The sequence below is a fragment of the Colobus angolensis genome, unplaced genomic scaffold (genome assembly GCF_000951035.1).
Source record: "Colobus angolensis palliatus isolate OR3802 unplaced genomic scaffold, Cang.pa_1.0 Scaffold226, whole genome shotgun sequence".
Taxonomy (NCBI): domain Eukaryota; kingdom Metazoa; phylum Chordata; class Mammalia; order Primates; family Cercopithecidae; genus Colobus; species Colobus angolensis.
In genome coordinates, this window is record NW_012115444.1 from 4,987,093 (window position 1) to 5,051,251 (window position 64,159).

The 64,159-nt window shown below is 36.4% G+C and overlaps 1 protein-coding gene across 1 annotated transcript; it reads left to right on the forward strand.

Moving 5' to 3' along the window:
- The first annotated feature begins 12,868 nt into the window (after positions 1 to 12,868).
- On the forward strand, positions 12,869 to 60,677 carry TMEM26 (transmembrane protein 26). Its single transcript, XM_011944108.1, has 6 exons — positions 12,869 to 13,421; positions 30,164 to 30,242; positions 35,104 to 35,217; positions 37,279 to 37,499; positions 53,774 to 53,850; positions 56,581 to 60,677. The coding sequence occupies exons 1-6, from the start codon at positions 13,231 to 13,233 to the stop codon at positions 57,000 to 57,002; spliced, it is 1,104 nt and encodes a 367-aa protein (XP_011799498.1). The 5' UTR covers positions 12,869 to 13,230; the 3' UTR covers positions 57,003 to 60,677.
- The last annotated feature ends 3,482 nt before the right edge of the window (positions 60,678 to 64,159 follow it).

Below are 64,159 nucleotides of genomic sequence, written 5' to 3' on the forward strand. Positions count from 1 at the left end.
TAATCCAGCCCTCAAAATACCCAAGAACATATGTCTTCTGATTTCTTCTGAAAAGGAGCCCCATTGAAGGCCTCTGTCCAGCCTGGAAAATAAACAGAAAGGTTTAGAACATGCACACAATAATTGGATTGATATATTTTAAATAAATTCCCTCTTCTGTGATAGTGAGAAATACCCCAGGTGGAGTTTTAGCCATTGTATTACACAACTTGGGCTGCCATAACAAGGTACCACAGACTGGATGGCTTAAAAAATAGACATTTATTTTCTCACAGTTCTGGAGGCTGGAAGCCTCAAGATCAAGAGCCAGCAGGGTAGGTTTCTGGTAAGGCCTCTCGTCCTTGCTTGCGGCGGGCTGCCTTCTTGCTGTGGACCTGCGTGGCCTTTCCTCTGTGTGAGCAGGGAGAGAGAGACCTCTAGTGTCTCTTTCTCTTTCTATGAAAACAGTCTGATTGGATTAGGGCTTCACCCTTGTGACCTCATTTCAAACTAATTACCCTACTGAAAGCCCTGTCTCCAAATACAGTCACGTTGTGGGATAGGGTTTGAATATATAGATGGTGGAGGGGAGACACAGTTTACTTCATAGCATTCTTCCCACATACTTACTTAAGTTATGAGACATTAAGGAGAAGAATCCATAATGCAAGGAGTTTGCATCCTCTTCTGGGGAAAGGGTTAGTGCAGTTATGCTTGTATGCAGGATAGCTGTATAATGTGGTGGAGGTATGATCTTGTTATTATCCTTATTTGGACATTACATGTGTTTTACAGAGACATGTACAGTGCCAAGTTGACAAGGGTGGGCTTATGATGGTTAATTTTGTGTCAGCTTGACTGGACCATGAGATACCCAGATATTTGGTCAAACTGGGTATTTTTGTGAAGGTGTTTTCGAATGGGATTAATAATTGAATTGGTAGATTGAGTAAAGCCGATGGCCCTCCGTAATGTGGGTGGGTTTTACTAAACCAGTTAAAGATCTATGTAGAGCAAAATGGTGACCTTCCTCCAAGTAAGAGATTTATCTTGCCTGACAGCCTTTGAACTGAAACATCAACTTTGTGTGTGTGTGTGTGTGTGTGTGTGTATTCTTTTTTCCTCTGCCTGATGGCCTTTGAACTCTGAGACCCTGGCTCTTTCTGGTACTATAGCAGCCTTATAGCCTTCAGTTTCAAGCTGGGATATAGGCTCTGCAGGTTTGTAAACTCGTATTAATTCTGTTTCTCTGGAGAACTCTGATTAATACAGACATGCATTTCAAAGGCCAGTTATCTCCCACGTGTTGTCACTTAGTCATGCGTATTGTAAATGTATTCTGGTTAGTCATGTTTCTATTTTATTGTTGCAAAATGTGGGAATCAGAAAATCTCAGCCATAGTTCCCACAGTTTTCTGACTCTTAATTTGAGTCAGAAATTTGAGTGATTACAAAATATCCAAGTGACTATGAAATATTTCCTAAATTCTCTAACATCCTAGCTGCATGACCTCGGGTGAATCACTTATTTGCTCCAAAATTCAGTTCCTCATTTGTAAAACGGGGATAAAAGTATATCCTCTTTCTATTTCAAGGAGTCATTTTAGCATCTCATGACATGGCACATGTAAAAGTTCCGGTACAGATGCAAAGCACCATCATGTGATTGAGTTTCTCACTAATACTGCATAATATACACATGCATTTGCTGCTATGTACGTTCATCTTGAATGGAAAATTCCTAAACCTTAGGAAATATCTTTTGATGACACACTCCTTTGGATAAATCAGAGATGGCAACTCAGTAGCACACATGCTGCTAGTCTTCCTTCCCACTTCCCTGACAGGCATCTGAAATCCACCAAGGATATACTTCTTTCCCACTGAGCATGTTAAGGGTTTACACCGGTACTGGTGGCTCATGCCTATGATTCCAGCAGTTTGGGAGGCTGAGCTGGGAGGATCACTTGAGGCCAGGAGTTTGAAGCTGCAGTGAGTAAAGATTGCCCCACTGCACTCCAGCCTGGGTGACAGAGACCCTGTCTCTTTTAAAAAATCTTCTAATGTCTAGTATTATATTAGCATTTTATAACCACTACCAATGGACTTGAGTAGGTCCACAAATTGATGCCTCATTGATTAGTAACAAATCTCTAAATTTGTTACTAAGTTAGCAATTCTCTGGGTAGCCTGTTCTGTCAAAGGAATGTCTGGATTACCTTTAATTTAATTGGTGTGTGGATGGTGTAGAGAACTATGTTTAATCTTAATTGTTGCAGTTAGCAATAAGAAGCAATAACTCTTCTGCATCAACTTTGCAAAACATTTCCAGTGTGTCCCTCAGCATTTGAAACCTTTATGGTCAGAAATACAGACATTTCTGCCCCTCTTTGTAAATTTTCTTACAAATTCTGCAGTTTGTGGGAATTGCCACTGCAAAAAAGAGTGACTAGAAAGGGAACAAGAAATCAGACAGTCTATGCACCAAGAGAAGAAAATGGGCCAGATTATCTACCTTCCTCACCATCCCTTTCCTGTCTTCCTCCCACCAGTATGGGCATAATTAGCCCTTCTGGGGATGGTTTTTTTCGATTCCTGCTCAAATTACATAGAAGAAACCAGAGTTCTCCGATTAAGTAAGCAGAAGGTTTTATATTTCCCTTTGTCACTGAGTCATAAAAAGAAACAAAACAAAACACATTCAGCTCAATCGAAATCTAACCAATCACATAGCTTTATTAAACATAGCATCAACAGAAAGAAAATATGTAGTCTTTGCCCAGAAAGGATGGATGCCAAGAACAGAGTAATTTTCTGGCTTTGTCTTTGATATCTGTAAATTTTATTCTTTGTGCGAGTCACTACGCTCCTGAATAGCTGTTGATATTAAACATTGGGGGAAACTTACAAATGGACAGTGAAATCCATTAGGGATTACCAGATGTTAACTAGCCACACTCCGCAAAGACCCTACTCACATCTGTTTTTGACCTCCAGCGTGCATAAAATACTTTCTTTTCTCTTCTGTTATTCTATCTCCTTATTTTTCTGGCCAAGTGTATATTGGATGCAAAACTTATTCAGACCAAAACTTGGCATGTGAACTCTTGATTTGGCTGCAGTTAGGTTACCACCAATTTGCGAAATAAAGTATGAATAATAATCCATGCTGTAAGAGTGCAAAGTAAAATAAATCTTTGCTTTACATCTTATCAGGGAATATAAATCAATCTGGCATGTAAGTCAACCTTAATTTCTGTGTAGAAGTTCCAGATGTAGTTATGATTGTATTTTATAAATATAACCAACATGTTCACTATAATGAGAACTAAAGACTTCATAGATCTCATGAATGACCCTTTCCTTATAAACACAATCCAAGCCTAGGGGCATGGAATTCAAGTGGGTTTGCTTGATAACTTTGACTGTATACAGTCTCTTCTCATCTCTTTGCTCCTGTCCCTTACTCAATTCAACTTCTTTCTACCTCCTTATTTTCTGCCAGGTATGTGTATGTGTCTCCGCCTTAGTTGTAGGAATTAGATCAGCTATCTGGGGAGTAATCAGGGCCAAAAAGGGAATTGTCTTTCGTGTCTGCAGTCGTGATTGGGGATGTTAACCTCCATCATTTTTGTCCTTCAAAGTAGGCATAAATATTAGACATCTGAATATTTCAAACTTGATACATTATGAAAGACTGTAGTCACACCTGACCCTCACTGATGCTCTGTCCACCTGGCACCAGGATGTCATTAGCCCTCTGTCCACTGTGCGCAGGCCTTGCACAGACTTGTAAGACTATCTAGAGCCTTTAGCCACAGTGAAAGCTGGGAGAAGAAAACCATTGGCTCTCATTTAATAGGTACTCATTCTCTATGGTACAGGCACATTACCTTCTTTGGTGGCACACTAGCATGTTAGGTAGTGCTGTTACAAAGGAGAAAAGGGATGCATAGAAGGTTTAGGTTCTTTCCTGTAGGGACATAGTACTGACAGCCTGATGCTAAGGCCTATGCCCTCACCTTGTGCTGCTACTCTCCCTGCCATATTAGAGAGGAGTTTTTTTAACCCTTCCCCCCATTTTGCAATTTTTGGTCACCAAACAAAATGCATTCCCATGGTATCTCCTTTCCTTGGCATGTTTTTTTTTTGTTGTTAATATTTTTATTTCAATAGCTTTGGGAGTATAAGTGGTTTTAGGTTACTTGGATAGATTGTATCCTGGTGAAATCTGAGATTTTAGTGCACCTGTCACCTGAGTAGAGTACATTATACCCAATATGTAGTTTCTTTATCCCTTGACTGCCCTCCACTCCCCTCTTTGAGTCTCCATAGACCATTATATCATTCTGTATGCCTTTGCATACCCACAGCTTAGCTCCCACTTATAACTGAGAAAATACAGTATTTGATTTTCCATTTCTGAGTTATTTCACTTAGAATAATGGCCTCCAACTCCATCCAAATTGCTGCAAAAGATATCATTTTGTTCTTTTTTATGACTGCGTAGTATTCCATGGTGTATACATACCACATTTACTTTATCCATTCATTGGTCAGTGGACACTTAGATTGGTTCCATATCTTTGCAACTGTGAATTGTTCCTTGTCATGCTTTTATCCTTTACTGCTTTGCAATTCTGCATGTCAACATCTGTACCTCCACCATCCCAGGATGTATTCTCTTGGCACCCAGTTCAGCTTCTACCATTTTGTAAGTGTCATCCTCTTTTGAAGTTGATGCTATCTTCTTTAATAGCCTATGACTCTCTTAACCTTCCAGTCATCTCCTTTTATTCACTCAGATGCTTGGCACATGAATTGAGGTCCTTTTCTACCAAATTTACTTTTAAGAGATTTTACCTTCCCTGGTCATTCTAGAGACATCCAATTTCTTGCTGCCTCTATTTTCTTCTAGTCAGTTGACTTCCTCCATTTTATTTTTTTCCTACACCTCCTAGACTTTACAGTTGATCTGAGAATAGTTGATATCAACATCCTTGGTTCCTTTAGATCTTCATACTCTGTTAACCTTGCCCAAGAAAACTGAATCCTAGATGAATGCCACAGTCCACTTTCTCTATACTTGGACATCTGAAGGTTGCTAGAGAAAATTGCATATCCCTATATGATGGTGTTAATACAAGCTTAGAATTATTCATTAGCTTTTTATTTACCTTTGCTTAGATTTACTCTTTATCTTCAAAGACAAGCTAAAATCCTCACCACTCTCCTCCAGTTCCCCACCCAATGCCCACTCTTCACTATCAGCACATGGTCTCATATTCTATTACTATGATGGCTGACATCATCAGACCTGACTTACATCGTTTTCCTGTGTCACTTTAGTCATTCCCTTATCTAAACCCTCACCCTTCCTTCCTCCCTGCAATCTCGGAGGACAAGACATCCCTTCTCTTGCCTGGAATCCCTTCCCCCTTTCCCTCCATTTGGTGAACTCTTCCCTCATTTTTTAAGGAATTGCAAGTGGTCATTCTTCTAAGAAGGGTTCTTTAAAGCCAGTCCCATAATTGGGTTAGGTGACTCCTTGGAGCTGTACACACACACACACACACACACACACACACACACACACACGCTCATATTTGAAGCTTTTCTGGCAAACACACACACACTCATTTTTTTCTAGTGTTTTGGATATAATAAAAATATCTCTTATTTCACATTCTGAAAGCTGCTAAAAATGAAATTGATTGCGACTTTGGAAAAGTCACCTACCTCTTGTGGGCCTCAGTTTGTAAAGTGGGAAGATTGGACTAGATAAGCTCTGTGGACATTTTAGCACTGAGATAATGGTTTTTATTGATGATAACAATCATAGAACAGACTATTCTCATGGAAGGTAGCAGAAAGATAATTGATCATGATACTTGAAAAGTATTCTTAAAATGTCACATAATTCCTTTATCTCACATTTCGGAAGTCTACTTTTAAATGTATAATTTGTTTTGAAATAAAATTAAATAACCAAATAAAATGTTATATTTACCTATCAACTTTTAAAAAATAAACCTTTAAATTTTATAATAGTTAGATTTGCATGGAATATTTGCAAAATTAGTACAGAGTTCCTATGTATCCTTCATTTATTTTTCTTATTAACATCTTACATTATCACATAACTTCGATCACAAATACAGAACCAACGTTGGTATATTACTACCAACTAAACCCTTGGCCTTATTTGGATTTCATTTTTTTTTGTTTCTAATGTCCTTCTGGTGTTCCAGAATCCCATCCAAAAGACCACATTACATTGAGTCATCATGTCTCCTCAGTTTTCTCTGGTCTTTGAGAGTTTCTCAGTCTTTGCTTGTTTTTCATGGCTTTGACGGTTTTGAGGAGTATTGGTAGGTTATTCTGCAAAATGTCCCTCAATTTGTCTTTGTGTAATGTTTTTCTCATGTTAAACAAGGGCTATGAGATTTTGGAAGGAATATCACAGAGGTAAAGTGCCATTTTCATAACGTCACATCAAAGGCACATGCTATCAACATGACTTATCACTGGTGATATGAACCTTGACCTCAATGTACAAAGCATTTTCATAATCATTACCTCATGTGATTATTTTAATGATCATGAAATGGACCAGACTGGTATCCTTAACTCCATTATACAAAGGGAATCTTGAGGCTGAAATGGAACTAAGGTGTTGGGACTTCCACCCTACTGGTTCCTTTGTAACACCTGACCACCTCTTCTAAATTATACATAAATGAAGCAATATTGTACAATGCTTTCCCATGTCAACTCACTCTAGAGCTGCTGTGGCTAGGAATGTTCATGATTTAGTGATTCATGTTATCTTCATACTGTAACTGTAACCTTAGGCTTATTTGAACAAATTTAGAACATCACAGAAGATGATCAAATGTTTCTACTGATCAGTGTTCTCCCTTCTTTGTGATGGAGTGAGGCATTTACTAGCCCCATCATTTATAAGCAGCTGGCCTTAGAATACGCAGGTATGGTCCCAGCTGGGGAATTATTTGGGTGTTGTTTACCCAATCCTCACTTATATGTTTATTTATTTATTCAACAAATATTTACTGAGTGCCTGCTTTATTCCAGACATTTTTCTGAGCACTTTTGAAGTATCAGTTAATTTAAACCTAATAATAGACATGAAGGCCTAACATTATTTGTTTTTATAGATGAGAACCAAAATTCAAAGAAATTAAGTAACTCTCCAACTCTCACGTAAGAAGTGGAGCCAGCTCTTGAAGAAGGTGGTCTCATCAAGGTCCTCCACCTGCAGTTTAGATTCCTATTCCTTGTTAGCTGTTGAAGTGTCTGAAAACTGATCACTACCATTGACTTTTATTAGTTTCTAAAGATGAGTAATTATGATAGTTATTACTAGCTTAATAAAGTTCTATTTTCCTTCATATTATATTATAATGTGAAATAATTACAATTCCTTTTCCTGTTTAATACACACATTTTGAATAGTAAAGCAACCTGTGAGTTTTCTGTTTCAAACTGGGAACTAGGAATTAAGATTTCATCTTTGAAATGGAAGAAAGGATTTTGCAAAACCAAAAAGATACAATAATAGCAGCATTAGAAAGCATGAGGGGTTGAACCTCCTTTTTGAGGAAATCCAGGGAGACAGAATACAGACAGGATTTGGTCAATGGAAAAACCAGTGTAGAGGAAAACAGAGCAGTGATGTTTGAGGTGTTTGTTCAACACCTATATTGAGAACAGTTGAAATGTCCAGAGATCATTTCTGCTTCTTTACTTAGAGAATATCACTAGTGATGTTTGCCCCCAAGCTAAAACCTGAGAGGTGTTCTTTAAAGAAAAGTTGTTGGGTGGACTGTGAGGCTTCTAGTAAGGGCGTGGATAGAATTGGAGCATTGTTATGGGTAGATATGGATCTTCACAGCAGCCAGAACTAGGGCATGGAGTAGAAGAGAGACATCAAGGCAGCTCTACCAAGGACTGAATAAGATGCACTAAGAACCAGCTCTCAGGGGAACCTTCCTTGCTTTGATACCCCTGCCTGCTCCTCTTCATTGCACCTGTTAGGGAAGCTGACCTGGCAAGTGTTTCTTGCCCAAGTGTCCAGGACCACAGCCAGCTCTTCCATTTAATAGATAAACAGCAACTCAGACACCTATTTCAAATATGTCCTGTAACCAGCCCAGTCCTCGGTTTGTAAAAATAAATGAACAACAAAAGATCATCAGAGTATTTGAGAACTGTCATGTTACAAAACCCTGGATGTAAAGGATGGAACTGAGCAACCAACCAAGTAACAGAAATAATTCAGGAAGACAAAAAGGTATTGCATCCACCAAAAAAGAATAAACTGCTGTAAAAATAAATCTCATTAATGAGTAAGGCTTATTACAAAATAAGTTGACCAACAACAATAAAACGACTTATAGAAGTCAACAATAAAATTAAATAATCCAAAGACTAACTTAAACATATAGAAGATAAAGGTAAGAAACTACAAGAACATGGATGAAAAGACAAAGATGAAAAATACAAGGTATTCCAGAAGGAGAAAACAGAAACAATGAAGGAGGAAAAAAAAAGATCAAAGACATAATAAAAGAAGACTTGACTCTCTACCGAAAGACACAAGACTACTGTGTTGAGCAGGGTATATGAAAGAAATGTCCAATATCTAGATGTAGTCAAATGATAAACATTCCAAGGTAAAAAAAAAATTCTAAAAATTTCTGGAGGTTAAAAAAATACTTACCTACATGAAGAAGACAATGAGACATAAAACATACTTCTTATCAGTAACATTGCATTCTAGAAAATAATGGACTCTGAAAATATGTGAAAATATATTGAGTAATAATTATATATTGTATTATATATTTTAAATATTGTTTGTTGATTTTCAATTTTTAGAATAAACCAGTTGAGAAGACACAGTATGCAGGCTTAATTATAGCTGGAGAATAGAATGTTACAGACAACAATTTTAACAAATTTGGGTAGTACAGGTGGAATGAGGAAGGAAGAAGGTATTGCAGGAGTAATGGATTCCCCAAGTTTTGAACTGGAAGATCAAGTTCTCTAAATTGATAAATCAAGAAATAGAGGAATACAAAGTGTAATTTTAAAGGTATAATTGTAACTATCAGAAAAAAAATTGAAAATGGTAATTGTGAGTGGTTCTTCTGGGGAATAGATACATCTTCCTGTAGTGTATTATTTTTTTTTTCATGCATTGTGTTACACACACACATACACACACACACACACACATTTATGTATACAAGTGATGTCTGAATAGGATTAAATGGAGCCAAGGGAGGAATGAAGATTGCCAGGAGACTGCAGCTTCTGTGAACAATCTGCAGCTTTGGTGGCCTCTGGATGCAGATGTGACTTGGTATTGCATCCCTGTTTGGAGACCATAGCTGGGTGCATAATTGCATGCACAATGTTTCAATAATATTAGGGAGGGGCATCTTTGGCGTCATAGGTGTAGGGTGTGGCATGTCATCCCACAGCTGCATGGTACTCCACGTTTCAGTGTACCTGCCATGCCTATTCCTCCCCTGCTTAAACTCTGCTGCCCAGAATCTTACACTGAAGGATGAACAAAACAACACTAAACTGGTATTTGCATAGGGCTAGTCAATGACTGGATTTCAGTCAGTAGCTTGCTCTGCGGTCCATAGTGTGACCCTGGTACTTGGAGTTGAAGGAAGTCAGTTGAATTCCTTATCTCAGCAATTTGAATTCAGTGTGGAGAAATCTGGCTAGAAGACAACAGTGTCAGAGTTACTGTGCAAAGGTCTGGAAACTGGAACCTTGAGATCCTTGCTGCCACCCAAGTCCACAGCTGTCCTTCGGCTCCCGGTTCCCAAAGCTGTGTCTTCATCTACCTCCTATTCTTCAGTCAAGAAAGTCCATCTCCATTTTTAGACCACACATTCCTTCCAATAACTGCTCCTTTTACATGAGCGAATTGAGGAAGTCTCTTCCTTGTAGCCAGAATCACCCAAATTGAAAGAAAATCCTGATAATTATGTTCAGTTTGCATTCAGAAGGGAAGTTGTTAGCTGCCTCCTGGGATAGTGGAACAAGCAGGCTACATTTTAGTGCAACCTCAGCCTCTACCACAAGACCTGGGTGCATGCAACTGAGATTGCTTTTTTTCAAGAAGAGTAAATTTTTGAAGTTGCTTATATTTTTCTTTTTGTTTAAAGATTATTGGACTATTTGCCTGACAGTTTTAAGATACTTCTGAAAGCTTCCAGTCTTTAAAATGGACTTAGGAGAAAATTAAGAAGAAATAACTTTTAATTCTCTTTAATGACAATTTTGTTTATCAGATCCAGAGACAATAGAACCTAATTTGTTTCTGAACCTTCAAAATAGGGAACAACAAATGATTGGAAGATGTCAGACTGACTGCCTTCCCTTTTTTAAAGCTCTCCTAGAGAGCCCTTCCTAGTAGGCTTGAGAAAGAGAGAAGTTGCCGGATGCGGTGGCTCACGCCTGTAATCTCAGCACTTTGGGAGGCAGAGGTGGACAGATCACTTGCGGTCAGGAGTTCAAGACCAGCCTGGTCAACATGGTGAAACCCCGTCTCTACTAAGAATATAAAAATTAGTGGGGCATGCTCCTGTAATGTCGGGAGCCTGAGGCACAAAATCGCTTGAACTTGGGAGGCGGAGGCTACAGTGAGTTGAGAGCGCGCCATTGTACTCCAGTCTGTGTGACAGAGCAGGACTCCTCCGTCTCAAAAAAAAAAAAAAAAAAAAAAAAAGGAGAAAGAGAGAAACAACTCCTGACTGCAAGCAAGTGGTCTGACACCATTAGCCAGGCATTGACATCCTCCTCTTGAACATACAAGTTTTACACAACATCAGGTAAGGCCACTCTGAGATCATGGTGGATCAAATAGGACCTCTCCATACGTCTGAGCATGAATTTTGTACAAATCACAAACATCCATTTCTATATTAGATTTATCAACATGCCCAACATAAAATTAACCCCACTTCCTAATAGCATTCCATCTAGAGTAAATCCTCACTTCCCTAAGCCCCAAAATCACATAGGTCAAGCCCAAATCATGTCTAATGTTATCTCCAATGCTTTCAAACCTTTCTAAAACTTTCATACTGAGATGCTCCACAGTGGCCCATGGAGTGTGCCCCCTCACTAAAAAAGTAATAAACTCAACTTGTTCAGTTCCAGACATGTTCATCTGGGGTTTTTTGACAGGAACGTCATGTACCTCCACTCCAATCCTGTTATTACTTGTCTCAGATCATCAAAGAGCAGCTCCCCTGGCGTAACTTTCTTGGTCCTCCCAATAATTGCTGATGTCCACCAAGCATTTACCACATGCCAGGCACTTCATATGGATTAACTCATTTGATCCCCACAATGACCCTGTGAGTAGAGAGATTTAGTACCAAATTTACAGAATGACAAAAGGCACAATACAACTAAGTGACTTAGTGAGTAGTCTAAGTCAGCTGGTTGGTGGGTACAGGGCTCTAACCGCCACAGCACACTGCTTCCTTCCATGGCATTCGTCTGCCACACTATGCTCTTCCACTTCACTGAATAGCCTGTGGTCACTGTGTCATCAGCCAACATTGAAGGACACTAGGAACTAGAATAAATAGCACCTGTAAATCATTGCTGGGTTTCCTGTAAGATGTGGGAAAATGCTGACCCACAGGAGGACGCAAAAATTCTCTCAGATCTCAGTATTGGAAATCACTTCTAAGCTTCTTGTGAGCAATCAGAGATTTCTCACCTAATGGAGACATTAGTCATATAACTCGCAGTTTTTCAACTTGATTTTAAGAAAAGTATGGCATGATTTTAACTTGACTATACCTAATCAGAAAGATATTCCCCATGCACTTTTCTTTCAATGTTACTAATGTGGTCAAGGGAGCATTCCTGCTTGGTTGGTATTATAGTAATATGACTAATTAATTCTGTATCTCCCTTTATAACAAAGAAAGAGGGAGTTTGAGGCACAAAGCTTTGGAAGGCACTAATTAATATCTAGAGAGATTTCAATAACTTAGTTTATTATATTTTAGTTATTTTTGTAATTGCCTTCCAACTATAGACAACTCTACAGGCTTTCCATTTACAAGTGATACAAGTTTCTTTTTAAAATAAATTTGAGTAAAAATTTGAGGACATTTAAAGAAAAATGTTAAGTCAATAGTAGTACAGGTGGTAGGACACCAAACAGGGAAACAAAAACGATGAAGGTGTTTTGGGAAACCCTGACTTCATTTCTTGTGTTGGATGCTGGAAGGAGGAGAGTTTAATTCATGGTCGTAGATCTCAAGAGCACAGGTCGTTGAATTTGGGAGTGCATGCATTTTACCTTCTAATCGCATTCCTGGCTTTATCATCCATCGTCTCCTCCTCCACTTTCCCCTCTGCTGTCTTATCTTGCTACCCCTATATTTTTTCAGGAAAAACAAAACAAAACAGAAAACAAAACAAAACAGGGATGTGGTGTGGTGGGGGATGGCACAATAAGGAATCTTCAAGGAGTAAAAGTGACCAGGGCTACCCACTGGCCCAGGGAGGTGTGCTAAGCTCGCAGAAAGCCCGGAGGGTCTGACTGCCTCTGATCCTAGGAAGTTTTAATTCTTCAAACTGGGCAGTAACCGGGTTTCTAAAACTGCTTGGATTCTTTGGCCCTCGTGCGTCCCGGCTTCGGGTCACCATGACAGCGTGAAACGTGGGAGCGAATTAAGTAAGGAGGAAAAGTAAGGAGGAGCTGCCAGAGATGCGCTCCTCCTCCGCCTTTCTGGCTGTGCTGCACCTTGACCTTCAGTCCTCCTCCCTTCTCTTTCCGCCCCCTCGTGATGGGGAAGTTCTTGGGGACCTCACGGAGGCCTGGGGGCGGGGATAGAGGACAGGGATGGAGACTGGCCCCGAGATTGGGAAGGGGGTGGGCAATGCTGGAGAATAACGCCCAGGAGCCAGGGCAGCGCCGCTACATACTCCCTGGAAAGCCCAGCCGTCTGGAAAAGCTGGGTTTGGATTCGCCCCTCTTTGAAGAGTTCTCAGGAAGTTTGGGGGAGGGGCGAGCTGCGCACCAGCTCTACCGGCGTCGGCGCTGAGGGTGAGAAGGGACCACAAGCAGCAGCAGGTCTCAGTGCTTGTCATATTCCTGCCCACGGGTGGGCTCCGGGCGCGCCCGGCAGGTTCCTGGGGGCGCAGGCAAGGGGCCGTAGGCAGAGTGCGCGGGCCAGCATGGAGGGACTGATCTTCCTCAACGCCCTGGCCACTCGGCTGCTGTTCGTGCTGCACTCGCTGGTAGGGGTCTGGCGAGTGACCGAGGTGAAGAAGGAGTCGTGGTACTGGCTACTCGCGCTGCTCAACCTCTTGCTCTTCCTGGAGACTGCGCTCACCCTCAGGTTCAAGCGCGGCAGAGGCTACAAATGGTGAGAGTGTCCCTGGAAAGCGAGGGCTCACGGGGCCCTAGGGTATTGTCCCCCACCGCGCTCGCGGGCAGCCCTAGAGTCCATCTTCCCGCAACCTGCAGATTCTACTAGAATTTGGACCCCATTTGTCCTCGCTGGGAGCTTGGAAGGCACGAGATGCTTGCGCATCTCTTGGGCACGCCAGGGCTACCCTAGGGTCTCAGTGCAACACTGGGAAGGGTCGATCCGTGAGCCTAGGCAAGAGTCACCCAGCCTCAGGTTTGGAAACTTGGAAGATCAGTAAAGAGAGGAAGCGCTGGTCTGTTTTGCTGAATGTGCCCCCCAAATAGGGGAGTCATGGGACAAGGAGGTTGCCATGTAGTGTGCCTTCTGAAACTGGGGTGTGTGAGTGTGCGCGGGTTACTCTGCGTGCGTGCACGTGTGGGAATGTCCTTCGCTGGGCATCAGCGACCTTCGCAAGAGCTGAGCACACGGGCCACCCTCCTAAGACGAGAAGACACTCGCTGCGCATCTGGGGTTTCATCCGCTTCCCTTCCCTCCAGCCGCAGGCGTTGCGCGCTCTCTGGCACAGCGCCAGCTTCAGGTGTCTGGGTTTGGTGGCTTTGGGGCTTGGCTAAAGGCCTGCCTATCTTGCCAGGAACGGGTTGTAACGCTGGTGAAAGGACCGGCAGGTAGTAGTTCAGTCTTAACCTCTGTGTGCGAGAACTACACGCCACGTGTGGTGCTCATTTCCTCCCCGAAAGGCTTGAATGGCAATCAAATAATTGAGAAACAGATTCTCTTGCCATTGACAAAGAGCCTCTCCTAACCCCCAGAGGAATCCATCTGGAAGTTCATCCAGAACTTCTGCAAGTTAGGCCTCTTTCTGTATTAATTCTTAAAATGGGATGTGTTTTCATATATATCAATACATTAAAAATACCTCATGCTATGAGAAAGGAGAAAATGGTATTAGGCAATTTGCAAATTACATACACAATGGCATTATAGTCATTGTATTCGAAAAATGAAACAACCCCTCTACAGATTTACATATTGAACTACAAAACGCTTTGTATTTCCTGACAGTTCATGGAAGAAAACATGTTGCCTCTGAAGATGATGTGAATCTTGCTTACATTTTCTACTGTTGAAACATTTCTAGAATTATCAATGCTCAAATTATTCAAGAACAATTCTAATTTAATACAACCAGGATGGGAATGTGACTACCCTTGCCTCCACTTCCCCACCCCCATGAAGAATTTATTAAGCATGAGACATTTGAGGTACTTTCCAGTGTGCCTTTTGGAAATCTCAAAGAAAAATGGTGTTAGCTTCCCAAATAAGCCTCAGGGTTAAAGAAACAAAAGGGGAGAAAAGTGTTTGTTCACTCAGCGGGTCATATAACATTGATTTAACTTTGACTGAGTAGGTTTAACAAAGCAGAGTGGAAATATCTTTGGTCACAGAAAGATGAAGTCTGAGGCTGAAAACTGTTCCATGGAAAATAGTCCTGCCACCAACTACCAGAGATTCTAGGAGACCTTCAACCTCAGAAGAGGGGCTTGCTCTCTCCCTCCAAGAGTAGACCAGAGGCCTTAACTTGCATTAAGTCAAACACTCCTATTGTGTATAAATACTATATAAATGGAACTTTACCTTCATGTCTACATCTTTGTTTACTGCTGATTGGGACTGACATGTAACTTACAACTGAGAGAGGAAAAATGGTTGGGATAAAAATGAGTGATGGTCAATAAGTCAAGTAATGCAGGGAACTGGGGATATACTAGGGTTTGGAATATGCAGCTCAAAATCAGACAGATAATGGGATAAAATCTGGGTTTTCCTACTTGCTGTCAGACCTTGAGCAGGCTACTTAGTGTCTCAGCCTCAGTTTCTTACCTGTGAATACTTACCTCATGGGCAATTAGAGAATTATATGAAATAATATATGTTGATTGGTGATGAATAAAAAAGCAATGATCTTTTCTAGATCCAAAGATTTTTCTTTATTTTCTTCTTATTAAAAATATTCTTGTATCAACTAGACACATTTTAGGTCTGCACATGTCAGACAAATTTACTTGAGCGACTAGCCAATAAACCATTGGTTCCAGGCAAAAATGTTGCAAAAAAAAATTCTCACCTTTATTTCAGAGGAACAGACCCATTATATATACTGTGCATTATAACACTAATTCAAGGAAAATCTTGCTGGCATAGTATCTACACTCATATTTGAAAATAAGCAAAGAAAAAAGTTGATTGATTTGACTTAGCATAAAATTTCAGCAACAAATGAGTCTTAGTAAATGGTCTAAAAAGGAATATGATTAGTAGTGCTTTATTCTGTTGATGTTACCAAATACAACTGAGTATACAAATACGTTCATTCTTGTGGTGGACAAAGCCCACACACTATTCTGTCATAAATGTGAGAGGAAAAAATCAGAACATGGGCTGCTAAAACATGTAGGAAATTATCCTTAAAACAATATGGTAACAATGAAAAAGGGCTAGATTTGGGGAACATTCCCTTTCTAGGTGAAGTATTCTGAGTAAAGCAAGGTATAATTTTTGGTTTTGAGTGTTAAGAAAAAATTTCCATTAGAAAATCAAGGCTGATGGAATTAAATAGAGATGAAGCAAACATTATAACAACATCTATACCTCTATATAGAAAAATATGAATATGCATTAATCTATATAGATATATAGATAAACCTTTGTTCCATTGCTCTTATAGTCTTATATTTTGGAATCTACCCTATAGAACCAAAGGTACCCATATGTGAAGAGATGAGCAAAAATATTAATATCCATCTTGTTTGTGGAAAGTAAAACTGAAAGCATACTGATTATCCATCAAAGGAATAGTTACAGATTGTGAAATATTCATACTATAGGCTATTTTACTGACATTAAAAATAATGAGCTAGATGTTAACCACTAAACTCGAGGAATGTCCATGATATATTATCAAGACACTAAAGTTATAGAGTTGTGTATATTATGGTTACATTTTTTAAAAATGTAAAAGAATTGCTGTTTGTATCAATTGAAAGCATTGTTTCTACAAGTTGAAGTGAGGAGTGAAGGAGAAGGAGGAGGAGAAAGAGAAGGGGAAAAGGGAAAAAATAACCTTCCAGATTGAAAATAAATAAAGAGGAATATATTAGAATAAACTGAGTGATTGAATAAACCTGAATGATGGACTAATATATATATATATATGGTGGAAAAGTTCTTTTCTTTGAAAATCAGATGCATGAACCTCCTTTGGACTACTCTGGGCTACTTTGAATATTGTCCTTTTAATTTAAATTTACTCTTGGACCCAAATGAGTCCAATCTATAGAAATCATGGAACAATAAATAGAGCTATAGAGGAAAATGTGAACTAAATATTTTGAAACATAGCAAACATATGACACTTATCCAGAGAATGTTTCTTTAGCTATCCTTTGGAAAGGAAACATGGAACTGGAATTGCTGAGTTCAGCTGTCCAGGGACAAGCAACATTACATCAACACTACTAACTCGCCAGTTGGAGAGGTTTAATTTGTTGGAATCCTATAGAATAGAGAAGGTGAGCCAACAACACGTCCCCCGTTAAGCTAAAAAAATGTGTACTCCTGGAGTTTGCTTTTTTTTTTTTACCTAATATTTATCTGTTTCACCTGCGTATTTAATTACATTTCTGTAAGATGAAAATGAATATCACTTGGCTTAAGCTTTTCTTGATTTGATTTTCTATTTTCTGGGCAACAATCCAATGGATCTGTGAATTACCATTTAGGTAAAGTCAAAGAAAAGGCAACATTTCAGCTGCTTTCCAGCCAATAAAATATTCCTCAGGGATAGAAAAAAATTACTAAGATTGTGACAAGTTTGAAGCCTGTTCACTCGAAAGCAGGCATTATCTGAGAATAAGTAGAAAGCTAAGTTGAACTTACTGGCAAAAGTATACAATTTTAAGCACTGGAGCTTTCTTCCCCAGATAAATCCAAGGAAAATATCATTTGTGAGTTAATAAATAATAACTCACCTATTTGGTCACGTTGCTTTGTTATCTCTCATTTCCTTTTACTTTATTAGGTTCAATCAGACAAGTATTTTTGAATTGCTTAATGAGCAAGCATGATATGGTACTATGCTAAACACTGCGTGACCAGACCAAAAAAAAAAAAACAGAAAACAGACACGGTTGACATTTTAAAAGGTAGCATTTTGATAAAGTGCTCAAATGTGCTGCAATCAGAATGATTATGAATATTTAGCATTTCCTATGTTCCAGAACCTTCCAAGTGTTCCACACAGATGATCCCATTTCATCCTTTCAATATCTAGTTTATTTTGTTTCTCTGTTTTCTCCCATTTTTAGATGAGGAAACTGAGGCACAGAGTTATTAAGTCATCTCTTTTGGGACCAGTTAGTTGTCAGTTGAGAGAGAAGAGTGAAAACTCCAGGTTCCCAGTCTTGTTCACTCCAGCATTTCAAAGGAGAAAGGATGTGCTGCCGAATACTGGGTCGGGAACAGGAAACTTGACAGCATTTGCGCTGTCGCAGGAAGAATGGGTGAGAGCTGCATCTGGAGAGAGGTGTGCGAAGGCCACGTAGAGACAGAACCTCCTAGGTAGGCAGGTGAATTAGGCAACCTTGAGCAGGTTTCTCTAGAGAGGGCACAGAGTGTTTACACTCTTCTTTCAACAACAATGTACGGAACATCTACTATATTGTGTCAGGCATTATTCAAGTACTGACAATATGGAAGTGAATAAACAGGCAAAATTTTGCCCTCGCAAACCTCACGTTTTAGTCATGGGGCTCAGAAAATAAAGATGTAAGTAATTAATAAACAGATGAATGAATAGGTAACAGAAAATTGAACAAATGAGTGATCAGAACTCTGAAGGCCCCAGTGGTTTGGGTGACAGAGTGAGGGGGGTGTGCAGGGGAAGGTGCCACTGGATGGTCAGAGAGTCCTAACTGGGGATGTGACCTTTGAGCTTGGGCCTTCGAGAAGAGAGGGTGCCAGCCAGGCATGAGGAGGATAAGAAAAAGGGACAATCTTCATGAGCCTTCAAATATTTCTGACATACCCTCAAATAACCGATTAATACTGTTTTTCTATTCTTCCCTTTTTCTTATTATTCCAGTGTCCTTAGACTCCATGTTAAAAACTCTTCTGAATTTCTTTAACTTTACCATACCTCATGTTAAACACTGTGTATTAGAAATTGTCTAGATGGCTCACAGCTGAAAACAGAAAAGACAAGTTAGGAAACAGAAAAGATTCTATCCTAAACTGATCTCAAATTCAAACCAATTTTGTAAAAAATTCACTGAAATCTGTTTAGATCATTCAATTGCCTTTGAAAAGTTCAGCAGTGAAATTGAAAACCTAGACTCAACAGATGCATACTGTGTGAAATTTGATCTTGATTTATAAGTTTTGAGCAATGTGGAAGAACTTTGTATGATGTAATTCTGTAGTATGTGATAATATGTACTTTCCTCCATGAAAAATGTTTATGAAAATGCCAGAGAGAAGGTTTGGAAATAAAATTCTTCCTTCCCTACTCCCCACTGCAATCTTTTTGGACCCCAGAGAGGATGAGATAGAGGGATTTGAAAGGAGACCCTGTGACTTCCATATGGCCAACTTGGGCACTGGAAATTCTCCCAGAAGATAAACAATTTCTCTCCCTCTTCACACTTCATGTCCAACTTTCCTGAAATCTCTCTTTAGCTTTTTAGTGTATCTGAGGTTTTATACTACCGCCGTACCTCATTTTACTGTGCTTTGCATATAGTGCTTTTTTTTTTTTAAGGTTTGTTGTAGCCTTGATGGGAGCAAGTCTTGACACTGTTTTTCCAACATGTGTGTTCGCTCTGTGTCTCTGTGTCAGCATTTTCTTTTTAGCAATAAAACATTTTTATTTATCTATTTTTTTATTTTTTGAGATGCAGTCTCACTCTGTCGCCAGGCTGGAGTGCAGTGGCATGATCTCGGCTCACTGCAACATCCGCCTCCCAGGTTCAAGCCATTCCCCTGCCTCAGCCTCCCGAGTAGCTGGGACTACAGGTGCGCATCACCACACCTGGTTAATTTTTTGTATTTTAGTAGAGACGGGTTTCACCATGTTGGCCAGGATGGTCTCGATCTCCTGACCTCGTGATCAGCCCACCTCAGCCTCCCAGAGTGCTGGGATTACAGGCAGGAGCCACTGCACCGGGCTGGTATGTACATTTTTTAAGACATGATACTGTTGCACACTTAATAGACTAGAGTATAGTGTAAATATAATTTTTATATGGACTGGGAAACCAAAAATTTTATGTGATCTGCTTTATTGAGATATCTGAAGCCAAAGTATGCTTGTATTTGTTATTTTCCTGTATGTTTTTGGGAATGTGCATTTTATATCCTGAGTCTTGAACTCACTGCAGAAGGATGACTTAAATGTGCATCATTTTCGGAAGCACACACTGAATGTTATTAGCAAATGACTTCGCTTTTAGTAATCCAAGTCATGGTTTAGGAAGAAGAGTCTTCTTCAAAAATTAGTACAGTGCTTTACTCCCAAGAAGTCATATTTCCTTCTTTTGCCTCACAGAGGACTTCAGACCAATGTAATAATTATGTCTGCAAGTAGAATGGGTGCTCCAAGAAATGGAACTACTGAATGATGGCTATGCTTTCTTTATGATCATGTTCAACTGAGACACTTAGAACTGAAAATTAAGGTTACTGATATATTTTTTTCACTTCTTGTACTTGACTGGAAGAAAAACAAAGTACAAATTAGCATGGGCAGCTCCTACAAGTCAGTATAAATATATTCCTACTTTTAAATTTCATGCATTTCTTCTCATGGCAGTGGCATTATGCATACAGCATCAGGACAAATCTGAATAGCTTAACTTTTTTCCAACAGTGGAAAATTCACATTTATGTCAAGGTTTATTCTCCCTTTGTGTATATTCCCCACTACTCTGGAAGTTCCTATAAAGTCTTGGTACTAGGACAATTAGGCCTTCAGTATATAAAATATTTTGCTAAAAATAACAGTTTCTTTCCCTTTTCTAAAAAAATAAATTTTTAATGTAGGCACTTAATGAAATGTACTTTTTTGGAAAGTCATATTGAAATCATATTAACAATATAAGGCTTGTTAATGTAACATGCCAGGGTGAACGCTAATTTTGTTACTTTTCTCTGAATATAAACCTATTACCTATAGTTATTTAAGGAGATGAGTTACATTTTATCTTTGTTTTGTCTGACTTACCTCAAAGAGGTAGATAATGTACAACTGACTTAATATTATCCACTTATTAGCATAAAAATCAATCATCCTTAAGCACATAAAGAGGTCCTCTAACATCAGTGCTGCTGTAGCCCTGGATGAGGGAGTGGAGCTGTTCCTATAGTGTTCCTTTGCTTTCTTATTTCCCAGATTGAGCTTCCTGTCCCATACATATTTTAATCTACCTGAAATAGCCTCAAAATAAATTAGCTGGTGCCATTCTCAAACAGTCTTCTAATACTAGTGGTGATGATGGTGATGATGGTGATGATGGTGATGATGATAATGGAGGTAGTACCACTTTTCAATTATTGGGTACTGACAATGCTACAGCCTGCTTTCTTTCCCTTGTCTCATGTAATCCTTACAATGACTCTATAAATTAGTTGCCATCTTAATTACCATTTTAGGGTGAGTACACTAATGCACACCAACACTAAATCATTTATCCAAGGTCACAGCTGATAATAATAGATAATGAAAACAATTCCTAGCATCTGGTGAGCACTCACATTTATTGAGCCAGGCATTGGCATTGCATGCATCAACTCATTCAGTCCTCACAATAGCCCTGGTAGTGTCTTTATGCCTCTGTTTGCAAATGGGGAAGCTACAGCTTAGAGGTCTGGAGAAGGATTCTTCTTCTCAGGATTGAAAGCCTGGTAATCCTGTGTTAAGTCTTCCCCTTACTCCATCAACCTATTTGTTATTTTTTGTATTCAGTAACTACATTACTACATAATTTTTAGAGTCAAGGATTGTCTGTAGTGGAGAAAGGGTCAAAGTTTTGTTGGTGGTGTTTTTTTTTCTTTCTGTTTTTGTTTTGTTTTGTTTTGTTTTAATTATGTAGGTAAAACTCAAGTGACCAGCTAAAGGAAGACTGTGATGATTTTGCTTAGAACACAATGTAGGGAAGTCCATACTACATACAAGAGTGTCTGGCTCAGATGCACTCTTGCACAAGCAAATATTCTTGTAAAACCAAAACAGGATGTAAAAGGAAGAAAAGGGGGAAAATTCTAGACTATTTTAACTTTTGTCCTAAAAAGCCAATCTCTTCTACAGAACAGAAATAAGTACTACTGTCTTTACTTAGAATGAAATAAACTAAAGCCTTACACAAATAATAATTATAATGCATTTTATTTTCTCAGAGAGCATTAAAGTTCCTGTAGTTGGCAGCAATGTAAGTTCATTTGTTCATTAAATAAGCATTTATTGTACCAGATGCTGTGATGGTGGTCATATAAAAAATAGAAAATATATATAGTTATATGAAAACAATATAAAATGACATTTAGAGAACCAAATAATTTTTCACAAATTAAGTCCGAAAGTGTGGAAAGCCTGCAGAATCAGGATACAATCAGTAAGGTAGGCTTGTTGACAAGGAACATTTCAGAGGTAAATGATTTCTGAGGTACTAGTGGTTATGAGTGCAGAAAAGAAAGATGTGCTTTTCAGGTTGAAAGAATATCATGATGGTGATAGTTAGGATTTCAATTGGAACAATTCATTTAGGAGGATGCCATGATTTTCTTTTTTTCTAAACTATTTTATGAGAAAGATAGTATGTAGATCCTCAAATGAATTCATATTTTGTCACTATAACTAGTTTAGTAATAGTGAAGCATATTGCTGGAGTTTGTGAACAACTTCAGTTGTAATAAAGCTTGTGCTTGCTTTAGGCCTACTCTTCGAAAATTTTAGATTGAGTGAGGTATATGGGGTACTAATTTTGCTATCAGTTTATATCATTATTTGGGAATATGACTTTATTTTTTTAAATTGCAGCAACAAACAATGAAAATTATAATTAAGAGTCACATTCAGCAGTATCTTCTCTTTACAAAACCTAAATGTAGACAATCTTCAAGGGCTTTGGAAATACAAAGAAAGATTTCATTGCAATGGATTTTCTCAACCCATTTGAAATTCCTCCTTGTCTCTTCTGTCATTATTTGTCTTGTGTCCTTAAGATCACTGAATAAACAAACCTATCAACTGATCTTGGCACTTTTTTCTTCTTTTTTTGAGACAGAGTCTTGCTCTGTCTCCCAGGCTGGAGTGCAGTAGCATGATCTCGGCTCACTGCAAGTTCTGCCTCCCAGGTTCACGCCATTCTCTTGCCTCAGCCTCCCGAGTAGCTGGGACTACAGTTGCCTGCCACCACGCCCGGCTAATTTTCTTTTTGTTGTTGTATTTTTAGTAGAGATGGTGTTTCACCGTGTTAGCCAGGATGTTCTCGATCTCCTGACCCTGTGATCCACCCGCCTCGGCCTCCCAAAGTGCTATGATTACAGGCGTGACACACTGTGCCCGGCCTGATCTTGGCACCTTTTAAAACTTTCTCATTTATATTCAGTTTTCCATTTTGGGGGGAATTCTCATTAGCTCTTGGCCATTTAGTTGTGGCTTACTTGCCAGGGACAGGCACTTGCAAAGGGCTTTGGGAAGGCTGGTGGTGATGAGGGACATGGTAGTCAAGAAGATTAATGGGCGGTGGCTGGGGTCACACTGGTGACTTCCCAGGCATTCAGAGGCTTTGTGTTCTGCAAAAGCACTGGGTTCACTTTGAGGAATTGAAGAGAGGTAGAGGAAATACTGAGGTTGTTATATTGGTCATCATATTCCCCTTACACACTAACAGAAAGCCCTTGCCAAGCAGCCTTGATGGAAATCATACATGTTAAGGCCCACTTAAATTAGTCTACATACAAGAAGGACAGACAACCTTTGCATTGTTAGACAGGTTTAGGAACTTACAAAAGAATATCATGACCTAGTTTTTTTATTTCCATAAAAATAAATTTTTATAAATTGCTCCAGAAATTTTACTGAGAACATGTAAAATCTCACTCAACATGAGATTTTGAAACTTGGGTCTAGTATTCCTACAATTTCACTCTGTTTTTATAGAGGAGAAAATATTGAGAAATGAAATACAAATAAAATCTGGGTTCAATTAAAGTACATTTTGAATATTATTTTTGCTTCACTTAAATATTATCCATTTTCAGATATATACATATGATCAGAAGACAGAAAAACTAAACAGGGTAGTGATATGGCTGATTTTTCTTCTATAGGCTTATCTATGTTGTTGTTTGTTTATAAAAATCAGTGGATGTTATTTTTTCAATAAGAAAACATTAATAATTGTCATTTTTAGAAAGAGGAAAATGGAATCCTAATTCTAGACTAACGGTGAGTCAAAGTAAATAAAATTTACTGCAGGGCTAAATTGCTAAATGTCATGACATATCATTTTGTAGAAAATATTATAATTTGTTGAAATGACAACTTTGTATGGTAAATAATATTTTACTTTTGGATGAAATGAACTGACAAAAGCAATGAGTAAAGCTTTTCAACAGCTTGGAGCAGTGTCTAATACGTAGCAAGACCTATATATATACACATATACACATATATTTCATAAACAAATAAAATAAAACAAATGCATTTTTAAATAAACAAGTAAATATATAAAGAAAAATTCCTTTGAGATGGTGCTCCTGTTTGTGTACTTGGTAGAGAATTGGTAGGTAGGCTAAGAGCTATGGAATTAAAACAAAAAAACACAACTTCATGGAAAAGAAAGATTTTAAGGGGGTTTTATATGAAAAAATAGTTGAGCAACATAATTTGGCATTAAAGAATTCGTGTTGGACAACTTTGGTATTCTGACAGGTAATTGGGATTGTAATAAGTCTGAGTTTCTAAGGGCAGATAGCTCACTGGTAATAGGGTATTGCCCATTTGTAAAAATTTTTCATTTGGACATGTCTTAGTCATTGAATCATATACTTATCAGCTTTTTATCAGTCCAATATATTGTATGTTTATAAACAGTTATCCAGAAACCTGGTAGAAATGATTTGTGAGTTGGCCAGACCTTTCCATGGTATTAGTCGTCATACAAGGTACTTCGTATCTCTTTACTCTTAATGCCATCAAGACAAAGACTAAAATAAAATCTGGTTTATTAAGTTTTAAACCTCACACTCTTCTTCGTTGTAAAAATGAATTGCACTGACAACACATGATCAAGAATACTGCAAACCCTCAAAATAATAATTAGTGGCAATGATATCATGCTAAAATATTACATTTTTCATAGGAGCAGAACATATAAAATTAGTTTTCTTCTGTAAAACTTCCAATAAAAATCAGTTTATGGTGATATTTCAAGAAGAAATTTTTAGTCAAACTAGCAACAGAGTGTCAAAAAAGTAGAAACTGTGAATCAACCAGAGCCTTATCAAATCGCTAAATGTTTGTGGCAAGCTCATCATATGCCAGATACTCTGGAAGGAGCAGGGAGTATACGGTCAGCCCTTCATATATGCAGGCTCCACATCTGCATATTCAACCAACTGCAGATCAAAAATATTTGGGGGAAAAAAATACAACAATGTGACACTAAAACATAATACAAATAAAAAACAATACACTACAGCAATTATCTACATACCATTTGCACCTATATCAGGTATTATAAGTAATGTAGAGATGATTTAAAGTATAGGAAGGATGTGCATAGGTTATACGCAAATACTACACTATCTTATATAAAGAAGTTAGGCATTCATAGTGTTTGCTACCTGCGGGGTTTCTAGAACCAATCCCTCCCAGATACTAAGGGATGACTGCAATTTTGAGCAGACAGACCCAGTTCTGGTGCTTGCATTATTTAGAATTGCTTGGAATCAACACTTAAATGATATAAAATACACACACATATACATATGCACATATGTAATTATAAATATTGAAAATTTATGGCCTAGAAGTGACCAGAGAGGGCTAATTTAGACTTAAGGAATAAGGAAAGTTTTCTGAAGTCCCATATAACTGATATGCGGTAGGGTTTGAGGGATAAAAGACTACAAATAGGGTGCAGTGTATATTGCTCGGGTGATGCGTGCACCAAAATCTCACAAATCACCACTAAATAACTTACTCCACTAAATAACTTATTCCTGTAACCAAACACCACCTGTACACCAAAAACCTATGGAAAATAAAAAATAATTTAAAAATAAAAATTAAGAAGAAATTTTTTTAAAAAGTAGGAGGGGGGTATTTCTAAAGAGAGAAATACATGTGTGAGGGCTTCAGTTAGGATAGCACTTTGGATTTTTTTTGAGAACTGGAAGAAGAACACTGTTATATGAACACAGTTGGAAGAATGGCAAGCAACAGAGCCCAGGAGGTGGGCAGGGCCCTGAGTGGGCAGCATCTTGTAGGTCCTGATGGACAGATACTCCATGCAAACCATGGCAGTGTGACAATAATTGCCTCAACATTGATTGTGAAGTTAGGCATAATGATGTTTGTATTCAACAGTACAAAAAAAAGGAACTTTGCTTCAAGGAGTTTTATATAGGTTTAGTTTTTATTGTTGTTGTTGGTTTTCTTTTTCTTTTTTTTACTTTTTTTTGAGACACAGTCTCGCTCAACTGCCCAGGTTGGAGTGTGGTGGTGTGATCTTAGCTCACTGCAACCTTCACCTCCTGGGTTCAAGCAATTCTCCTGCCTCGGCCTACAGAGTACCTGGGATTACATGTGCAAGTCATCATGCCCGACTAATTTTTGTATTTTTAGTAGAGATGGGGGTTCACCATGTTGGTCAGGCTTGTCTCGAACTCCTGACCTCAAGTGATTCACGCCCCTTGGCCTCCCAAAGTTCTGGGATTACAGGCATGAGCCAGTGTGCACGACCTTATGCAGGTTTAGTTTTGAGAATCATGGTTTAAAAATATAAGTCATTATAAATTATATGAAGAAACAGTGTCCTAATTCGGTGTCCTCTAAGAGTCCTTCATAAGCATAAGTAACAAATATGTAGCCATGAGTACATTTTCAGAGCTGAGTCTAGGGAAAGCAGCAAGTACATTTGTTGAGCACCTAAGGTGTCAATCTCATGGCACACATTGTCTTATTTAATCCTCATAATGCACTATGAGATGGGTATTATTTTCTCCGTCTTACAGATGAGGACATTCAGTTTCAGGGAAGGTTGTGAATTTCCAAAGATGAGTGCATGGAAAAGGCAGGATTCAAATTTGGGTCTTCTAAGTTTCTGAAATTTATACTGGGTCTTACTAACATATAATATTTCAAGGGTCATAGCTAGAAGAGGTTACTTGATACCAGACCTCTCGAAATGAAAGTTCCTTGTAGATATCAGTAGTCTTTATTCACTTTATTTGCTCAGTCCTTCCTTCCTTTATAAATTCAGGCATTCAAATATTTAGGCATTTGCTTAATAAGTATTAATCTGAGACTTAGTAAGACACTATGATTCCACTGGGGAGAAGAGAAAATGAAGGAGTGGGAAGAGAAAAGAGATATAAAGATATATAAGACTAAGGACCTTTCTTCATGGAACTTATATTACGAAAGCAAAGTCTAATATACATGTAACTATAAAACAGTACAGCATGTGTTGGGCCACAAGAGAAATACAGGTTAAGATTAATTCCTACTATGCCTCTAAAATATAAGTAGAATGTTGGTGGATAGATGTGCAAGAGAAAGACATTCCAAAATAAGCTTTCATAATTTTGGGAGATATTTGCTGTAAAACCATTGTAGAACCTCTCTCCTTAGATTAACCAAACTAAAAGAGCAGAGAGCACTTTGTTCTTACCAGAGACACATGGTTAGTTAAACAAGGCTGAGAATTGAGTTGAATATAATTAATTCTTGGGCCCTCAATATGATTCCTTTTTCCTAACCCCTTTCTTCATTAGGTCAAATAATCTAATAAAGAGGATTGAAGTGAGAGGAACTTTCCAAAGCATTTTGTTTGTTAAATTTAACATACACAGTCGGTTGTAACTATTGAGTTGCTCAAATTGATAGGATGTGATAAGGGAAGAGGAAGGAAAAGTGGAGATAAGACCAGATAATGAAGTCTTCGAATATCAGATTATGGAGTTTAGATTTTCTATTAGGCAACACAAAACATCTTGAATCTTGAAGTTTATTTGTTTGTATAACCAGTTTCTCAGTTAGACGAAATACATTGAAACAGGATAGTACTTTTTTCCAATTATAGAAATAAATCTTATGCATAGAAGATGTTAAGGGTGTTGTTTGTTTTATTTTTAACCTTTTTCAAGAGCTATTATGTGTTCAGGCTATGGTTTCCCTAGATTATTATTGTTACATTATTGTTAGGGAGGAGTTAGTCTCAAAATTAATCCCAAGAGACTCAACAAAATTGCAATCCAGCCAACATTTGATGTCTCCAAACAAAAATATGCATATTCCTACTGTCCCTCTGACCTAGAATTCACTTTCTTTCCCAGTTTCACAAGGGAAATACTCCCTCCTGATGTTTCCTTTGATATGTGAGGTCAAAAAGTTAATTGTTCTTTTCTTTTTAAGAGCATGCTAAACATGGGCTTTTGATATCTCTCTACAGCTTCACCACCCTCCAACACAGATTTTAATAATGTCATGACTCATAACCTTTTGTTTCGAAATTGGTTTTCACAGGAAATCAAAGGTGGGGGAGTATCTATATTAAATATTGATTTTTAAAGAGATCTCTCCTTCTCTTGCCCTTTCTCCCTTCCTCTCTCTAGAAATTGAAAAAATTTATTAGTGAAAGAATTAATAGCCTTTAAAAATATCATTCTAAATTTTCTCTTTTCATTTCACTTTTCTCTCCTGAATTATAATAACATAGTTTGGGTAACATTTCATCTCAAATAATTCTACTTGTTGAGCAATTAACATTTCTATTTTCTAGGTCATTTCAAACTATTGCTGTGTATTAAAAGCATTTTAATACAATTATGGTGACATAATTTTGACTTTGAGATGTTCTGTAATGCAAGAGTCCTCTGAAATAAAGTTCAGTTTGTTTTGTTTGCTTGTTTGTTTGTTTGTTTTTTCTTGAGACGGAATCTTGCTCTGTTGCCTAGGCTGGAGTGCAGTAGCCGATCTCAGCCCACTGCAACCTCTGCCTTCTGGGTTTGAGCAATTCTCCTGCCTCAGCCACCCGAATAGGTGGGATTACAGGCCCACACTACCATGCCTGGTTATTTTTTTGTATTTTTAGTAGAGACGGGGTTTCACCATGTTGGTCAGGCTGGTCTCAGACTCCTGACCTCAAGTGATCCACTTGCCTCGGCCTCCCAAAGTGCTGGGATTACAGGCATGAACCACTGTGCCTGGACCAGTTTGAAGAAATAAATTTGGAAAGTATGTCATTTTTCTTATTTCAGCATTTTAAGGAAACATTTATGTTGTACCATGTCTGATAATAATACGAGTAATATCTACCTATTATTGAATTCCCACCACTGCCAGGCACTGCTTTACAGGAAGTAAAATAATAAACTCTGTGAGATGAATGTAACTGCTGAATTGTGTCCCCTTCCAGATTTCTAGATGTAAGTCCTAATCCCAAATGTGACAATATTTAGAGATTAATTTGGTCATTAAGGTTAAATAAGGTCATAAAGATAGGGTCCTAATCCAATAAAACTGAAGGCTTTATAAGAAGAGGAAGAGACAGATGTCTGAGGACACATGGAGAAGGCACTGTCTACGTGTCAGGAAGGGAGCCCTCACCAGAATCCCACTCTTCTGGCCCCTTAACCTCAGACTTCCAGCCTCCAGAGCTACCGAGAAAATTAATGTCTGTAGTTTAAGTCACGCAGTCTACGGTATTTTTGTACAGCAGCCTGAGTTGGCTGATACAGTGACATTTTTGTGGATTAGGAAACAAACTGAGAGGTCAGTGCCAAAACTGGCATTTGAACCTGAGTGTGCTGGATCACAAAAGTCCACTCTTCAGATTCCTCTCTGAATTTTGAATGAGCAACAGTGAATATAGATAACTTAAAAAAATACCAAAGGCTTACACTGTTGGTTGATTGTGTTTTTATTTTATAGGTTTGGCAAATCACACACAAAGCCAATGGGTTACTCTCATTCTTAGTCCTTATTATCTGATTTTTGTGTTCTAGCACCATGTTATTGTTTGAGCTCTCAGAATTCCAGGTTAATGCTGCAAAATGTAGCCAAATCTTGAAATTGTAATGTCTAATAAATCCAGGATTTACTGCTGCTGTGTTTGCTTTCTGTAAAACATATTAAATACAAAATATCCAGTGTTGTGCCTGAAACTAATTGGCAGTGTCCCATTAAACCATATCAAAATTAATGTCTATTAATTGGATTAGAAATTCAGTGAGAATGACAGCTGCTAGTGCCTTTTACAGTTACTTTGTTTCTTTGTAATCCATATGGCAGAAATCACATAATGCTTTTTCCTTCATTGAAATAAACACTTGAGATAAAAAGGTTCGACTCAATGTGGTCAGAGTATGTGCATTTGTTTTTCATTCTTCCTCTTATTTTTTTTTGAAAAATTAGCTTAAATTAGCTAAACTATTTTTTCTTCTCTCTTTCACAGGTTTTCACCAGCCATATTTTTATATCTGATTAGCATCGTTCCATCATTATGGCTTCTTGAATTGCACCATGAGACCCAGGTACTTCTTTTTGGAAAGTAGGAATTGACATATTCAGCAATGAGCTACTTTCACAGTATGATCCAATTTATTTCAGGAATGCACTTTTCTAAGTAACTGGAGTTATCAAGAATTGAATAAATAAGAGGCTATCAGCAAAAGGAAGTGAATCCATGATTTACCAATAAAAGCCCCAATAAAATATTACATTTTTGTAAGATTTAGGAGTATATAGTGAATTAACATTTTGTGTTAGAGATCTTACTACTGAGACTTCCCCTGGCCCCCACCCTATAGGTGGAGGCCTACAGGTAGAGTTTACATGGGGGTGTGGAAATTTGATTTCAACCCTTCCAGCTTCAGTGAGTTTCTATGTTGTGCTATGAATGGGCACACCTCAATGATCTGGCATTCTGTAAAGTGACACTTTTAGGAATTTCAAAAACAGGAACAGAACCCTTATCTGTACTCAGCTATATAAATACAATTAAACTTATAGGAGCCATTTAAAGTAGTCTGTTTTAAAATGAAGGTTATACAGATTACAGGAGATTAATTTTTGGGAGTCCCACGGGCTGCCTTAGTAAAATACAAATTCTTTCCTAGAGCCCTGAAACTAAGATTAAAGGAGAGGAGTCGTAGGACCCACCATGTGGAAGGTGGGCTTATATGTGTTAGAAGATCACATTGTCCTAAAAATAAAATAGTAGCTTCCGGCCGGGTGCAGTGGCTCATGCCTATAATCCCAGCACTTTGGGAGGCCGAGGTGGGCGGATCACGAGGTCAAGAGACGGAGACCATCCTGGCCAACATGGTGAAACCCCGTATCTACTAAAAATACAAGAATTATCTGGGCCTGGTGGCGCACGCGTGTCGCTTCAGCTACTCGGGAGGCTGAGGCAGGAGAATCGCTTGAACCTGGGAGGTGGAGGTTGCAGTGAGCGGAGATTGCATCACTGCACTCCAGCCGGGCAACAGAGTGAAACTCCGTCTCAAAAAAAAAAAAAAAAAGGAGCTTCCAATAAGAGTCCCTAATTTATTATAGAGGTTTTTTAATACAGCTATTTTCTACACTGACAGCTCTAATAAGCAGTCTCTAGGTTGGGTGCAGGCATATACTGCTGTTGATGTTTCTGTTCAACGCTGGGGAGGCCGAGTTACTAAAGTCCATCAGATTCCAGCTTTGACTTCATAGTTCAGGTTACAGGACTATGTTACAGAGAAATGTAGTTATGACCTAATAATATTTCGGGACCTTCACTGATAAAATACCTTAAAAAAGATCTGCGAGAATTTGGACTTACATAGATTTCTTTGTTATAGTTGGTCATTTTACAGCAAGGTTAAGCCTCCAATATGTAGCCCTATCTGCCTCCAATGTATAACCTTATCTGCAAAAGCCTTGCTCCAAATTATAGGCACACAAAGGGGAATTTAGTTCTGTGGACCACTTTTGAAGAATTCCACAAGCAAGTACCAAGAATGTAGGGATGAAGAAAACATTTTTCTCCCTTCAATCTCCTGCTAAAAATCACTAAAGTCATATAGACTATTCCTATGTCTGTAGCAAAAGCGTTTTTGTAACTGTATATTTTTGGTTCAAGTTATCATAGCTTTTTAAATCTATACTGTAAGGAGTTAGGGGACTATTTCAATCTCTTTACTACTTACTGCTTTCAAGAGTATGAAAATAAGCGCTAGTGATTTGAATCAATTGTTTCTTTCACATCCAATTCTATGACATGGCTATCATACACAATAATCATTCATTTCCCTAAATGCTTTTATAATACAAATTTGTTGCATAATTAATTGATATACAGGTCAAATCCCATTACAACAAATAACGTGCAACCAAAAACTCCCTTTTTAATAAAAAAAAAGATTTTTGAGCCCCAAGCAGTAGCTCTCTAATTTTCATACTACAAAAGAAATTGAACCTTTAGTAGTAATGGATTTGACTCATTTTGACACAGAATTAAAATGAATGCCCAGAGATTGAACTGGGCAGACTGAGCAGAAATGAAAGTAGAAAAATAGTAAGAGAGAAAAAAAGCATTGGAATTGCAGTTAAAGAAAGAAGAAATGGCAGAATAAAGGGAGTTACAGTAATTCTTCTAGTGTACTCATTTGGAACATTTTGGGAGTGATAATAATCACTTTTCTTCAGGTATCCTCCTGTACTTTCGCAAATGTTTTCACAGATATGGACCCAACAACTACAGAAGTTAGGCATGATACGTACATTTCTATTTTAAAGATGAGGATCCTGAGGCTCAGAAAGGTTAAGTAATTTTCCTAAGTTGATACAGTAAATACACAGTCATGCTGGGGCCTAGAACCTAACGGATATCTAGTCCATTAAACCATATTGCCCTTCTCAGCTATCTGTTCTGTGTTTTAGAGGCATTTGCATCAGAATTATCTGAGTTGTTCATTGTAGAAAAGAGTAGTTTAATTTTCTTTCACATTTTCCATTTACTATATATACTATATGTTCTAACCCATGACTTGGCATTAGGAAAACATCCTGACCTATTTCATGAGACATTTCTCCTAGATTACTCATTTCTTACCTTCATTCTTGAATCTGGTTGGGTCTACATGTATGGGAACAAAACATTCATGACAATGATTGTGACCTCAGCTCTCATGTCCATTTAAGAAGTGACAAGATTAAAGTAATGGAAACATTCTGGTCTTCTTGTTGTCACAGTTTCTTGGACACAAAGCAATATTTTTGAAGCTAATAAGAATTTAATAGACACAGCCTATTAAAAAAAAAGGCATATTGATACCCAGATAACCTATGTGAACTCACCTATACAAGGCAGAATGTAAACAATATAATCCCAAAACAATACAAGTCAGGCTAGGTTTTAAGAGTGAAGTCACTTGTTCACTGCAGTCCCAATGTAGAGGCCACTTGGAGGAAAATCTCATCAATCTATAACAACTAGAGTAACAGGAGTGGAGAGCAACTCAGATAAGTCTTAATACCATAATATGGACTATATGGACTATGAAGCTATTTGCTTCCACGTTATCTTCTACTGCACTAAAACATGGCCTTTTTTCTTAAATAAAAAGATGTTATGTATTTTTAATTATAAGAATGTCAAAAACATATTAAGTCACCACTTTTAATACATAGTCTGTTTTCATGCCTACAGAGTTGTTAAAACGTTTTTCCTATTGAAATAAATAAAGTCACCAACATGCTTTGCAATGAAAATTTGTTGCTTGGTTAAAGATTTAATTTTTATCTTCATTATCTGTTTTTGGAGCCTTAGCTGCACACATATACACACACACAAAGTGTGCAAACAACTGTATTTTTGCTCCTACAGATATGGCATATGGCCATTTTTCTTAATTATTCTTGTCATTTCAACCATAATACTAGTTGTTTGGATAGAGGGTAGAAAAAAACAGCTTCTTGCAGACTTTCTTTTCTGCTTTTTCAAGTAGCTTATAGAATAGTCGATGATGTATCCAGAATGATTAAGAAAAATACACTTTCTACAGCTTTAATTTTTGAAAAAAATAAGTCCTCTCTAAATACAAATGTGTGATCATGGATGTGTGGTGGTTGTAGTGGTGGTCGTGGTGAATGTGTGTGTGTGTTTCAAAATATGTTAGCACTGCAGATGTTTGAAAAACCTTCAACTTTTTTTTAAGCCAGTTTGTAAAATATGCATTGGGTACAGCTACATTTTCAAGTGTCATCCCTTTCTTCTCTTATATAATTTTTCCTTCTCTTACTTTACCTCGGATTTCCAGCATACAGTGGGTAAATATCATGCACAATTCACCTGCAGAAATTCTCATACAAAATGAAGAAACAAAAAAGGAAAAATGGCACTTTTTATGTCTATTGTTGAATTTTCCATAAACCTAAATTGGCTTTTACACTGTCACTAAAATGTATGTTTTGGGGGGTGAACATGCTAATTTTTTAGGTTGTTTCAGTGCTTGACAGGATTAAAAATGATTGTATTATTTACTTAAGCAATATGATATTTTAGATAAAGAGGCTTCTGGATAAGAAACAAAATCTTAAAATACTATATACACACACATATACACACACAGACACACACTGTGGAATACCACACAGCTATAAAAATAGCAAAATCATGTCCTTTGCAGTAACATGAATGAAGCTGGAGGCTAGTATTCTAAGCAAACTAACACAGGAAGAGAAAACCAGATACCACATGTTCTCACTTATAAGTGGGAGCTAAAAACTGAATACACATGGACACAAAGATGGGAACAACAGACACTGGAGACTACTTGAGAGGGGAGGGATGGAGGGAAGTGTGAATTGGAAGGCTGCTTATCAGGTACTATACTCACTACCTGGGTGATGGAATTCTTTATACACCAAGCCTCAACAACATGCAATTTACCCATGCACATGAACCCCCAAAACCTAAAATAAAAGTATAAAAAGAAAAAAAAAACACCATAATTTCCTTGACCAGGATCATATATGTTTTATTGTTGTCAGTGGTTATTTGTTTGGTTTTAAATTCTTTCAGGGTTTAAGAAAGGAATCTCAGTTACCAATCTATAAATTCTACAGCTCTCTGCAATGACTCAGTATTTGCATCCTCATCGACCTAAGGAAAAATAAGATTTTGTATAGTTGACACTCTTTTCATATAGATTAAAAAGTAGATTCCCATCTCAGGCCTATATTCTGATTTTTGGAAATGTTTATGCATATGCTGTATAAACGTTGCATATCTGCTCATAATCTCTTGAACACACTGAACTCTATATACTATATGTTATGAGACATACTGTATGTTTTGAGCTCTACCATATTGTGCTAATTTTTTGCCACAATTGCCTTCCCTGACCCCATTCTTAGTATTGCAGTATCCAGGCTGAAGGAACATCACAGAATATCAGCAGAAAAGAAGTCTTCAATCAAACATGGACATCCAATGAACAAACCAGTAGAGCTGATGATCTCATTGAGACGGTGAGAGCTTTTCCACTGTATATTAAAGGACCTAGCAAATGGTGGACTTGGTATAATCCTCAATTACCTGCTATAGACCTCTCCCAGCTAATTCTTTTCAGAAGAAAGTTATCCATTATTTGGCTCAGGAATTCACAAAATAATTATATTTTTAAATTATTAAACATATTTAATATGCATAAATATATACATTGATACATTATGTATAAATATATATATTTAACCTGCATCATTAAGGAACACTTAAAGAGGATAATGTTTGCACAATGAGAGACATATACATTTATGAAGCAATGATATAATTAAAAAATTGGGATATGATAATTTTAAGACTTTCTTTTTTAGAGGAATATTAGATTCACAGCAAAAATTGAGAAGAAGGTACAGAGATTTCCCATATACTCTGTATTCATGTACAGCCTCCTCATCCATCAATACCCTGCACCACAGTGGTGTGTTTGTTAAAACTGATAAACCTACATGACACTGTTGTGGATGCCAATAAAAATGGCATTTTGTTTTTAATTTCAAATTTCACTTATTCTTTGCTGGTATATAGGAAAGAGATTGACTTTTGTATATCAACCTTTTATCCCACAACCTTGCTATAAACATTTACTAGTTCCAGGAGGTTATTTTTTTTGCCAGTTCTTTGGGATTTTCTACCTAGACAATTATGTCAACTGTGAACAGAGACAGTTTTATTTCTTCTGTCCCAATCCCTATACGTTTTATTTTATTTTCTTGTCTTATTGAATTAGCTAGGGACTCCACCATATGTATTTTGTAGATGTTTATTAATAAAATAGAGAAGATTTCTGGCTGAAACAGAATCCCTTTCTTTTTCTTCATAAGGCTGTTATTTGGCAAACTGACCATGACCTGTTTAAAAAGGAAAAGGCCCCTATCACTGAAACGTATTTTCAATAATGAGATGTACTATTAGTACTATTAGTTTAATAGAATGAACCTTGGGTTCTAATTCAAGCTCCAATCACAATTTATTTACATCAGTCTGGACAAATCACTTAGTTTCTCTCTCAGTTTTTCATCTGACAATCAAAATTAGTAATATTTACTAGTGTGCTTCCTGTATAAATTAAATATGATGTATGTAAAGTTTCATAGTAGTGATATAAGAAAGAGTACAAATGGAAGATTCTTCATTTTCATGTCTGGCTTCAGTCAGGATAGCATCATGCCTCATCTTTTATCCTCCCTTGTGCATTTGATATCAGCAAGTGATGGAGAGGAATAAATGAATTTTGCACAAACAGTTAAGTCACTTGCATAAGTAAGTTGGAATCATTATCCACTGGAGACCTAAGTCCTTGTAGGGTCAATAGTACACTTTGAGACTTATTTAGAAGGTAATTGGGCAAGAGTTGTCATCCAGAATACATTGGTGGGATGTAAGTTTTTCTAGGTCTAAGAATAATGGCAGAGTAAAATTTGCTTTCTGGCTTATGGATTATTGAATAATATGTTATGTGCTCAGAATAAAAAGTAATTTTATAGTTATTCTCTTTCTTTACATTTAGGTAATCGATAAACATTATTACATTTTTATGTTTAGCTATAATAGAGTTTTAAAGCAAAAAAAGGGAAGATTTGTACAATGTTAAAAATATTTCAAGAGTAGTAAATTCAGATTTTAAAATCTATTAAAAATATAGGAGGTTTTTGTGCTATTAATATGGATTTTGTAAAACTTTGCTATGTGTTGTTTTTGTTACACAGTGTCATAAAATGAGACATGATCTTTAAAACATTGTAAAATTGGTTCTTTAAATACCATATGGTACAATCCCACTCTTAAGTTTAAGGCTTAAATTACTTGCTAGTTATAGGCACCCCCATCTTAAGGACCACATTAGCTTTTTATTTTTTCCAGAGTGTTCAGCTGAAGGGCATTTTACTTTCTTTAGCAAGTAAAGAATAACACCTGAAAATGACTGTCTAGAAAAGCAAACTCTTGATTGAAATCATGGTGAAGAAAATATTTCTCTCTCAGGTGGGGGCTCATAATCCTTCTGTCTGTATGGTATTTCTGTTAAACAGGCCAAAGTTTTTGTGAACAACTTATCTACAGTATGTGAGAAAGTTTGGACATTGGGACTCCATCAGACATTCCTATTAATGCTAATAATTGGAAGATGGCTTTTACCCATTGGAGTCGGGATCACTCGAGATCAACTCTCTCAACTTCTTCTTATGTTTGTGGGGACAGCGGCTGACATACTGGAATTCACAAGTGAGACCCTAGAAGAACAAAATGTGAGGTGAGCATTCCTTGCAACAAAAACACCTTGTTTTCAGGGTCAAGACCATGCACCTGTCTCTTGGTTCTGTGACTTGTATATCACATGAATTCGAATTTTTAGTATATTTTATATGCAATGTTAGGATCAGAGAATTTGCTGCTATTTGCATATTAGAAACCAACACAGTCTTTATGCTTTTTGACAAATACATAAAGGAGATTTCTGCTAGAGAAAGAGACACATAATATTCTCTGTGGGTGAGAACAGAACGGCTCTGCATGTTTTCATGACTACAGGTTAGATAGAGTCATGGTTCTCTGAAAACCTGAAGTGGTATGACCATCCCTAGCCTCTCTTTTCCATTCCTAAGTGTGAGAAGCATAGCCAATCACAAAATCCTCTCCTAGAACACAGCACAGCTACAGTTTAAGAGAGCACTGAGAGAAGACATGGAGAAGTCTCTTCCTATCCATTTGGGGATTTGCATTCCCTGGTGTAAATGGAAAATGGAGCAGAGGTTTTATTTTACTAAATTTTATTTTTAGTCAGTTTTGTTCGAAGTGCCCAAAGGCTTTCTGGTGTAGAGGCCTATAAATTAAAACTTATTGAGTTGGTACTTTTATTTTTGCCACAAGCAAATAAACTCAGAATCCATGATCACATCTGTTTACGGAACGACTTCCTTACCATTAGGGATTTAAGTCTCAATGCCTGAATATACTTTAAGCTTGGGTTGTTTTGCACTATGCCATAAAAATAAATTGGAATGAGGCTGGCTTTTAATGCTACAGTTTACTTTATGCTGTGCTTCTCAAACAACAAAACATAAAGCTCAACAAAATACACTAACTTACCAAGTAAATTTAATATCCCAATTATAGCACAAATTATATTTACAACCATGAGCTACCTTTACAAGATAATTTCCTGTTTCATTTATATTAATTTTTTTCATAGCTTATTAAGTTGACATATTTTTTTTAAAAAATCCAATCTAAATTGAGTCATTATCGTCAAAGTGTTGATTTTAGTCCTGTACGTTTTAATGTCTTAAGTATGGTCAATGCTTTACATTGTAAAATGTATTTTTAAATAAAATACAATGTTGTTACAAGAAAAACTTCAAGAAATCATGACAGAGCATATAAAAGTGACAGGGACATCACAAAAGAAACATAATTAACTCCACCTATGTAGAAATAAACATGTACATGCAAAACATTTAGGGAGATGGGAGAAAACATAGGGTAGTAAAAGAGATAGTAAGGAGGGATATGTTTTGTGGGGCCAGTCATAAAATTGTAAGAAATGCCTAACTCGGTTATCTTAATGGACTATTAGTAGTCCCATCCAGAAGTGACACCAAGGAGCAATTTATAGATCTGTGTTTTCCAATAAAGGTTGAATATTAAATAATTTCATGAATAAAAGTAGATTTGCCCAGCAAAACAAAAAACCCAAATAAACAAAAAATCCCAAATCTTGAAAACCATAAGGCATTTTTTCACTCACCCAGTACTGATTTGTTATCTAATATGTGTCAAGCACTGAGCTAGGCAGAGATTGGGGAACAAATTGTGAGCAAGTATTAGTAAAAGGACACACAGTCCTATCTCAATTAAGACTGTTTCAATTCAGCAAGAATTTAGGAGCACTTGATGTTTCAAGACACCATAAATACCCCCAATTTCTTCTATCACCTACAAATTAATCTGAATGCTTCATTAATATATATTTTTATCATTTTAAACTTGTGTCATATCCTAGGAAAGCTGATGTTTAATAGAGCCCAATAAATTATGTCATAGTTTTTAATGGTTACTGTTTTTAAAATTTGTTTTCAATTTTCATTGTCTCAGGTTGAAGTCATTTTCATTTTTAATATTACCACATTGTGACAGTAGCCTTCTGTAACTCCCATTCAAGTCCTATGTGCCTCTATTACTCAAATATTCACTCTCCCAAAAACCCTCCCAAAGTGAAAGCCCAGGAAGAATATAAAATTTTTCTCCCTCCTAGAAATTAGCTTCCATGTTCTGATTTCCTGTTTTGGTTCTCACCTATACTGCAAGAATTGACACTGCAAATATCTATCTTTTCAAGGAAGGAGACCCTTAATCCTTTCCCACTGGGACATAAGCCTTCCCTTTTAGGCTCAAGAGGATAATCATGAAGAATAATCTTAATACAAAAGTAAATGATATTTATATCTAATAGAAGAAGGATCACTTCATTGTAGTCTACTCAGCATTGCCTATTATTATGACATTTTACTTTTTCTAATGTTTTATTCCATAGTTTGGGCTGATAGATTTAGGAGAAAGCCTACAATGATATCTATATCACAAAAATGTCTAAATCTCTTCCCCATTTTCTAGCTAATATGTCAAATTCTATTTTTTATTAAATAAATTTCCTTCCTTTGGCTCACATTAAAGTTCATCTACCTAAGTTTTATGCATTTACATAAATTTGTAAAGCTTCTGATTCTGCATTTTTTTCTTAAAATGCATAAAATTTATGCATTTATGAAGTTATGGTTTAAATAACATAAATTGCAACTCTAATTCTACAGTTTAATGATATTTACTAATTATGGATTTGTTTATCCATAACCACAATCCAGGTTTAGAACATTCCCATCACTCCCAAAAGATTCCTGTGGCTGTCTGCAGTCAATCTTCACTCTTAACAGGCAACCACTGATACACTTTATGTCTCTGTGGATTCCTCTTTCTTAGAAATTTCATGGAAATTGAATTATAAAATGTGTATTCTTTTATGTATGGCTTTTTAATGTAACATAATGTTTCTGGGATTCATCCATGTTGTTTCATGTTTAGCTCCTCTTTAGTTGCTAGTGTTCCATTAAACGCATATACCACATTTTGTTTATTCATTCAGTAGTAGATGTACATGTGGATAACTTCCAGCTTTTTGATACTAAGAATGATGTTGCTAAGAGGATTCACTGACAGACTTTTGCCTGGCTATGTTTTCATTTCTCTTTAGTAGACACCTAAGAGTGGAATGGCTGGTTATATGTTAAGTATAGCTTTAATTTTTTAACAATCTGCTTAGATGTTTCTAAAGAAGCTGTATTAATTTTTTTGCCCACCAACAATGTATGAGGATTCCATTTTCTCTACATCCTTATCAACAATCATTTTCCCCCCAGTCTTTTTTATTATACCCTTCTGATGGATGTAGAGTGGTATCTCACCAGGACATTAATTTGCAGTTCTTTAATGACTAATGTTGCTGAGCATCTTTTCATGGGAATATTAGCTATTCATATCTCTTCTTCGGTGATGTGTCTGTACATTTTTCTTCATTTTTTATTGGATTGTCTTTCTATTATTGAGTTGTATGAATTCTTTATATATCCTTGATACAAGTCCTTTATTATCTAAATATAAATATTTCCTCCCTGTGTTCAGCTTGTTTTTTAATTTTTTAATGTTATCTTTTGAAAAACACATTTTAAAAATTTTGAAGTTCAAATCTATCAATATTTTCTTTCACATTTTTGGTGTCATATGTAGGAACTGTTTTCCTAACCCTAAATGAGAAATATAATTTCTTTTGTTTTCTTATTGATATGGTTTGGCTGTGTCGCCACCCAAATCTCATCTTGAATTATATCTCCCACAATTCCCAGGTGTCATGGGAGGAACCCGGTGGGAGGTGATTGAATTATAGGAACAGGTCTTTCCTGCACTGTTCTTGTGATAGTGAATGAGTCTCACAAGATCTGATGGTTTAAAAGTGGGAGTTTCCCTGCACAAGCTCTCTTTGTCTGCTGTCAGCCATTAAGATGTGACTTGCTCCTTCTTGCCTTCCCCCATGGCTGTGAGGGCTCCCCAGCCATTTGGAACTGTGTGTCCATTAAACTCTTTTTCCTGTACAAATTACCCAGTGCTGGGTATGTCTTTATCAGCAGCATGAAAATGGACTCGTACATTTATGGAATGTTTTAATTCTTACATTTGTTTCTATTATCTGTTTTTACATAATTTTTGTGTACAGTGGGAGGTAAGGTTCCAAGTTTATTTTTTATTTTTGGCACTGCCCCATTCCAGCTGGGACTAATTTTCCCAGTACCATTTGTTGAAAGGATTCTTTCTTTATTATATTGCCTTAGCAACGTTGTCAAAAAATCAATGGATCACAGATGTAAAGCTTTTTCTCTGGACTTTCTGTTGTGTTCCATTGTTTTATATATTTGTCATTATACCAATACCACACTATCATGATTATGTAGCTATAGTGAGTTTTGAAATTGAATATTGTAAGTCTTCCAGAATTGTTCTTTTAAAATTTGTTTTAGCTATTGTAGGTGCTTTGCATTTTTATATAATTGTTATAATTCTCCTTTCAAGTTGTAAAAAGGATAAAAGAATTTTAAAAAAACTTACTATACTCTTGGTAGAGAATGAATTGAATCTAAAGATCAATTTGGGAAGAATTGTCATCTTAACAATATTAAATTTTCCAATCTGTGAACACAAAATATCTCATCCTTTGTTTAGATGTTTCTTAATTTCTCTCAGCAATGTTTTGTAATTTTCGGTGTGCAAGTCAAGCTTTTCTTAACTATTTACTAAGTTTTTATTCTTTTTGATGCTCTTACTAGTGGAATTATTTTTTAAATTTTATTTTCACATTTTTCATTGCTATAAATAGAAACACAGTTTACTTTATATGATGATCTACTACCACAGCCATGCTCAACTTGCTAATTAGTTTTATCCCTTAAATTTTCTCCTTACAGGATCATGCTGCTTGTGAACAGACTGTTTTGATTCTTTCTAATCCGTATGCCTTTAATTTATTTTTCTTGCCTTATTGCACTGACAAAAACTTCTTTCAATGTCAAATAGAAGTAGTAAGAGTAGACATTTCAATCTCAAAAGATAAGCATTCTGTCTTGCTGTATTAAAGATGATATTAGTTGTGGGTTTTGTATAGATGCCCTTTACCAGTTCGAAGAAATTCCCTTTTATTTCTAGATTATTGGGAATTATTTTTTAGTGTGTGTTGAATTTTGTTAAATCCTTTTCCTGCTTCTATTAAGATAATTAAGTGTTGGTTGTCTTTTATTCTATTGAAACAATATATTACACTAATTAATTTTCAGATGTTAAACCAACCTTGACTTCCTGAGATAAATTCTACTTTATTATAACATATAATCATTTTTTCTCTTTTGATACAAGGTCTTGCCCTTTAACCCAGGCCCAGGTACCACCCAGTGTGGTCACCACTGCATTGACCTCCTGGGCTCAAGTGATTTCCTAGCTCAGCTTCCCAAGTAGCTGGGACTACAGGCACATGCCACACCTGGCTAATTTATTTTATGTTTTGTAGAGATAGGATCTCCGTATGTTTCGCAGTCTGCTTTTGAACGCCTGGTCTCAGTCTCCCTGCCTAAGCCTCTCAAAGTGCTAGGATTATAGGTGTGAGCCACTGTGCCCAGTCTGTAATAATTTTTACATGTTATTGGATTCAGTTTGCTAACATTTGCTTAGGAGTCATATTGATCTACAGTATTCTTTTCTAATGATATATTTTTCTGTCTTTGGTAATGCTGACTTCATCAGATACCTCAAGAAGTATTCCTTCTTTATTTTCTGAAAGATTTTACATAGGTTTGGTCTTATTTCTTCTTTAAATATTTTATAGAATTCACCTAGGGAGCCACCTGGACCAAGGTTATTTTGTGGGAAGATTTTTTAAATTATAAATTTAATATCATTACCTTATATAGGTCTATTTAGATATTCTATTTCTTCTTAAATCAGTTTTGATTACATTTTCCTTTCTGGGAATTTTTCTATTTTGTCTAAGTTGTAGATTTTTGTCATAAAATTGTCCATAATATCTACTATACATGTGTTAATTTCTGTGGACTGAGTTGTGGTACCCTCCTTTTTCATTCTTGAGTTTAGCAATTTCTGCCTTCTCTCTTATTTTTTTAGGGGGTGAGGGGAGGGGCTGATGTTTACTTTTTTGGTTTGATCAGATTTATTGATTTTGTTGATATTTAAACATAACCAGCCTTTGGTTTTATTGATTTTCTCTATTGTTATTCTGTTTTCCACCTCATTGATTTCTGTTCTGATGTTTAATGTTTCCTTCCTTATGCTTGGATTTAATTTGCTCTTCTTTTTTTTTCTAATTTCTTCAGGTGAAAACTTTGATTACTGACCTTTCATATTTTCTACTATATTTGAGACCTTTCATCTTTTCTACTATAGACATTTAAAGTATGAATTTTCCTGTAAGCACTGCTTTGCCAGCTCCCCGTAAATTTGATATGTCTTTTTTTGTTGCTTAATGCAGTTCAAAATACTTTCCAATTTATTCTGGCATTTTTTTTATATGGGTTGTTTAGAAGTTGGCTGTTTAACTTCTAAATATATGGGAATCCCATAGACTTTTTGTTGTTGTTGTTTTCTGCTTTAATTCTACTTTCATCTGAGGATCTACTTTAAATTGTTTCAGTATTTTTAAATTTATGGAGACTTACTTTATGGTCTATTATATGGCCTATCTGGAGATCCATGTGTGCTTGAGAAGAATGTGTCTTTACTTGGTGTTGGGTGGAGTGTTCTATAAAATGTTAGTTACATCACCTTGGTTGATAGCATTGTTCAAGTCTTCTGCATCCTTACTGATTTTGTATCTAGTTGTTCTATTGATTCCTGAAAGTAGAGCACTGAAATCTTTCATTCAATTGTTGGAATGTCTATTTCTCTTTTAAATACTGTCAGTTTTTGCTCCATATATTTTGGGGTTCTGTATGTAGGTGTGCAAAATTGAATTGTTAACATCTTTCCAATGTACTAACATTTTGTCATGAATGATCACTTTTTCTTTAGTAACATTTCTTTTCTGAAAGTCAATTTTGTCTCCTACGAATATAGGCACTCCAGCTTTCTTATGTTGACATAGGGATATCTTTTCTTATTCGTTTACTTTCAAATTATATGTATATATGTGTCTACATTCTGTCCCTTATAAACAGCTTACAGCTGGATCCTGCATTTTCCTTCCCAGTTGAGTACAGTTTTTGTCTTTTGACTTAAGTGTACATTAGTTTACTAGGGCTATTATAGCAAAATACCACAAATATGGTGGCTTAAAACAACAGAAATTTCTTCTCTCACAGTTCCAGATGCTAGGAATCCAAAACCAAGGTGCTGGTTCCTATTGGAGGCTCTGAAGAATCTGCTTCATGCTTCTCTCCTAGTTTCTGGTGGCTGCTAGCAACTCTTGGTGTCCCATTGTTTGTTGACATATCACTCCAATTTCTCCCTCTTTCTTCACATGGCATTCACCCCAGTGTGTCTGTCTGTGTCTCCAATTTTCCTTTTTTTATAAAGACACTAGTCATTGGATTAGGGCCCATCCTAATCCATGTGACCTCATCTTTACTTGATTACATCTGCAAAGACCCTATTTCTAAACAAGGTCGCAGTCTGAGACTTGCGTAGACATGGAATTTTAAGGGACACTGTTCAAGCTGGTACACTGTGTTTAGACCATTAATATTTAATGTAATTATCAATATGGTTAGATTTATAGCTGTGATTTTACTATTTATTTTTTTCTATGTCTCACATCCTTTTTATTTCTGTGTTACTCTTTTACTGTTTTGTTTTTCTGGTGGAGGTGGTTATATGAGCATTTTTAAGTCAATGATGTATACATTTTTTGAATTATTTTATTAGTAGATGCTCTAGGGATTAAAATATACATTTTAAAATTTTACACTCTATTATAGGATAAAACTAACTTAATTCTGATAAAGCCTAACAATATGGCTCCATTTGGTCATAGCACTGTTGCCCCACTTGCTCCGTTACTGATAACTTTGTTTCCTCCTCTTCCTTTTTGTTATTGTTTTTATAAATATATTATATCTTTGTATGTTATAAATTGAATAATCCAGTGTTATAATTAGTGTTCTATATAATCTTTTAACGTTTTAAAAAGATATTAGAAAATGTCTATATAACTGTATATTTATATGTTCCTTTTAATTTCCCATACATTTATCATTTTCATGCACTTCATTTCTCCATGTGTATTTCAGTTACTATGTGGTGTAATTTCCTTTCAACCTGAAAGACTTTATTTAGTGTTTCTCCTAAGGCAAATCTGTAGTAAAAAATACTCCAAGTTTTTTTTTTTTTAATCTGAAAATGTTCTTATTTTGCCTTCATGTTTAACGGATAGTTTTGCTATATAAAGAATTATTGGTTGACAGGATTTTCATATATATATAATTTGAGGAAAAACATAGTTTACAGGTGTAAGAAGATCAACAAAACCATATACTAAGTAAAAACAAAGATCTACCATTTTACATATATACACATATATATAATTTCACTGTCTACTGGCCTTCATTGTTTCTGATCAGAGTTAGCCATTATAGTTGACCTTTAAACAACGTGAGTATGAACTGTGTGGGTCGATTTATATGCAGAATTTTAAAAAATAAAATTTACATTGGGTGTGCCTGCCTCTCTGACCTCTCCTTTCACCTCCTCCACCTCCTCCACCTCTTCCACCCCAGAGATAGCAAGACCAGCCAGCCTCTCTTCTTCTTCCTCCTTCTCAGCCAACTCAATGTGAAGATAGTGAGGATACAGAGCTTTATGATGATTCAGTTCTACTAACGAATAGTAAATACATTTCCTCTTCCTTATGATTTTCTAAATAACATTTTCTTTTCTGTAGCTTACTTTATTATAAAAATATAGTGTGTAATACATATAACATACAAAATATGTGTTAATTGATTGTTTATGTTATTGATATTACTTCCAGTCAGCAGTATGCTATTAATAGTTAAGTTTTGGAAAAGTCAAAATTATACACAGATTTTCAACTGTGTGGGGGGAGGTCAGTTCTCCTAACTAACCCCCACTTTGCTTGAAGGTCAACTGTACTTATTTGTTGTTACTCTGTACATCACGACTCAATTTTCTCTTGGTGTTTTGTTTTCCTCTTTCGCTTAGTAGTTTGAGATGTGTCTAAGTGTGGATCTCTGCTTTTACTAATTCTAGGGCTTTATTGATCTTCTTATACCTGTAATTATGTTTTTCTTCAAAATTTTCAGCCACTATTTCTCTAAATATTTTCTCCTCTCTTTTATATCTTTCTTCTTCTGAGTTTCCTATTAAAAATATATATGACTGACTGTATTCCACAGGTCTCTGAAGCTCTGCTGTTTTTTCTTCAATCTTTTTTTACTCTGTGTCTTTCAGATTAGATAATTTTTATTGATCTATCTTCTAGGTCACTGATTCTTTTTTTCTGCCATCTCAAATCCAGATGCAGAGTCCAATTGTAGAGTTTATTGAATTTTTCACTTCAGTTTGCATATTTTCAATTCTAGAGTTTCTATTTAATCATTTTCATAGTTTTAGTATCTTTATTCTCTCACTTGTTGAGTCATTGCCATGAGACTTTTCTTTAACCAATCATACTTAGTTTTCTTTCATTCTTTGAACATATTTATAATAGTTGCTTTGAAATATTTTTCTGCTAACTCCAATGTCTGGACCTCAGTAGAGACAGTTTCTGCTGTTGTGTTTTCCCTCTTGATTGTAAGTTAGATGTTTCTGGATTTTTTCTTTTATTTATCACATACTTCCTTTGTTGAGAACTGGGCATTTTGGATAATATATTCTAACAATATGTTATCTTCAGGCTCCCCACCACTGCCACCACCTGAGGCTTCTCATTTTGTTGCGTCTGTTTTCTTAATTGGAGGAATGTATCTCTCCTTGGATTGTAGTCACTGATGTCTCAGATTTTAAAAAAATACCTAGTTTTATTTTTAGTTCGACATCTTACTGGTCACACCTACAGCTACGTTTTTGGTCAGTCAATAACTTGGGCAGATTGGAATCAAATACTATGAGCCCTTATGACTTCCATTCTTTGATGATCCGTGCATGGAGCAGATAGCACATTTACAGTTCAAGATGTTTTCATGTCTGCCTCAGCTTTTGATTCCCACTGGGCCCTCTTTGGCCTTCCCTGAAGATGCCTGCAGTTTTTCAGTCAGCCAGGCCTACAGGAGTACTCATCTAGCCCTTCTATAGCTCTCATTTTAAGAATCTCTCTGTTAAATTTAAAGTTATTTCGTTACACTCCAACTGGGATTGCAGTCTCAAAGTAGCAAGCTACAGATTTTTAAAATATTTCCAATCAAATTTGTTACTTCTATTGACCACACCGCTGAATGTGAGATTCCATACTCCACTCCAAAGCCATCACTGGTAAAATTACCACTTTAAATGATCAATATGGTGTTACCATTCCCACAACTTGAATTAACTTAGACTTTTTTTTTCTGACTATAAGTCCCTAATTTATCTTTTTATACAGCATTAACGTTAAGAAACTTAATATCATAAATTCTGTTTCTGCCTCTTTGAAATGTAAATTTCCCAGCCTCTTGCCAGTTTGCAAACCAACAATATCTTTCTCAAGGACCTGGGAGCCATCTATTTAAAATGCAGTCTTAAAGACAGATGGAGCCCCTATCTCCCAGCCTCTGTGAGAGGGTAGGATCCTAACTTTGAAAAGTGCCAATTACCAAACACAAGTGGCCTAATCAAATTGACCAACCTCCATCCTAACATTCTCCAGTACTTTTCCAGTAGGTCACCCCAGTTCTTGAAAACTCTCCTACTTTTTTTTTTTTTTTTTTTTTGAGACGGGGTCTGGCTATCACCCAGGCTGGAGTGCAGTGGCCGGCTCTCAGCTCACTGCAAGCTCCGCCTCCCGGGTTCACGCCATTCTCCTGCCTCAGCCTCCGGAGTAGCTGGGACTACAGGCGCCCGCCACCACGCCCGGCTAGTTTTTGTATTTTTTAGTAGAGACGGGGTTTCACCGTGTTAGCCAGGATGGTCTCGATCTCCTGACCTCATGATCCACCCGTCTCAGCCTCCCAAAGTGCTGGGATTACAGGCTTGAGCCACCGTGCCCGGCCTCTCCTACTTTTTGTTTTAGCAGAGTTGAGTTTAATCTTTCTCTTGTATTTCAATAGTCTTGAATAAATTCTTCCTCATCTGTTTAACTTCATTCAGTACAGTTAAAAAAAAAAAAAAACAAAATAGCCAAGCTGGGGATAGGGGAATGAATATCTGTAGGTAAGAATCCTTCAGATTCCCACTGTTCTTACCTGAAGCTTGGCCAACTTTTCATGAATAAATGTTACTTAATTTGTTGTTTGACTTTGGTTGATTTTCAGAGCCCTGATGGTTGTTTTTTACAATTTTTGACAATTTTTTAATATTATACATGTTTGTTGGGGGAAACGATTTGCTGACCTCTTCATTTCACTACAGACACCTTCCAACATTTTCACAAGTCAGAATGTCAACATCATTGCCACGGAGAGTTCCTTGGCGATTTACACCTTTGGAGATCACTTTGTGTAGTCTTTTTTTCCCCCCAACATATTAATAAATCATGTATTAAAAAGAATTGTATTCTCACAGCATTACTAACATTTCCCTGTGAATACTTGACTATACAAAAGAGACTCTTCTTATGTTTACATTGTGTTTTACTTTTATTTTGCAGAGTTGAAGCTAATCTCTCTTTCACCTGGAAGAAATGGTGAAATATTTCTTCTAGGATAGGTTAATACTTCATTTTTTTCTTCCTTTCTATCATTTTTTCCTTTTCTGATGGTATTTGTCATTTTCTTTAAAAAAAAAAAAAACTAGATGAATTCTATCTGCTGATTGTCTCTTTTCTACATGAATATTTACACTTCCAAAAAGAAATAGCCCCTACAAAGGACATGAACTCATCCTTTTTTATGGCTGTATAGTATTCCATGGTGTATATGTGCCACATTTTCTTCATCCAGTCTGTCATTGATGGACATTTGGGTTGGTTCCAAGTCTTTGCTATTGTGAATAGTGCTGCAATAAACATACATGTGCATGTGTCTTTATAGCAGCATGATTTATAATCCTTTGGGTGTATGCCCACTAATAAGATGGCTGGGTCAAATGGTATTTCTAGTTCTAGATCCTTGAGGAATTGCCACCCTGTCTTCCAAAATGGTTGAACTAGTTTACAGTCAGCTGGAAACCATCATTCTCAGCAAACTATTGCAAGAACAGAAAACCAAACACCGCATGTTCTCACTCATAGGTGGGAATTGAACAATGAGAACACTTGGACACAGGAAGGGGAACATCACACAGCGGGGCCTGTCATGGGGTGGGGGGAGGGAGGAAGGATAGCATTAGGAGATATACCTAATGTGAATGATGAGTTAATGAGTGCAGCACACCAACGTGGCACATGTATGCATATGTAACTAACCTGCACATTGTGCACATGTACCCTAGAACTTAAAGTATAATAAAAATTTTTTTAGAAAAAGAAATAGCTAAGCAAATTGGTAAAATATGACTTTTTATTTTTATTTTTAACCACCAGATTGGGTGTGCTGATACACCAAATGCCAGTTTTTTATCCTACTAGTTTTTCAAATAGAAAAGTGATACTAATGTTAATAATTAAACTTCCCAAGTTTTTTTGTCTCTCTCTGAATCAAGTTCATTGTCTCCTTACATGCTTCTCAGTTGACATTTGTGAAGGCAGATTATACACATGGGACAGTGGTGAATAAATCCACCCAAAATTCCTTTGCAGATCTTGAGTGTTTGCCATTAATCTCCATGATTTATTTACATTCTAACATTTAACCTTCCTGAGAATTTTTACTGTCTGATCTAATAATTCATATTTGCCTGCTTTAAAAATTTTCTGACCTACTTTTCCAAAATTGTGTTTGATAATTTTACTAGTATGTTTTTCAACACCCACATTCTTCCATATTTTGTGTGTGCATAGATAATATATGCATATGCAAAAATGTGCATTCATTATTGCATGGTTAAAGTTGAATTTATGTAAGGCTAGGGTTAGTATATCATTTATCCCTATTTTGTAGGATGATGAATAATATACAAAGATTTTAAGGAGCATGTTGACATACTAGTAAAATTACTACTGCTACAATTATGTAATGTTTATTTATCACTTGTTGTGTGCTAAGAAGTCTTAAATGCTTTAATTCAGTAAGTTATTTTGCATTTACATTCACACTATGAGGTAAATATTCTTATTATCACCATTTTATAAGCAAAGACATGTCAGGCGAGGCAAATAAAGTCTCAAGATGACATGAAACCAAAAATAACTAATTTGTCGTGATCTACCATAATAGCTTGTGTCACATGCTGTTCTAAGAGCTTTATATGTTTAACATGCTTAAATAATATACTGAATAAAATTATTATATAATCCAATTCTTATTATTGTCTTCTTCATAATGTAAATGGGTAAACTAAAGCATACAGATGTTAAACTACTTACTCATATTCATATAACTAATAACTGATCAATCTGGAATTAGAGTCTCACATCGTATTTCTTTAGTGAGTGTTGGAGCTGGTGTTACAACTCTGGTCACTTGGCACCAAAGTCCCCTGCTTTGCCATTGCTTTTTACTGCCTTGCAGGGAAATTGCACATAGTTTTTGGAAGAATTATTGAAGTTTGGGATTAGATGCAGCTTCAAAATATGTTGTGAAAAATTTCTTTTGCATCTGTTGAAAAAACCTCGCCAAAATATCCTCAACAACTTTTTCTGCAGGCTCTGTTGAAAAATTACACTAATAGAAGAAATACTAACCCCAAGTGGCAACTTGTTCTATTTTGAGGTAATATTATTGGAAACTACTTTCCTGTATTGTGATGAAATTTGAATTCTCACAGGTGCAACTGAAATCCTTTGAGCCTGAATTGGCCATCTCAAGTCAAAAGAAATGTTTCATTCCTTTTCCACATTATAATCCTTAAACATAGGAAATAAAACTTCTAAGGAATTATCTCTAGTTTTCAGTTTCTTGAACTATCTCACATAGATCATGACTCTTAATTCTTTACCATTCTGGTTCTTCCCCTTTGGTACAAGAAACTTTATAAATGTTTCTTCTAATACATGAAGCACCACACATAATATTTCAGGTATGTTCTGAACACTGTAGAATAGAGCAGAGCTAAAAGTTTCCATTTCATTCATGGAAATAATATAATGTAATGATCAAAGGAGTAAATGCTGAAATCAGCTGTCTAGTTTTGATTTCTGCTGTCAATACTCATAACTTGGACACATTTCCTCAACTCTCTTTTACCTCCTTGATAAAATAACAAGATAACAATTGCGTCTACTTTGTTGAGCTGGTATGAGAATTAAGTGTGATCATAGAGTTAAGCATTTAGAAAACTGCCTGGCATGGATGTCTGAAATCAGAAACTGTCCATAACATTATTTAAAAATTCAGGCACTTATTGAAGATCCGTTGTGTATAGACATTGACCGTGTAAAGAGGGAAAAGTTATAGTCTGCATTCCCAAGGCATTTCCACTTAAAATTTTAGACTTTACATTTCTTGTGAAGCAACCTGTGATTTTATTTGATTTTGGTAAATCATAAATCATGTCATACTGTGGACTCATAATTAAATAATAGTAAGGGAGAATCTTTGAGCCCTCTTTTATGGCTACTGCTGTGAAATGCTATCTCTTCTATCCAGTTCTATTCTAATCTAGGTCATCTAGTTACCTCTTTTGGAATCCTGATTGTGTCTTCCAGGGTACTGGTTTTCTATCCACACTCCATGCCATATGTGCATATGAGAAGCCTTCCATCAATGTCAACCAAGTCATGATAAAATGTGAAGTAGAAAAGAATCAAAAGCACAGCCTTCAGCAACCCATTGGAGAGTCCCCCTGTGGGGAGCCATTTACACAGGAATCTACCTAACAGTATTCACACCTGGAATATTTGTTAATTTTGTTAATGAGAACACTATGGGAGACTTTTTCAGAAGCCTCGTTTTAATCTGAATGTCTGTCATCAATTTACATAACATTACCTGCTTGGTAATCCTAACTATATTTTTTTCAAAGGAGGAACTAAGTTTAGTTGAGTGCAATTTTTCTCAGAGAACCTGTGCTGATGCTTCGTAATAACTGTTTTCTTCTAAAAGGGCTCTCAGAAATCTTTTAAAGAATCGTTTATATAATCTAACCAGAGATTAATAGTAAATGTGCCTTTTGTACTTTTAGACATATTTCTGTTTCATTTTGAAAGTTGAGACTTTATGTTTTTATCACCAGCCTTGTCTCCACCATTAACTGCCAAGACAGATAATGATGGTTTAGAAATCTCATTTACAAATTCTCTCAGAGTTTTGAGATTTAATTTTGCATTTAATGCCTCTACACTTGAAGCATTTAAAGATATCCCTTACAATCACCTTATTTCTTTTGGTTTCAATTACTCGTCTTTGATACTTTTCAGACCTCTTCAATCTGAAAATCTCTTTTGACAGAAGATGGAAACAAAATCTATTATTATGCCACCAAGCTCAAATTGATGACTTCCTTTCTATCTTTGCTAAAAATAAATGTGACCCTTTTTAATATCCTTTGCATTTCTGTAACCTCTATTATTTCTGATTTTAGCCTTCATGACCATTTTCCGAAGTCTAAGACATTTCTATATTTGTCTGAATATGGACCCTTCTTTAGTGCATTTAACCATTCCTTCCACAAATACATGTTGTATCCATCAAGCCCTGTTCTAGGCACTAAGGATACAGTGGTGAATGAAACAGACTTATTCCTTGCCTTACGTCCTACTATCTGGTATAAATCTTTGTTTATTGGATTTATCTCTTTACCTTTTTCCTATCTAATGACAATTTTCTTTCAATGTTGAGCTTTTAGTTTTTGAGCATCATTTAGCTTTTTTGAAATGTCTTTTCAATTAGATCCCTGGTTTCTTAGAATAATTATTAATTCCCCTGCTGACATTCCTTGAAATCAGCCATTTGAATATCCATGTCAATATCTATATTTTCCTCCCTATCATTTCTCTCCCATAATATTTCCATAATTTTATAAAACTAAAGACAGCAATATGGGACCAAAGGCTTTGTCATAATTTGTGCATATTTTGGGTTTTAAGTCTCAGATTACTTATTTTTCACTTCTTCCTTATTCCATTATTATCAGGTAAGGATTTTTTTCCTTGATATATTAAATCACCAAGATATTTTGATCACAAGAGGTTTATTAGGAATATACTAAAAACATGAGCTGAGAAGATTTTTCTCTTCTGCATGTGATCATACTTTTTATTACAAATTTAAAATTTTGTCTGTATTCTAGGAATAACCCTGCACTAGTCTACGCCATTCTTGTTATATGGACTTGGAGCATGCTGCAGTTTCCACTTGACCTGGCGGGTAAGTATCCTGATGTTTGTGCAAAAAAATAGAAAATTACACCTCTTGATTATCAACTATGCTAAACCTAAGAAGGCAAGTAAAAGGATTATCATGTCTATATCCCAATGTTAGTTCTAGTTCAGCTTAGAAGGAAAGTAGATTGAAACTTAGTAAGCCAAGAAGAGTGGATCCACTGTGGTACATGGTAAGCTTAAGATAGTAGAGCAGATAATTGCACAGCATTATATTTACTTCAAATAACAGTTCCATCAGTTATGATTTATAAGACCTCCTGCAAACCAGGTGATACCTCTGTATCTCAGCTTTCCTTCATCCATGAAATAGGAATGATAAGCATAGTCACTAAGATTGAAGATTCTTGTCATGACTCAGTAATATACACTTTGCTCAGCAAGTTGCTGCCATAAATGTTTTATCTCTTAGTATTTATAAGAAGTAATTTTCATTCTTTTTCCAGACCCATGTATTAGAACTTCATAAGGCATAGGAGCAGTTAAAATTGTCCTCATTGGTGGTCCTTGGAATCCCATTGGTCTTATTTTAATAAAAACATAAATCCCTAAGATTTTGCAAGAAGTATTCTGTTTCCCAGGCATTTCATACTAGCAATAATCTAGGGCTTCATTGTCCAACAGGGGACCACCAACCACACATGACTCTTTAAACTGAAATTAATTAAAATGTAAAACATTAAAAGTCCAGTGCCTCAGTCATACTAGCCACATTTCAAGTGCGCAGTTGCCACAAATGGCTACCATATTGGACAGCAGTAATATGAAACACTTCTACCATCACGGAAAGTTCAATTGAGCATTGTCGATCTGGAGTCATCTGAAAACTTCTTGGAACCCTAGAATTTTGATTTGAGAATTCTCCTGGATGTCACTTTACTCCAAAGAAATTCTAGAAATTGATAATTACGTTTTCCTTAGCCCAACTTGTTTATTTATGACACCCTACTTGCTGGCCTCAGGATTAGAATTAATCCTTAGGACAGGGATATTTTACTTTTTTCTCCTTTTTTGGTTCACTTTTGTAGACTCAGAGGTCTGAGGCCATTTTAAACACAGCATCCACTTGTTGAAATTATTAACAATTTGAAATAGATGGGAAAACTTGCTGTAGCTTTTAAGAAATACCAAAAATGGAATCACTTATTAATAATTACAAAACAAATCTATGCTAATAACACACACACACACACACACAGATTTTTGACATAATGAGCCCTGGAAGGTATGGTCTGGACTCACTGGTCCAGCTGGTATCCACTTATAGAATATTAGGTGCCATCACATTAGATATTGAATTAATACCTTTAGAAGGTCCTTTGAGAGCCATTTCCTGGCTCTCATTTCTTAGGAAAGGCTACCATTGATATAACCTTGCTTTCTCTTTTGTCTTTCACCCTGCCAATCCTCACCCTCCCATATCTGGTGGTTTGTTGCCTTGCTAAGAAAATTTGTATTTAAGAAAGACATTTTGTAAACTTTCAGGGGTGATAATGTTATGCAGCTGTTTGAAAAACAAAGACCAAATGTTACTTCTGACTAAATCATTATTGTATTTTCCAACAAATAGTACATTATGTTTATCCATATCAAAGCAGCTTCATAATATTTGCAGGCTCCAGTAGACGATGGCATTCTTTGTTTGAAAACTCCAAATGGAAGGCTTCATTATTATAAAAGGATTATTTTCTGCCCTTGACCCTGAATTAAATTTACACTTGAGAAATTAAGACAAAAGGTTCTTCTGTTGATTGGACTTCCTTTTGTTTAACTGGAAAACCAGTAATCATATCCAGTCTTTCTTGTAAACTGTGAAACAAAGCACAAGGAATTAGGACAAAATCAAATAACAATGGCATTTATTCAGGTTTTTTCCCTCCATCATTTGAAAAATATGTTTAATATGAATTAAGTTTGAATTTGAATATAAGCACTTGAATTTTCACAGCACAGTTCGCACACATGCTTGAGTGTGTAAACCAACAAACAGGTAGATCCTAAAAAGAGTATATAGAATGATCAGAACTACGTACACTTTGCTCCGTTTCTCAAGCTTATCGATCAGGCAAATCATTCGTGATCCTAACGGGAAGATCACGTGGACAGGGAAAAAGAAAAGTGGACAGGAGGCAGGGCTGTTATTCTAATGGAAACAAAATGAGCCAATGAATAGGGACCCCTCTCCTCACTGATATGATTGTTATCCCAGTTTTCAAAGGAAGAAACTGTGGCCCAGGAAGGCTTAGTGACCCTGCCAGCAACTCACTGCTGGAAAATGAGGCAGTCATGCTTTCTGACTTGAGGCCGTGAGCATGTAACTGTGAGTCTTCCTTACACTGTGGATCCCAGTATCACAATGGCAGCTTCCTTTATTTTTTATTCCCCCCCGGTGCAGCTTCAGCCTCACAACGAGCTTGAGCTATGAGCACTTGTAACCATGCCTGGCTCCTAGAATCTATTTCATGTGGTGCTTTGCCCGGGGTGAGGACTAGATGATCTTACATTTTCTATTTGGATGCAAGTCACAGGGCAGGGTGTTTTCACTTGTTCCACTCAGAATTAAATCACGGGATCATTCCATTTCATTTCCATTCTGTAATTATTCACAGAATTATTACTAGCACAGTCCCCATTGTTAATGACTTGTCCCCATGTCATTGTCTTATATGTCTACACTTCCAAGAGAGATAGTAACTAGTCTGTCCTGTGTTTTCAGTACAGAACGTCGTTTGCCCCGTGTCTGTGACAGAGAGGGGATTCCCCAGCCTGTTCTTTTGCCAGTACAGTGCGGATCTGTGGAACATCGGAATCAGCGTCTTCATACAAGATGGCCCCTTCCTTGTCGTGCGTCTCATACTGATGACCTATTTCAAAGTGATCAATCAGATGCTGGTGTTCTTTGCAGTGAAGAACCTCCTCGTGGTGGTGTTGCAACTCTACCGCTTGGTGGTGCTGGCATTGGCAGTCCGTGCTTCATTGAGAAGTCAGTCAGAAGGCACGAAAGGGGAACATGGTTGCCGTGGACAGACCTCTGAGAGTGGGTCCTCTCCGCGGGATTGGCAGAGCAAGTCTAAGGAGGGCCTGGCTATTCCTTTGCGGGGCTCCCCAGTCACCGACGATTCCCAGCCCACCCCTTAGTTACTGATTGACAGGGGTCTGCGGCTAGAACCTGACTCCCTGATTCTTCTTATAGGGAGGATCTTTCTTCTCCCCCAGCCTTGGCATATAATAATTTTCAAAAGAACAGCATAAAAAGGTGATCTTAAACCAAAGCTGAGGAATTTTCTTTTTTCAACTGAATAGAAGGAACTTTGATTAGTGACTATTGCTACAACTTCTGTGTGATGGTATTAGATGTTATAGTTGTTCAACGACTAAGTGATTTGTTTGTCTTGAACTGTTTGAAAAGCTGTGGAAGGGGTTACGGTGACATGCCCTCGAAAGATTTAGTGCAGACGAACTGTCGCGGCTGTTACCTGAAAATAGAGAAGCTTTGAACTTTGGCTCCATTGTCAGACTATTTCGTCTGATCTTTTCTGCAATGTCCCTCTGACATCAAAAAATGTACATTCAGTGAATGCAGAACAAATGAAGGGAAAAGTGCCTTTAAAATTACCTCACTGTGGGCTGGAAGCAGCGAAAATCTCTGCCCAGCTTCCGTATCACAGAGAGCCTTATTCATCGCTGCACAGGCCTTTCCAGGAAAATCATTTTTCTGGGCTGATGTTGCATTCTGCCATGGCGCATATGCTCTTACAGAGATTTTATTGCTTTTGGCTTTGGTGCTACAAAATTCACAGCAAGTCATTTTGGTTACATATCTACTGGTTGCAAGGCAGGAAATACTGGTGAAATGCTAGCAAAGTCACAATTTCTACTCTGAACATGATTTGCACTGTTCGTCAGTATTTTTCTGAACCCTACTTTACCATTTTCTATATTGCCAAGCTGAATCACGTGGGCTGATGCAGAGAAGCTCTGAAGCGGTGAATAAAGGTGTTTCAGGCCCTGTAAGTGTTACCATGGTTTCTGGTGTCTGCCAGCAGTAGCGAACAAAGCTGCAGCTTCTCTGAACCGCCACTACTGGAGGCGGCCTTTGGTCTCAGGGAACATGGTGATGGAGGCTTGCATCAGCCCCACCCAGGGCCAACAGCGCTTGTGGAGTAACGAGAGTCGGAATGTGCTACCCCGTTGTGGGAATCAGGCAATTCGCTTTATTTTCTTGTGTTAAGACTTCATTTTCCAGTATTGAAATAGTCATACTTTTCCTTTACATACCTCTATACTTTCCAGATGGAGGTGATTCAGAACCTTTTAAAGTGATTTTTGCTTTTAAAGATACAGTGTGAAAATTTGCTTGGGTTTATAGCAGTAATTACATGATGCAAGCAGTTCCAAAACTGTTCTTTTAGGTTCAAAACCTAATTCTCCCGGATTAGTATACTCGAGAATTCAAAGGGACATTTAAGGTGGGGTATGCCCTTAATTTGGTATGACAACCAGTTGGGACAATTTTATCTGTAACTCTCTGGGTGAGATGATACCTATTAGAAACATTTTATACAAACTTTTATACACAAATTCTGTTTTTATACAGAGTCATGCATATTTTCTCGTAAATGGCTTCTTCAGCGCCATTGTTATATGTTTTTATTTCTTTCTTCCTTGTGCTTCTAATTTTAACAATATAATGACTATAAAATGACACATGGAACTAATGGAATACATTTATGATTTTCCATAATAATTTTATGAAAGTCAAGATCAAGAAATTATATGTACATGAAGTAAAGCACTTGACAACTTTTAAGGGCACGTTATTTAAAGTGCTCAGCAGTTGAAAGCAAAATAATAACTGCTATTTATAAAAATGCCTCAGCAGAATCTGTTTTTATGTTGACTGCTTTATGTTGAATATTTTCTTCCACAACATGTATGTGCTGCTTATTATTGCAGATTTGCTCATGGCATACTTTTCATGTTTTAATTTTTTTCTTCCAGCAAAACAAACACAGAGGCCCTAAAAATAGATAAAGTATAAAGTAGTACGGCTGTTGCAAGGATATTTTTAAATGCTTTCAAATCTCAGACTTGGCTTGGCTTCGTGAATGAGTTTCTAGTGTTTAAATTAAAGTATTTTGTAATTAGCAGTCCTCGTGGGCTTGAGAAATAAAAAGCCTGTCCAAAGTCTAGCTTTATTTAGAGGGTCAGGAAGTCAAAGAGCACCCAGGACCATCTTGGCAAATAATAGTGGCAAAAATAGACCCAGGTTCTGCAAGGTTTTCCAGGAAAATCTGCTTGGGGCAGCATTTGTTAACCTAGCTGCCAGTACTCCCACTCTCTTAGACTGGCTGCTTTTATAGTAGGAAAAAAAAGATCTGCATTTGCTTAGTTTATCTGAAATAAAGCTCTAAACCTAGGTTATATATTAGCCATTCCTAAGACTCATCATTAAATATTACAAATTTATTCAGTTAATTGTTGTTTTTAATGTAGACTGCTAAATACTGTAATGTTTCAAAGCATCCAGGGGTTTGTTATAAAGTGGCTAGAACATCAATTACCTCCCATGTGTGGACACCCTGGGACTTGTTTACATTTTATTTGTAATAAGATAACTGACTCACAACACCTGTATAATGTGATACAAGCCATCCTCTCTATCATAACCCCTCCCCCAGACACACAGAAGGTCAGTCCCCAACCCCTGAAGAAAGTAGCTTATTTGAGGTTGTTGGTGCTGTTATTATTATTGCCATAGTTGTTATTTAATTGCTTGATTAAAGCTCAGTCAAATGTCCTTCCTAAAAACATGTCATTCCACTTGTGAAAGAAAACACAATGTGCATGTTTCAATGATACTATGCGGAAACACACCTCATCATCATCTTACGGGTTTCCTTTGCCCTTAGTGGATGACTCTCAGAGGACATGACTTGACGTAATAATAGTAGTAAACTATCTTTATCTTTGATTATTCTTTTAATTTTTATTTGAGCTGTTTCAATAGCATAATAAAATAAAATCTTGAATTGGCCAATAATATTCTTTATAATCTTCCAGTGAAGAGTCTGATACAAATTTATTCTTGGCTGTGTTGTAGTTCCACTAACAAATAGCACTTCAGGGCTCATAGAACCATATAGATATGGCCAAGGAATATCAGGATTCACTATTATAATACTAATTGTTAACTCATTATTTAATTGAACATTTTCAAAGCTCTAGAAAGGCATGCATTTGTAGGTGCAAATGCTTTAAGATTTCTGTGCGTCTTTCAGAGTTGAATGTAATAATGTTTGGCATTTAATTCTTGATAATTCTTAACCAGCTTTTCCTGTTAAAAGAGAGAAAGAATTGCAAATGCCAGGCATCTGTCCACTTTAGCCCTCCTACAATGCCAAGAAAGAGGGATGGTGATGTATACTACAGCAACGCAAATGAAAAACCAGTCTTGAATTACAAGAAAAAAAGGGGATTGTTATTTTTTTTTTCTAATTTCAGACTTTGCTTTTTACTTACTGGACATTCTGATTTGCTCTCAGAAACATCTGATTTGAGGTTAAACTAGGCAGCTGGAGGATGTTTACAGCTTTGAGGCTTTAAATAAGTTTCCATATGCAGGGAGTAACTTTAAACAATGTTTGAATAATTAACTGCTACGGTCTTATATTTTATGTGTATCTATTTCATCCTCTGACTCTTTCTTACTAGAATACCACATAAGAATATTTTCTCTGCGGTATTCGTATTTATACTATTTTGCTATGAGTGGCCTTTGTATTTTATTATATGCATTAAATAGTGTGTGCACAACTTTATCTTAATGTGGATTTTTTTGCTGGTTTTTCATGTCTTTGTTCTCTACTGCAATTCATTTCCTTTATAGTTTTTAAGCTCTGGTTTAAAAAATAAAACTGATCTATTTAGAATATGATTAAAGTGGCATTTCAAACCAGTGAGGAAAGGCTGACCAATTTTACAAATGATGTTGGGAAATTTTGCAATCCATCCGGAAAAAATAAAGTTAGATTTTTATCTCCTGCAATATATAGAAATAAATTCCAGATGGATTAAAGATGTAAATGTAAAATGAAAACTATAAATATTAGAAGAAAATATGTAGTCTGTCTTTAGCCTGTAGGGGATGGGAACGATCTTCTGAAACAAGACATGAAACTCAGAAGCTACAGAAGAATTGACAGATTTTTCCTACATAAAATCTTAATGTTTCTCATTGGCAAAAACTATCATAAATACATAACTCTTATTTTCTTTTCTGGAGAAAGGAGTCAGAGAAATCAGACAAGAGAAATGAGAGGTATAGAAATTGGAAAGAAGGAGCCAAATTTATCATTTATTCACAGAAGACTGAGTCTCAAACATCCAAGGAAAACATATTAAACCTAAGAAAGTTAGGGAGAATCTGAAATCACACACAAAAATCAATAGCTTTTCTACATACAAAATCACGTAGAATATATACTTGAAGAAGGTATTTCCTTTGCAATATAAACTAAATCTATAAAATACATAGGAATAAACTTGGGAAATGTATAAGATCTAAGTGAGGAAAACCTAAAAATGATTGTGAGGGCCATACATGAATAATTTAACAAAAAGAAAGACATTATTTTATGGGAATTGGTAAGAAGTCTTGAGTTTTTTTTAAAGTTTCAATTTTCCCTAAATTGATCTATAAATAGATCAAGTAGCACAATCTTCATCATGCTATCAACATGATATTAATTTTTTGTGACTACCCAAGTTGATTCTAAAGATTTCATGATAAAAGAAGCATGAAAGAATAGTTAGAAAATACCAAAAGAAAGTTGAGAAATGAGAGAGATATTTCAATATATTTACATATGTTATACAACTACAATAACCAAGAGAATTTGGTTCTGGAATATGAATAAGCAGGCCAAAAAGCTGAACAGAATAAGTTTAATAAGTAGGCTGAGCTACACAAGGGATTCTGATATATGATAAATCATGGGTGGGGTAAAATATTATAAATGGTTTAGGTTTTGGAAAATATTAAATTAGATCCTTACCTCAATCCTTATGTCCAAAACATTTCCAGGTAGAGCAAATAACTAAACATTTAAAATAAAATAAGCACAGAAAACTTTGTTTGTATAATTGTGATGGTGAGAATGCTTTTTGAGCAAGATATGAAATGAGACACCACAGAAGAGTCATAAATTTAAGCTCATAAAATTAAAAATTTTAGCATTGTAAAAATGCCATAAGCAAATTCAAATGTTGAACAATGAACTGAGTTAATTTGTTTGCAAGAAATATAACAACGCATTAGTTTCCTTAATGAACAAACCATTCTTACAAATAAGAAAAAAAAATCACTGAAACAATGAGCAAAAGACATAAGTGTATGATTAACTGCAAAAGGAACAGTTGAAGAAATGCAAATCAAACCACAATGAAATGCCATCTTTCAAATGCAGACTCAACTGCAGGGTAACCATTTTTCACTTACTTGGTTGGCAAAGACCCAAAAGTTCTTTAGAATGCTGTATTAGAGGGGAACAAGGAAAGTAGGCATTCTTATTCATAGTTAGTGAGGGTGTAAATTGGTACAACTCCTTTGTAAGACAATTTGGCAACAGCAGTCAGAAAAAAACACATTTATCATCTGACCTAGCAACCCCACTTCTAAGAACGTATCCTGTAGCTATGTGTGTGCAAAAATGTGGGTATAAGACTGTTCAGTATTTTCTATAGTTGCAACATAATGTCCATCAGTAGAGTCATGGTTAAATAATGTAACCTCTATACTACATAATACCATGTTATTTTTTTAAAAGAATGAAGTAGAGCCATAGCGTTGATAGGAAACAATAGCTTAAATATTCTGTTAAGTAAAAATAAGGATACGAAACAAGTTAGCATGTTACTCTTTTTGTAAATGTTATCCATACCTTCATAAGTGGCTAATAAACATGAAATGATGCTCAAGTTACTAATGATCGTGGATATTCCCTCCTTTTTAAAACTATTCTTATATATTTGATAGCTTGAATTTTTAAAATTATGCATTATTTTGTAATGTTAAAAGTAATTATAACAAAGGAAACCTCACCTACTTGTGAACTTGACTTCCGCCTACTGTCATGTACAGATGCTTTGATACCATTTTGCAAATAAAATAAAAGCACATCATTTACTTACACCCAAGAAAATAAAGACCTTCTCATTATAACTAAGGATGATCTTGAGAAGTTTTAGATAAATCAAGGCCTTAAACCACGTCAAATTCTGCTTGCCTTATGAAGTGTCTAAAACTAGGGAAATGAAATAATGAATAGATACAGAAGAGCACAGAAAAATGAAACTGACCAAAAAGATTCACTGGGTCTTTCTTGATGAGTACTACGGAGACTACTTTGAAGCTGCCAGTCTAACACTTCCACAGGCCTGACATTTATGGAGTCACCAACACAAACCATCAAGGAATTTCACTTTGATTGACACAGTCATGCTGATTTCCCCAGAAGAGATTGAGAAGTGAAGGAACCCTGACAGAGAAAACTTCAGAAAGAATCTGCATCTGTTTCCATGTCTGTATTCACAGCCCATCTAATTTGTGTATGTAAGCTTTTATGATTTTTGCCAAGTATTTACTAAATTTATCACTGATTGTGGTAAGTGATCAAATGGATCATATGCAAATCTGATCGACTTATTGAGGAAAACAAACATTTCTAAACCAGCCATATGTCAAATATTGTATAGTCTTTGTATCCAAACTAAGAATTTTGGGCAAGGAAAATTGGATCTACAAGACAAAATATGTTTTCTCTATGGATGCTGGTGTTCAGCTTCTGCCAAATGCATAGCTGAAGAATTCAGATGGTTGTGGCTCTGGGATCTTGGGGGTTGTTTCTACCTTCTGGCAAAGAATATTTCTCTCTATTATGCAAGAGTCCCCATATGACCTAAGTGGCAGCAAACAGCTGGGTCAAATGTTATAATTATTTCATCGGATCTCGGTTGGTTTCAACTAATTCCTATAACTAGTGATTTTTTTGGTATCTCTAACCCCAAACTCTTTTCTTTCCTGGACTCTATGCCTGGATTTGCATCTCCTCTGGATATTCTGCAAGTATTACAGACTCAATTACATATATTTAATTATATGTTATATATATATATATAATTATATATATATAATTATATATTTTTTTGGTATCTCTAACCCCAAACTCTTTTCTTTCCTGGACTCTATGCCTGGATTTGCATCTCCTCTGGATATTCTGCAAGTATTACAGACT

Bases quoted from the DNA above. Each gene is read 5' to 3' on its own strand.
- TMEM26 (XM_011944108.1), top strand. From the start codon at position 13,231: ATGGAGGGACTGATCTTCCTCAACGCCCTGGCCACTCGGCTGCTGTTC. The intron at 13,422-30,163 runs GTGAGAGTGTCC...TCTCTTTCACAG, and splicing joins CGCGGCAGAGGCTACAAATG to GTTTTCACCAGCCATATTTT. The intron at 30,243-35,103 runs GTACTTCTTTTT...CCCCATTCTTAG, and splicing joins AATTGCACCATGAGACCCAG to TATTGCAGTATCCAGGCTGA.